This window comes from Tachysurus fulvidraco, chromosome 22 (genome assembly GCF_022655615.1).
Source record: "Tachysurus fulvidraco isolate hzauxx_2018 chromosome 22, HZAU_PFXX_2.0, whole genome shotgun sequence".
NCBI classification, from domain to species: domain Eukaryota; kingdom Metazoa; phylum Chordata; class Actinopteri; order Siluriformes; family Bagridae; genus Tachysurus; species Tachysurus fulvidraco.
Genome location: NC_062539.1, coordinates 11,841,021 through 11,912,945, shown reverse-complemented (window position 1 = coordinate 11,912,945; position 71,925 = coordinate 11,841,021). Strand labels below are relative to the sequence as shown.

Below are 71,925 nucleotides of genomic sequence, written 5' to 3'. Positions count from 1 at the left end.
GTGCGGAGGTTGGAAAGGAACCCTCCAGATACATGCATGACAAAAAAGACACTAACAAGCTAGACATGGATGTGTGCTGACGATTAGAAAACGAACTTCAGAAGCAGAAAACAATGCACTGGATCAATATTTAGAATATATTGGAACTACACTTGGAAGCTGAAGTTTGTTTAAGTCATTTTGCTTTTGTTTGTTTTTTTAACAGGAGGGTTTACGACTGCTTTGTCTGCCTCAGTTCTTAGTGCTTCAAATGTTTCTGAACTCTTTACTTGTGGTCATAACTGACCTGGCTGCTGCATTGTTGGGCAATGCATTATTTCGCCGCCATTTCCATTTGTTTCTGTCAGCCGTGGTCATGTTCGGACCCTTGCTGAATTTATGGGTATCCCACTATAGTATTTTTGCGAAGAGGACCCATTATCTTTACAGGTGAGCTGCATAGATTTAAAAAAACATACACTTATTGTAGGAGGATTATCTCTATCCAAGTTGCAAGAATTAGATTTTTTACACGAGTTAGCCAGTTCACCAAATCTCATAATAGCTGTAGTTAGAAATGTTAGTCTTTGAATCTTTAGTCTTGCAGTGTTTAATAAAATGTCAATGTTTCAAAATTTCCCTTGCAGCTATAGAACATACAAATAAACAAATCTAGCTTTAACAGTTTGTTTAGTGGTGATGATGTTCTACACACACTTACTAATACAGTGTGTCAGAGCTTTCAAAAAGCAAAAACAGTAAAAGTCAGTTCAAGGACATGGAAGTGTGTTTGAACGTAATCCAATATAGGTAACATTACTAACTATACTAATAACTAACTATATTCAAAACTCATTATCTTTAACAATCATCAGTGTTAAGGAACAACTGAACAGCTAACCGTTGTTAACATTGACACTAAAATGTATTTTTGCAAGAGTAGATTATGCTGCAGTATAAACACATACAGACTGTACTGTTTACTGTTTCCTATAATATACAAGCTAGAAATGGTTGTATAAATGGAATATAACACCAAGGATTTTAAGCTCTTAAAGGATATGGTTTTAACTCTCAATAGATTTAACCAAGATAGTGTTTAATTTAATTTTATATTGAATAAAATATTATAACTAAAGGTTTTGATTTAACATTTCTCACAGTGGGATGAAAATAATAAATTCACATTTCTCACTCTGTCATTAAATTTTTTTTACTGTTTGACTGCAGTTACTGAAAAAGTGGTTCATTCAAAGTCATTCAACTTGGTGTACTGGTAAAAAAAAAATGTAAATAATGATTCTATATTTTATTCGCAACCTGAAATAACGGTTATACTATCTAAGAATTTTTATTTGTTAGTTTTATATATTATATATAACTTATATTGTGTTCAATTCCCCAGTTTCAGTAATGCAGAAGACCAAAGACTTGTCTTCCTGTACATTTCCTTGAATGCTTTAGCCTAACAAATTAGCCTGTTCTTAACATTGGTGTACAGCAAAGTTGCATTATCCTTATTCGTTTTGGCAATGAAGAATAAAAAACTTTAAATATGAAAAGTGAAAAATTAAGTGTTTTGGTATATCTGTGGCCTATGATATTTGAGAGGAAACATTACCCTTTTTAAATATTATTTGTAACATAAAACACGTATAAATATTTTTAAAACAAAAGGTTTTAACTGTAATTTCCTGCATTCTTTTAGTCCTTCTTAGAAACGTTGTAATATAATATGAATATACATTTTTGACAGAGCACATGCCCACATACAGTATTGCTCATTCTAGAAATATACATGCAGTGCCTTGAAAAAGTATGCAACAAGTATTGACTTCCATAATATATCTATATGAAAGTACAAAAATATATTATTTTCTAATTGTGATACAAAGGGTAATTATAAGACAATTTGTTGCTTCTGGGATGTTCCTCTGTAAGCTCTACAAATGTGGATCAAGATGTACCATCTTTGCCAAAGGTGTTGAAGCCAATTCTATTTTTTTTTTTTATTGTACTCTGCAACACTGATTTAAATCAGTTTAATACTATTTGTTCCTTTTAAAATAAATACATTCTAAAATATTTTATGTTTCTGTACTGGTTATGTTTTTTATTACCCAGATGTGAACATATTTATATTACTGCAGCTAGCAGCGGACAGATGTTGCAGTACTGCTGTAAGATGGACAGTTTTATAGTTGACATTAGTGATCCTGTTGAGGAGAAACTAAAAATAATGTTGCTGGAATGATGTATAATAATTTGTCTGTATTAAAAATTGTTTTTGTGAGTTTTTGATGTTAAAAACAATGAAATTATCTTTCTGTCTTCAACAGAGTTTTTCTGCGTTCAGGCTGGGGTTGGACCTGCATCTTTGTAGGCTCTTTTGTCTTCCTTCTGTCTTTATCTGTTCGGCGCTCCTTAACACACACACTACGGCATCTCTCACGGCTGGCTGTAGCAGGTGGGCTGTTGCTGGGTTTCCGTAAACTGCTTAGCTTGCTGGAGAATGCCACAGGGAGCTGCTATGAGCCAATCAGTGGAGCCCATGAGCTTGCTGTAGCAGCTAATGAAGAAGGGCAGCCTTTATTGTTGTTACGAGAGGGTGAGACAAAGGCTGTTTGCATCAGTTCTGGCATGTTATGGCGGGGGTACGAGGTCTCTGAAGACATCTTTCTGCTTTCTTTTTGTTGCCTGCTGCTGGCTGAGGAGATGGCTGTGTTTGGGCCCTACTTGAACCTGGGTGGGATCTCTGGAGCACCCCTACGCATTCTGTTCTTATTCTGTGTCCTGTTGCTGAGTCTCTGGTTGTTTCTACTTTTCTGTCTACTTGCATATTTTCCACAATTCCCAAATCAGCTCTTGGGAGGAGCTCTGGGGTGTCTGAGCTGGAGGGCAACATACCAGGGCTGGTACCATATGGGACCAAGCTGGTACTGCCCTGGAAGGCCTGGGTTGGGTCTTTTGACAACATAGGGACAAATAAAAATGGTAAAAACAATAACAGATATAAATTATTCAATTACTTTGAGATAAATATATTTGATGAATCATGTAATAAAGGTTCATTTGCACAGTTTTGATCTACCTCTGTTTCAGCGACATAATTGTAAAATATTTTGATCTGGTTAGTACACCCATTAATTTACCAAGTCACTGATGAGTTTTCTTCATTAACTTGGTCAGTCTGCTGAAGTATTACCAGAAATAAATTTTAAATCAATTTAGAAAATCCTAAAGGAGACATTAATCTTTTTTAAAAAATCAATACCTTAATCACTTCTGCAAAACTCCATGTGCATCATCTCCCCCATGTCTACAGACGTGCCAGCGTTACTGAGCAGAAATCCTAGGATCCAGAAAGGCCTGACTATACCACAAAATGTACCAGCTACATATTTTCTATTAATTTACATAGCCAAGGTCAGTTTGGTCTGATTGCTAAAAAAGCAGAAGTGGGTGCCTTCCTAAATCTTACTTCATTGTAGTTGGCACCTCTGCAGCCATAGTAGCTGAAGACTAGCACTAGTACTAACACAAACTGCAGGCAGCAATATAATTTCCAGCTGAGATTATGAATGATATCAGATACCTTGATGCTGTGCACTTATGCCTGTACCTATACAAGTAAGAGTATATACAGTTTGCTAAGCTACCACTTCCTACACTTTTACATAGTATTTGAACAGAAGTAGTACACTGAATTTAGCTTCCAGTCAAGAAAAAAAAGAGCAGATGCTTTTATGTCACTCCATCTAGATTTGCTGATGAAGAACTAATAAATTCAAGCATCACAAGTCAAATAAAGCATTTTCTTATATGGCTCTTTATTACAGACAACAAACGTTAATTTTCTACAACACTCCATTTTAGTCAGCTTGAGTCTCAATGTGCTTCAGTGTGTCAGTGATTTTCTTCCTTTAAGCATTCTACGTAGAATCACCTCGATGCCCCCCTGTGTGCTAATCCTTTTAATCCAACCATGAGTCCTCTTTCGCTTGATGTTGTTTGGCTGATACTCAGTGCCTCTTTTCCCAGTGCGGACCTGCTGGAAACGCCAGGGTGGTGAATGAAAGACGTCATTTCCCTTTGTCTTAGAGATTAGTGTTCTTTGCTCACCACCCATCCATGATGAGATCAGAGAGCTGATATTCCGCAGTTTACAGCAACTGGATTCTACACCATTGCTCCTGAAAATGATAAACAATTATTAATCTTAATGTAACCCGCAAATGCCGGAAACCAGTGTAGGAAAATGTGTGTCCCAGAATAGATTCAATCACGTGACCTTTTTAATAATCTTAAAATACTTGTGAAATCACAGCGTAAAATGGTGTTTAGTCTGAACAACTACCAGTTGCAAAAACACATGCTGTTCTGGTCAGACTGGAAAGTCATCTTTAACAGTTGGGATGTTATTTATCAATTTATTTTAGTAAAAAGATTAATAAATGTTTGAGATTGTCCAATAGCCTTACTGTTGTGTTGCTAAACAAACAAACAAAAAAAAATAAACAAAGAGTCAGTGGTAAATAGAATTTTTTTTACACTGTGTGATTTCACTGTACGAGTTTACTGTGTGAATATGATCCACATAACATATCGGTTGAATTCAGGTTGAATGCTAACATTTAATGTTAAGCTTTTCCAGTCTTTAAAGGGGTCAAAAACACTGTGAGCTAATAAAAAATAATTCATTCTTTTCAGTTGTACGTTTTGTCATTGTTCCACTAAAGTGAGAATATCACTTCACGCATTCTACAACCAACGCATTGGACTTTTTGCCTCCAGTGTAAAGTTAGCATATGCTGGATTTTCTCAGCAGTATTACTCAGCGTGTTGCTGCCATCTAGCGGCATTAAATAATATTGTTTGAAAGTCAAGACGCTCAGCACCGTTAGGTGGCAGCAAAAACACCTTCAATCATCCCGCTTTTAAACCCTCGAAGAAGAAAATAAAGTCGCCTTTTTCATGTTTTTACATAAATATATAAACTATAAAACAAAATGTAACACGTTAACATGATTTTCAGTAACAAACACAATACCGTACTAACACCAACTGTGTTGAGCTGAACATATTCTATATAAAAATGATATTAATGGCAGAACATTTCGACCCCAGTGACTTTTAAAGAACACGATATTTGTGTGTTATCTGGGTTGTGTATAAAAAGGACACACACTCGTGCTACACGTGTTCTCATGCATGAACCGCGAATCTGATTAAAAAAACTCCACATACCGACATAAAATACTCGTTCCCGAGAAGCGCAAACATGGTCGTATGATGTTCATTTCGTCCACTAATATTATACAGACGCTATCAGTCTGTGCTGTCGCGTGTGAGAGAAACTACTCCAGTGCCAGAGCTGAACTGCGTTGCGAACTGTCAAAACAAAAGCACGATGAAACACGCCGTTCAGAATAAACATTATTACATTTTTAAAATGACATTATATCCGTGATATATATATATATATATATATATATATATATATATATATATATATATATATATATATATATATATATATATATATATATAGTGTGGAAACAGAAGAGAGAAAGAAAGAAAAATAAAGAAGAAGAAGAAGAAGAAGAAGAAGAAGAAGAAGAAGAAGAAGAAGAAGAAGAAGAAGAAGAAGAAGAAGAAGAAGAAGAAGAAGAAGAAATAAGGATAAAAATAAATACATGTGTATATGTAAACTAATGGATCATCGTAAACTCTGAGATCAGCACAGACCTGATTGCTGATAAAGACCAGACCATACAGCTGACTGACACAACATTGGTTCAAAAGAAGGCATTCAAGAAGAAGCATTCAAAAAAATCATCCCTCAGCACCTGATTGAGAAACTGAGCCTGCTGGGACTGATGAGCACCTCCCTCTGAAACTGGATCCTGGACTTCCTGATTGGGAGTCCTCAGTCAGTCCAGATCAGGAACAGCATCTCAAGCACCATCACACTGAGCATTGGAGCCCCCCAGGGCTGCGTTCTAAGCTCACGGCTGTTCACTTTGCTGACTCACCTTGCTGTGGAGTGTGAGTGAGGGGTATGTGGGGTCATCCACAATGCTTTTGGCTTTGCGGATGCAGCGTGTGGTGTAAATGTCCATGATAGTGGGAAGAGGGACTTCAATGATCTTCTCAGCTGTCCTCACTGTCCATTGCAGAGTCTTGAGATCCAGAATGGTGCAGTTCCCAAACCAGACAGTCATGCAGCTGCTCACGATGCTCTCAATGGTCCCTCTGTAAAAATGTAAAATATGGGAGGGATATGGGATTTCCTCAAACTTTGTAAGAAGTAGAGATGCTGCTGGGCTTTCTTGGTGATGGAGCTGGTGTTGAGTGACCAGGTGAGGTTATCCGTTAGATAAACACCAAGAAAATTGGTGATCTTGACAATCTCTACAGAGGATCTGTCAATCTTCATTGGGGAGTTTTCGCTCTGTGCTCTCCTGAAGTCAACAACCATTTCTTTGGTTTTATCAACATTCAGAGACGGGTTGTTTGCTCTACACCAGGCAGTTAGCTTTTGCACCACCTCACTGTATGCTAACTTGTTCTTGCTGATGAGACCACGGTTGTGTCATATCACGTAACATGGAGGAGAGGGACATCTGCTCCACACAGACTCTCCATTGGTGTCCCACAAGGCTCAGTACATGGTCCTCTCATTTTTTCCCCCTCTATACACACTCTCCTAGTGAAGTTATATCCTTACATGGGTTCTCTTACCACTGCTAGGCTGATGACACTCAACTTATCTTTCTCTCCCTCAGATTTCATGGTTTCTGCTCAGATCCCAGCATGTTTGGAGGACATATCATCATGGATGACGACTCATCATCTGAAACTCAATCTCTGCAAAAGTGAAATGCTAGCCATCCCATGTGATTAATTCCAAGGTCAGAATCTTGCAATATCCCTATGCAATGATCTGGTCTCCCCTTCAGCCACTGCAAGCAACTTTGGGGTCACCATCAACTGTCCTTTTCCTTGGATGATGCTAATGTGACAACTTCCTGTCGGTGTCTTCTCTACAACAACAGAAGGTTTCAGCCATTTTTATCCAGTCAGGTGCTTGTTCAGTCTCTTGTCATTTTAAAGACTTGACTGCTGCACCTCACTGCTGGCAGGTCTACCTAGCACAATTTGTCCTCTGCAAATGCTCCAACATGCAGCGGCACGACTTGATTTCAACCTGCCTAAGTTCTCCCATACCACCCAACTGCTGTGCTCCCTCCACTGCCTCTGAATAAAGGTGTCTGCCAAATACCATAAGTGAAAATGTATAAATAATCATTTATTAATATTAAGTTATTAATATCCATGATTATTTCAGTTTAGCTCTCTTCTCTTTTGATAAATTGTTACCTTTAAATTTTATTTACACTTCCTATCTTTAATGACTTTCCAAATTGATTAAAGATATGTAATTAATTTGTGGTCTGGTGGAGTTAAGGGGCATGGTGGCTTGGTTGCTAGAATGTTTGTCTTGCACTGCTAGGGTTGAAGGTTCTATATTTGCCTCCACTCCCTGTGTACAGAGTTTGCTTGTTCTCTTCGTGCTCTGTGGGTTTCCTTCAGGTACTCCGGTTTCTTTCCCCAGTTTAAATATATAGGTGGTAGTCTGACTGGCCTTAAATTGTCAGTAGTGTGTGCAATAATGGCCTGTGATGGGTTGGCATACCATCCAGTGTGTCTCTTTCCCTGAGTCCACTAGGTCCAGGTTCCCTATGACCTTATGTAGGATAAGTGTTACCGAAAATGGATGGAAGTTTGGAAGTTAGAGATTACAAACATTTTTTAATCTATAATTCTAGTTCAGATATAGATTCACATATATTTGACTGTAGTTCACACTAATAACACTAAAACCCCTTATTCATTTATTCCATCCATTCATCATCCAAAATGAATTGACTGATAGATCTTGAATTTTGACTTTATAGCACAAAATACCATCTTATTTTATAGTGTGTACAACAAACACTTGTATCATTTCTTTAATTCTTTTATCATGTTTGGTCTTCACTTATTACCCTGACCACTGAATTTGATTTTAAAAGTTCATCCAACACAATTTACAATAGTTCACTAATTGTCCCAAGATTACAAACTTGCAGCTCTTGACCTAGGTCTAGGTTTTTTTTCTTATACTGAATGAAAAGACATTGGATTTTCAAGCTAGATATTTTCTGGGCAAATGAATGGTTGTTCATGTTTGTTCCTGTTTCCTTTTATCGCTTTCACCATTTACAGTATGATTATAAACACATGTTGAGTTTAGGTCCTTCAGGGACACTTAATAATGGTCAATAATAGTCAGACTGCAGTGAGTGACTTTATTTTTTTATACTGGACAATGCAGAAGAGGGTGCATATAGTCTCAGAGGAAGTCCAGAGATTTACTCTTCATCAAATCCTTTCTGTATTAATAAAAGAACGTAGAGAAAAAAAAATCAAGTCAGTTTCTCATTTAGAAAAATACATTCATTTTAACAAAATCTAGATGATATTGTATATTACATATTTGCTAATCAAATCAACATTAAGATGGTAAAAATTGTACTGAAAATGACCATAAGCACACCTTTGACCCAGGTTCACGGCTCTTTGCACGTAATTTGTTGACCTGCGTCTCAGCAATGTCAGCCCGCTCTGCAGCTTCATCCAGTTCATGCTGCAGTTTGCGGAATTTTCCAAGATGATTGTTGGCTTGTTCTTCCTATGATACAAAGTGTATACAACAAATGAATTGTGTGTTAACCATCATTCTTATCATCATTTTCATCAATCAGGTTACTTACTGCATCTTCAGCAGCTCGCTTGTAAGCCTTAACCTTAAGTTGCAACTTGTCAACCAGATCCTGAAGACGGGCTATGTTCTTGTGGTCCTCTTCAGACTAGCGGTCATTGGTTGAAAAGAAACAACTTTAATATGTTTTTTGTGTGCAATTATATTAGATATTATTAGATATTAGCAAACAGTGGATAAAGTAACATTTGTAATCAAACCTGATATGAAAGTTCTTTAATGCGACGTTCATATTTGCGAATTCCCTTCACAGTTTCACTGTTTCTTTTCTGCTCTGCTTCAAGTTCATTCTCCAAGTCTCTTACCTGAAAGAAATTTGATGATATTAAACATAGCCTATTATATCAATTTACTGGATAAAATACGGCACAATCTATAGAGAAAAGCAGTGCTGTTACATTATAACATTATAGGGCATAGGCAAAATAACCCAAAACAGGGGTCTTGATTTGAAGATGACTAATTTACAATTGCCAACATCACTGCAAAAGAACCAAGTTCCATTTACTAAACATTTAATGAGGACCACTATACTAATATTGGGTAATATTGTTTATGTTAATGATTGCGTGATTGTTTCACGATTTATTTTGATTATTCTGGTCATCACTTTGAAAAATAAACCATAAAAATGTAAAAGGATCTTATTTATAACCATAGTTTAAATACGAATTAACCATTCAGGCAACTCTTGTTGCCATTCAGACATGTTATTCATGTTAGAACCAGTATGTCATCAGCTCAGCCTCTATTCCATCAGCTAAACCTGGATATGGATACAGGAACATCACATTTGAGGTGTTTACTATCATTATAATATGTTTAGGGCTGCATAATGCTTCACTCACCCTGGCCTCCAACTTCTGCATTTGTTTCTTGCCCCCTTTCATGGCAATTTGCTCTGCTTCATTCAAGCGGTGCTGGAGGTCCTTAATTGTTTGTTCCATGTTCTTTTTCATCCTCTCCAGATGGGAACTGGTGTCCTGTTCTTTCTTCAGCTCCTCTGCCATCATGGCAGCATCAGTGATGGCCTTTTTCGCCTTTTCCTCAGCATTCCTGCATTCTTGAAATGAATCCTCCACTTCACTTTGAAGATGGGCAATGTCAGCTTCTTGTTTTTTCTTTTGGTTCAGGAGGCTAGTGTTCTATAAATTGTAAAGTCATTGACAATGACTGATGCTTATTTTTCAAAGATAGCAAGAAAAGGCAATATGACATGCCAGAAACACAGAAACTAGGATTTACCTGTGAATGCAGAAGCTGAACTCTCTCACTGACATCAAGTAGTTCCTGTTCTGCAAGCTTGCGTCCTCTCTCCGTTTGCTCTAGTACGTTCCGGAGCTCCTCAATTTCCGCCTGGAGCAGAGTGTTACGTCTCTCAACAATGGCATTATTTTCCTTCAGATCGTCATTGGCATGGACAACATCATCCAACTGGATCTGGCAGTCCTAAATAAGAAAATATATTTTTTTCTATTTTAGGTATTTGTAGTACTATATATTATATTTGTCTGTATTTAAATACTTTTACTTCTTGCCTTAAGGTTAGCCTGAATTATTTTAAGCTGCTTTTGAGCCTCTGCAGCCTGTCTATTGGCCTGACTTAGCTGGATCTCCATTTCATTAAGGTCCCCCTCCATTTTCTTCTTTACTCTAAGAGCTTCATTCCTGCTTCGAGTTTCTGCCTCCAAAGAGCTTTGCAAGGTGTCAATTGTCCTCTGCAAGTTTCTCTTGGTCTGTTCCATTTCCTCATCTTTTTCAGCCAATTTACGTTCATTTTCAGACTTTATCTGGTTGAGTTCCAGTTGGCTTCTTAGTATTTTACCCTCTTCATGCTCCAAGGAGCCCTGTTAAATATAAAAAATAGTTTTCAGTTGTGAAAATGATGCTGCTTTATTATCCATGACAGATTATTGTTTCATTGCTTTACCTCTGCCTCCTCAAGTGCAGACTGGATTTCTGTTTTTTCTTGCTCCAGCTGTTTACGGGCCTTCTCTAATTCATGGACTGTCTTTCCACCTTCACCAAGTTGTTCGGTTAAATCAGTTATCTCCTCTAAAAAAAAGAAAGATTACCATTAAAAAAATAATTATGTAAACACTAGTCCAAAATATGCATATTTAATGATTTATGCACCTTGGAGAATCTTATTCTCTCTTTTCAAAGTCTCCAAATGGTCTAAAGATTCTTCGTATGAATTCTTTAACTTGAAGAGCTCAGTACTCAGAGATCGAGCTTCCTTCTGGGAGCTTTCAAGCTCACACTGAGATTCCTCATACTTTTGCTTCCACTCAGCCAGGACCTTAAAATAGATTTTATTATAAAATACAATATCATTGCAATATCAAGGTCTGTCAATACTTTAAGATACTTCTTTATAATGCACCAATTTGGGGGGGAAATTGTAATTAGTAAATAAACAATTGTTTTGAAATACCTTATCAAAATTCCTTTGTTTCTTGTCCAAGGCTGCAGCAGCTGCATTCGATCGCTCCATATCCATCATGAGGTCTTCAATTTCATTCTGAAGCCGATGTTTGGTCTTCTCAAGAGAGGAACATTTAGCATTAACTGCTTCCACAGCCTCTTCTGCATCCTGCAAACGCTGAGCAAGTTTCTTTCTGTATACACAAAATAGTGCAAGTTCTATGTAGATTTTTTGCGTGTCAGTTTAAATCACAAAAAAAAGTTGAGCTATAGTTTCTAGATGTAAACACTGGACCTATGGGAGAGGTATGTCTAAAGAGTAATATACTCTACTGGGCTCAGAATGGTCAACACCCAAAAGACGGATAGTTGAATGTGATTGAGATACTTTTCCATAAGTTTGTTTATTTTCCATAAGATTTTTCTTTATTGTTGTTTTGATAGCGGAGGTGGAGAGTGCTGTATAATAAGGTTCAAAATCTCTAACGTGTATAAAAATGAATTGAGATACGACAACAATATGGCACGCCATCATCCAAAATCATTGTAGTGCACCTCTCTGGAATAATCTTTGCTTTTAATTCTCTCTACTCATCTAATAATAATAATCTTTTTTTATCATCTGTATATACAATATCAGAGACTGATATGATCTTTCAGACAGATTTAGCATAAAACAGATGATTATAATAAACAAGTTTTTGTGAACATTTGTTATTGGTATTATTAAAGCTTAAGATTGATCAAATTATGAACTATTTTATGATTTTTTTATGCCTTACTTGGCTTCTTCCAGTTCTTCTGTTCTTTGGATGGCATCAGTTTCATACTTGGTTCTCCATTGAGCAACCTCAGCATTAGCCTTAGTGAGACTACGTTGCAGTTCTGCTTTTGACTCCTGCTCTTCTTCATACTGTTCTCTGAGGAGATCTGAATCATGACGAGCAGACTGTACTGCATGAGCAAGAGCATTCTTGGCCTGAAAAAAGAAGTGAAAGTTCAATGTACTGTTGGTTAGTTGTATTCATTCCATTATACAGTAATAGATAATATATATTTATTTTTTTTATATAATCAGTGTTAAAAAAAGATTGAGACACAACTATGACACCACTACAGCAAGTGGTGCTGAACTGAGACCAAGAAGTTCAGTCATCTGAACAATGGACTCTGCCCTGTTGCTCAGCTTCCTCAAGGCCAACACAGAGAGATTGAGGAGGAGCTTCTTCCCACGGGCTATTTGGACCCTCCAGCTGGATGACACCTAAGACTACACCTTGGATTTGTTGGTATACAGTAATACTCAAATCCACTATATTCCTGTTAAAATACCTGCATTACACCAATATTCATATAGTTTACAACTCATTGTTGGACAGCATTGTTTTTTTGTAGACTGCACTTTAAACTGATGTTACCAGCTAAATCCACAGTTACATAAAATGACTATGACATATGGAATGCTTTACCTTAATTTCTTCTTCAAGCTGCCTTTTTAGATCCTCAAGCTGTTGAGAGTAGGACTGTTTTCCTCTTGTAAGCTGAAAGATTAGTGACTCCTTTTCTTCTACCTGCCTTGAAAGCTCATCTATGGTATTTGTAACATAGTATAATTTTATATAATATATTTTCTGTGTGTTAATTATGTGATAGTTGGGATAATACGTGAGGCATTTTCAACATACCATTCTCAGTCTGAATCTTTCCTTTCTGAGTTACAAAATCATTGAGAGATCTTTGGTTTTCCTCACACTTGCTTCGATATTCATTCAGCTGGTCCTCCAAAGTCCTGTTCATTTTCTCCAAGTTAGTCTGTAAAAAGATAGATATGAAGGCATATTTATTAGGCCACATATCAGCTGGCAATATTATGCAGTTTATGCAATTTTCTGTACATTAATAAATTTTACTCAAAAACAATCCCTTCTCTATTCAAAACCAAACATTTTTGTTTCTAGATGGCTTGCCTTCATGAAATAATACATTTATTAAAAATGTTTATTCTAATCCCTATTTTAAATTTAAAATTACACAGTATGACTTTTAGAGAAAGAGCATTATCCAAATGTTCATGTTTGGATTTGTGTTAGAATTTTATTCTGTAAAAATTACAATAGATCATGTTGTTTTCTTGGTTAAACAATGTAAAATATTTTTATAATACAAACTGTAAATCTTTCGAAACATTATAAAAATGTTTCAAAAAATAGAAACATTTAAAAAAAAAATATTGTATATTTAATTAAACCTGGGTTCATTTGGCTTCATAAATAAATGTACAGGAGAACCCAAGAATTGAATAGGGTGTTAGTCAGAACACATTATTTGGAATTGTATGTGTTTAATTATTGTTTTAAAATAAAAAGTCCTCACTAAGAACTTACTTTCGACTTGACAATCTGTTCCATGCCGGAAACCACATCATCCAGCTCCAGTTTAAGCTCACTCTTATCTTTCTCTAATTTTTGTTTGATTCTCTGCAGGTTATCTATCTGCTCTCCCAGCTCAGCCACACTATCTGCTTGTTTCTTTCTAAGTGTGGCAGCTGTGGCTTCATGGTTCAGAGTCGCCTCTTCAAGGTCTCTGCGCAGTTTCTGAAATTCAGTCTCCCTTTTTTTGTTCATCTCAATCTGAGCTGCCGTAGCTCCTCCAGCCTCTTCCAGTCTCTCACTTATTTCCTCCAGTTCTCTTGCCAGTTCTGCCCTCTGTTTCTCCACCTTGGCTCTGGCAGCTCTTTCAGCCTCAAGCTCTTCCTCCAGTTCTTCTACTCTAGCCTAAATTAAACAGAAATTAATTTGTACATTGCTCTACACTTTATCCATTAGTCACGTCAACTGTAGATCATAATTAAATACCTGCAACTCCTTAATTTTCTTTTGGAGTTGCACAATGATGACTTGCTCATCCTCAATTTTGCTGTTTTGCTGGCTGATTTCAAAATCTTTCCTACAGAAAACAGTGTCAGTTAAGTTAAAATGCAATATGTATTACAATATGTATATGTACATGCAGTATGTATCAGTTGAAATGTTTCTCTTTTCTTACTTCTTAAGGCGTTCCTCTAGTTGTTGTTTGTCATTTTCCAAGTCCATTATGCTTTCTTGGGTCAACTTTAAGTCACCCTCCAGCTTTCTCTTTGCCCTTTCGAGATCCATACGAACCTTTTTTTCTTGCTCCAGAGATCCCTCTAACTGATGAATAACAAGAATTAAAATTCATTTTCGGACCCATATCTATTTGCTACTCAGATTTTTTCACTTACATCATCAACTTGCTGCTCTAGTTTGACTTTGATTTTGGTGAGGGTGTTCACTTTGTCCTCCTCACTCTGCAGGTCATCCAGGGTTTGCTGGTGGGCCTCCTGCAGGGCTTTCTTCTCTTTTGTTAACTTGGCTATGATTTCATCCAGGGCTGCCATTTCCTCAGTCAGATTCTTTACCTATTATATAGCAGAATATGAGAAATTTGCTTTACTTTTTTAAGTTGTTGTGATTTAAAACCTTATGTGTGAGGCAAAAAAACCTTATTCTCTGTGGCATGCTTCTCCTTTTCCACTTTAGCTAGAGTTAACTCAAGATCATCAATGTCTTTCTTGAGCTCAGAGCACTCATCCTCCAGCTTTCTCTTTTTAGCTGTTAGCTCTGCATTCATCTCTTCCTCATCCTCCAGTCTTTCATTCAGCTCTTTGACTTTGCCTTCCATCTGGATCTTGTTTTTAATTAATCCTTCACACCTTTCCTCGGCATCACACAGATTGTCTTGTTCCTGTGTACAGTAAAGTGATTAAATATATTCATATTTAAATATTTTTAAGCTGTTAAGATTTCACCTGTTTCAAAGGGCATTTTAAACCTACTGCCTGCACTTGAAGCTGCAAATCATTCTTCTCTTGGAGAAGTGAGACCATTTTTTCTTCTAGCTCTTTTCTGCGCGCTTCAGATTTGGCATAAGCCTCCTTGAGTTTTAGGAATTCCTCTTTCATGTTGGCCATTTCCTTCTCTGCTTCTGCAGATCTCAGTAATGGTTTGATCTTGAAATACAGCTTCATCCATGGCCAGTTTTTGACACTCATGAATGCACGCACATTCCACTGTATGACAAGCAAGGCATCCCTTATGGGTAGAAGTAAAAAAAAAAAAAATTACAGAAAAAAATGTTTACTAAATGTAAATAAAATCAAATGGATCTTGACAGACATACCTGCGTTCCACCATCTTCTGGTACTCAGTTCTTGAGAGAAGTCCACGAGACCTGGATTGGATTCCTGTTATTATTTTAGACAGTCGTTCGTCTCGCATTTCCTCCAACTGACCTAACAGACCAGCTTTAAAAAACACCTGAAAAAAAAAAATATATATATATATCATATATATATATATATATATATATATATATATATATATATATATATATATATATATATGAGATCGTCTTTAAATTACTCAAACTTTTACCTTAGTGTGCCCAAATCTGTACTGTTGGATATCTATATCAAGTGAAGCCAACAGTTTCTCAGCCCCTTTCCTACTATCAATAAACTGCCCCTCCGGGATTGCAGCTGGGTTAAGGATACGGTATCTACAATATGACATCAAAAAGTTCTCATAAATATATAAGAGCAAGTTGGTTATATAGTAATGATAACATGAGTATTCTACTAAGATTACAATGAAGTACCTCTGTTTGAAATCACCATAAAGGATTCTGTTGGGGAAACCCTTCCTGCAGATCCTAATACCTTCTAACACACCATTGCAGCGAAGCTGATGCATTACAAGGGGGTTGTCCATTGCACCAGGAGTCTTGGTCTCATTGGGAATGATGCAACGTACAAAGTGTGGATGAGTTGAGCGCAAGTTTGTCATCAGCTTATTGAGATTTTCCTGAAAGTCAGCAAAAGTAATGCAGCTTATAGGGATAGAACAACTAACACAAAGAGTTCATGGCACTTTGGACTTATTTTCTGAGCACATACCCTGTGAAGTGCAGACACTGTCTGGAAAGATGATCCTTTCTTCTTCTTTTCTTTTTTGCCAGTATCAACAACTGTTGAACAATATTAGCATTGTAAGTGCCATTCAACACTCATGTTTTAAAGTTATATGCACATTTAGCAGGGCTGATATGTTTTTCTGGCAGTACAGATTGTGGTACCGGTACTTGATAGCACGAAGAAATGAAGAGTAGCTTCATGTCCTGGCTTAGATATCCCAAGTCTAAGAGTGAGCTGCCAACCCTCTAACAGATGGTGGTACTTTAACTTCTGTGAGTGGTAGTTTCAATGTTAGTAGAAGCTAACAATTGTTAGAACATGACACAGAGTTGGAATCCACTAAGTGGACGATGATAGAACCTTATGAGAGAACCTGACATGGCAGGAAGAATGAGTACTGAATGAAGGAAAGCCTGACTGCAGCCCCAGCATTGGCAGTTAGTGGAATTCTGGAAGTGGATGGTAATGCAAGGGAAAACCACTCAACCATGCCAAAAGGGCTTCTGTTGAGCTTCTAACATGGCTTCTGATTGGCTAGACCTTAGAGGAAGTGAAGTACAAGGAGAGATTGGGGATAGTGCCAAAAGATATCCTGTGTCAGTAGCAAGTTGCAATAGCAAATTGGTTGAGATAACTAGTAATGTTAATAAGGCTGGAAATGCTGATGTGAGCTAGCTGGCACAATATAGTATACCATAGCTACGAGTATACAAGTACTCAAAAGTTACAGTCACTCCAACAGAAATGATAATGATTCTATTGCCATATATTGATGACATATTTTGAAGATATTTATATAAAGCAAGAATAAGAAAATTAAAGATGACAAATGAAGACATTTTTGGAGGGTTTCTACATGCTTATGATATCCAAGTGATTGCCACCACCCTGGTATGGTGAAGTAGAGCCACTTTTGCTTACCCATGTCTGACCCAGCATAGTTTGCAAATAGGTTAGACAGCAGTTTCATTGAAGATTTTTGGTAGAGTCCTACTACAGTTTCATTTAGTGGATCCTTGTTCTTTATAAGCCAGTTGTTGATGTTGTAGTCCACAGTGCCAGCATAGTGAACAAGGGCAAAGTGAGCCTCAGGCTTCCCCTTTACAATCCTTGGCTTCTGAAAGTTACTTGATTTCCCCAAATGGTTGTCATAAAGCTTTGTTTTAAATGTGGTATCTGTGGCTTTGGGAAACATGCATTCCTCTTCAAGGATAGACATGATACCCATGGGCTATAACAAAACAAAAATTGTTTACTTTAGAGGTGAATAACTATTAACCATTATATCTCTAATCATAATCATAGCAGTAATGGTAAGACTGCTTCTCTTAGAAGCATTTATTATTTATTAAAATAATGTTTGAAACCTTTGTTAAATCCCACCTTCTCAATTAAATCAATGCAGGCTTGCAAGTCCATGCCAAAGTCGATGAATTCCCATTCTATGCCTTCTTTCTTGTATTCTTCTTGTTCCAGCACAAACATGTGATGGTTGAAAAACTGTTGCAGTTTCTCATTTGTAAAATTAATGCAGAGCTGCTCAAAAGTATTAAACTGTAAAAATACAAATGTTTCAGTTTATCAGTGGAGTATATTCATGTTTTGACATTAATATTTTTTGTCACTGTCACAAGAATTCCTACTGTATCTTACTAATCACAAGTACCAAGAAGCATGTTCTTTGTTTAAATCATACAAAATATTACATCTAATATCACAAATCATAAATGTATATATTTGTGTTTTCATTCACTCACTTCAAAAATCTCAAAACCAGCAATGTCCAATACACCAATGAAATACTGGCGTGGCTGCCTTGTTTCCAGAGACTGGTTGATTCTTACCACCATCCAGAGGAACATTTTCTCATAAACTGCTTTGGAGAGAGCACCAATGGCATAGTTCACCTATAAGAACCAGCAGAAAAAATGTAAGCAACATTCAAAATATTGTTTTGTTGCATATTTTTGAATGCTATAAAGATTTGCTTACCTGTTGGACATTCTGTCCTTTGGTCACCCACTCATTGCCTACTTTAACTCTTGGGTGACACAAACCTTTTATAAGGTCAGCAGAGTTCAGACCCATCAGATAAGAAACTTTGTCTGCATCTAAATATAAATGAAGCTTTTAGTATTAAACTCTAATAGATATTTAATTATTTGTTTGTGGCAGTATGCATTATTGATACCCTCAGTTCCATCAGCTTCTGCCTGTTCTTCACGCTGTTTTTGCTTGAATTTCATGTTGCCAATGTGCATAATGGCTCCAGTAAGCTTGTAGACTGAGTTTTTTTCCTCTTGTGTAAAACCAAGCACATCAAAAGCATTCTGTAAATGAAGCAATGAAAAAAGGCAAAGAACATAACCACATTAATATAAGAAAGATATTCATTCTTAATGCAAATGTCCCTGATAGAACAAATATATTATGCTAATAAAAAGGTGATTGTCAATAAAAAAAGAGCAAATTGTCCAAAGATGTTCTATTGTTTTGAAGTGTACAGATTAAATTGAGGATTTTTTGTTAATCAGTAGCTACAGTAAATACAGACTTGAGTTCTTTAATAGCATGTAATGCCTCATGATCATTGCAGTGTAACACAATTTTAAAAATTAACATTTACGTTTCCACCATTTAGCAGATGCCACTTTTCATGGCGACTTAAATTTTCATTGCATTTTATACAACTGAGCACTTGAGGGTTAAGGGCCTTGGTCAGGGGCCCAGCAGTGGCAGCCTGGTGGACTTGGGAATCAAACTTACAACCTTTCAATTGTTAATCCAGCACCTTAACCACTAGGCTACTACATCCCCCACATCAGAAAAATAAAGTGAGGTGGATTACAATTTAAAATAGAAATTAAGATATAATTATTCCTTAATACCAGATGATTTTGTTAGATATCTGAAAACAAACTGCTTGAACATAAATACTTACATCAGTTGCCATTAACTCTTCAGCATCATCAATGGAAGGAACTGTGGTTTCTCCCTGTGAGATGAATGCGTAGTCATAGGGATTTTGTGTCACCAGTAGCATCTCTGTAGGAATGAAAAATATGATTATATTCATTTTAATGATATTTAATCTTTATGGTTTTCACTGATTCCATTTACTAACCAAGTAGCTCTGGTTTCTTGTTTGACAAGATTTGATAGAATATGTGATAATCTCTCTCTGCCTTGAGCTGAAAGACCACACGAGATTTCTCCAGTAGATCTTAATAAAGATGAGAGCAGTGTAAGTGCATGGTAAATATGTAACTGAAAAAATGTATATCCAAAATTTGAAATCTGCTTTTCATGCAATATATGTTTTACAAATACACTGATGCACCTAAAAAGGCAAGAAATTCATTAAAAACTGGAAATAAAACCAAACATTACAGTCTTTATCCAACTGCAGCAGCAAATTATTAGACATTAGTGTCATGACTATTTAAAAAGAGGTGAAAAATAACACACATGTTTCAATGTCAGCTGATGCCAGTTTTCCTCTTGTGTCGAAATGAATTCTAATGAATTTGCCCTGAAGAAAATAATCAAAATGTAAAATATCAAAGAATTTTATGCATATGAGACATGTTGGTATACTATTAAAAGTATAATGATAAACATTTCCCCTACAAATCGTGAAGAATTATCATTTCTAATTGTCTTGGCATTGCCAAAAGCCTCCAGTGCTGGGTTAGCTTGGATGATTTGATCTTCCAAAGTTCCCTGAAAAAAAGTATATTTTCTAGATGTTAATAAATGTAGATAATAATTCGTAATTACATATATAAAAGTATGTAAATGGGAACCTTGTTTTGAGCAGTTTCCTTCTTACATCCACTTGCTGCAATACTGGCAAAGTACTGAATGACTCTTTTGGTGTTTACAGTTTTCCCAGCACCGGATTCTCCACTAAATAATGTATTCAAAGACAGAAATAATGTACATTAACACTGACAGGTTTTTCTTGCTGGCCAGTTAAGATTATTGTTTTAACAAATAATATCTCCAACTACTTCAGCAATAGTGCAAGGGTGCGAGTACCCTGAATGTGAGTCCTGTAGGTAGTCACAGTCATGTTAATATCCAGTATAATTGACCACTTGCTCATGCAATATGGCCTACAATGATATTCAGAGCTATTCACTGATTAAATCATCAGTCAAAAATATTTTGATCTAATCAAAAAAATATCTTGTATTATTTTTATTATTTTTATTATTATTATTATTATTATTATTATTATTATTATTATTATTATTATTATTATTAATAAACCATTTACTATCTTCTGAAAGTGAGTGCTTTATTTTCCTGACATTAAACTTGTAAATATCAAAACACTGTCAAAATATTGTCAATTTTTATAATTAACCTTTATTAATATATTAATATAAAGTACATTATAAAGTACAAGTATAAATTATAGTGTTCTTATGAAACCTATAGAATAAATAGAGCTTCAGATCTTGATATGTAATATTATTATGGCTCATTAGAAACTTACGTGATCAGGAGGGACTGGTTATCACGATCTATGTGAACAGAAATAATAAATAATCAGAATTATCTATTACACACTACAAAAAGCACAATAAAATATTATTTTTAAGGAATGACATTTAATTTACAGACATATAACGGTAGAATTTTTTGGAGGAGGTCATCAGTGCACCAGTTTATTTAGAAAAAAATTAAATTTGTGTTATTGCCTTAAATTAAAAGCTTAATTGGTGTTAATATAAACTTGGTGGTATTGTTTGTTAATGCAATAGAAATGACTATTGTTTGGTGCTTATTATTTACCTGACAGCATATATTGGTATGCATTATCAGAAATGGAGAAAATGTGAGGAGGTGCTTCACTCCTCTTCTTGCCCCTGTAAGCTATAACTACTTCCTGATTATATACTGGCAGCCACTTGTAGGGGTTGACAGTGACACAGAACAGGCCTGAATAGGTCTTTGGGAAGCAAAAAAAATAGTTGTTAGCTATTTTGGACAATAGAAAGGATGAATTGGTTTGGATTAAATTCATGTACTCACATAGATCATCCAAGCTGCATAACGCTCTTTGAGATTATACAGCACAGCTGGCTCATGCAGGAAAGTCAACATGGCCATGTCTTCAATTTTATCAAACTTTGGAGGATTCTGTTGCAGAACCTGACTGTTCTTAAAGGTCAGTGTCTAAAAAAAATGATGGTGTTAAGAATATTAATTTCTGGACATAAAACATTCTGAAATTTTTTTTTAAAAATCTATTCCGAAAAATTATGTATATGTGAAATATGACATATGGAGAAACAGCCATATCGGACATCCTGTATCCTTCATAGAAGTAATTATTTATTTATTTTTGGACATTTCAGAACAGCTTTTATTATTTTAAAATTGATTGTCATTGCTTTAGTTTGACATTATGTATCATTTATAATGTTTAAGATTTTAGTGTAAAAAAACTAATAAAAAAATTTACTATACCTATACAGTTTACAGAACGCGTATTACAAAGACTAAATGTCAAAGAATGGAAGCAATCTGTATGTATTGTAATGTTTTTAAAGTCAAATAGCTAAATAATTGGTATCTGGCTTTGATCCTATCTGGGAAACAGAATTGCTGTTTAGTTAATTTTTTTTTATTTAATTATATTATATATAATTAATTCTTAAAATCATATCCATGTAGAGAACACTAATACTTATAAAATGCCAATAAAGGACTTTTCAACTTAATAAGAAATAAAAAAAAGTAGTGTTATCATATCTGTATTTCTAATCACTCAACAAATATGCAGATGCTCCTAAAAGCCAGATAAATTATTCTTGTATTAAAATGGAAAGATTAGAATAAAAGATTAGAAAAAAAAAAGAAAAATTTATGCTAGAAAACTCACCAATTTATTTTAATTATAAGAGATTGGAGCATAACTTAAATAAAAGATGAAAAATAATAAATAAATAAATAAATAAATAAATAAGATGCATTTTTTTTACTGACCTTCCCTAATTCAGTCTCTACAGTCACTTTGTCACCTTCACGACTGGTAATTGTGGCCTTAACAAACTCCTCCACAGGATCAGGCACAAAACATTCTTTTTTCATGTCAAAAATACGAGTCTGTGCCTCTAAACGTTCCTTGTCAGACTTTCGCAGGTAAGGAGCTGCCACCCCGAACACTGACATCTCGGCATCCCCCATACTTATTCTAAGAAAATGTCAAATTGGTAACAATGATTAATATAATTAAAAAAATTGTTATATTTAAACAGTATTTTAGTGATCACCGTAGTTTAGCAAATGCATCTACACATCAGGTCTCTGCACTGCAAGCAGAAAAGTACTTACTGATTTATGCCTTACTGGATACAGAGAACGGTGAAAAATCCAGTGCGTTGTTAGTAAACCTAAAATTTACAGAAATAAAAAGAGACAAACCGTCAAGCCAATCTACACTTTTGTAATGCATCAGCATATAATAAATAAGTTAAGCTAGATAAGCTAAATTACAAGAACATAGAGTGGAACATGAAAAATAAGAGGTCTGTGTTCAAAGTAGGAAAACTCACACAATAGCAGGTGCAATGGCTGAACTTTATTGCACTAAGATCTAGGCAAGACCTGAAATCTAATTTATAGCCTTCTTCACTCCAATGCAATGGTCACATGTCCTATGAGTAATCCCAGAGTGCCTGTGCACACCTACACCCACAACACACACACGCGCACACACACATTTAAACACTTGGTACATCAGCTTTAAGTGTTTGGACTGACAGGAAGGAATGCTGCATGTCTGCTTTATGCCATATTAGCACATGCTGGCAGTCTCTAATTCTCTGGCCCTAACCATGTTACTACCTTATTTACTTATCAGGTCTATTTCTACCAGTTACAAAATTAGTCACAATTCTTTTCCATTAGCTATTTTAGGAAATAAACTATGTAAAACATGTGCAGTGTCCAAGAAACTGTCTGCAATATTTGCACTGAATTATTGGACAAAAACTGCTAATAAACTGTGAAGATACATCATATGATCCATATATGCTCTCACTCTCATACATTGCATATAACCTTGAGCTAGTCCAGGACGTCCATCTTACCTCATATCTCTAAACTAATACACTCATTTATCCTTTACAACATCAGGATGTCCTGCCACCTCTCAGTGTCCTCTGCTTCCCTTCAAAGACTAAAGATCTTCTTCTTCTTCCCCAAGCACATAAATTAGCACTAACACCTCATGGTTTGTGTAGTACTTTTAGAAGTGATGCTACTTTTAATCCCTCATCCTGTTAAATAATATCAGGACGCATATTTGATAGGGACTACAAAGCTTATCTGGGAATGCTTTGGATGAGTCGATATGAGGCGAATGCATGTGTCCACATGCCCAAGAGGGTATTTAGGTGATTCTTTTGCTGGTGTTGGTTAGAAGTGCTAAAATAAACTTGTCACTAAAAATTGTATCAGTTTTGTAAACTGATTTTTTGACCAAATATTTGGAAATAAATCAACCACATCAAGAAAAATATCCCAGTGTTCTTATTATTTGTCTATCACAAGACCTGAAACTACAAAAGGTCTTAGCTAGCAGTCTAGCATTCACTACAACTGAGGACTTATTGAGTATATGACAACTGTATATGGGATTTGTTTTTTCAGTCATAAATTGCTCACTTGATGTTAGAATGCTTTACTAGTTAATGCATTTATCTTCAGTAATCTCTTCATCATGAGGAGGATCCAGAGCTTATCCCAGGTACACTTGGAGGAGGGAATAATACCCTGGAGGGAACACCATTTTATCTCAGAGCACTTTACAATTTTTAGGTTTTCCGTGACTTGTTCAGTTGGTATGAGTCAAAATGATGTGTACAGTGATCTTCATTCCTGCTAATAGCCTAATTACTTTATTAGGATATTATATTAGTTACAGCTTTCTGCTTGCTTTTCAGTTGTTGGTTAATAGTCTAAAATTGTAAACTTAAGATATGACCTTATCTTCATCATGGACAATTTTTATTTAAATATTTAGAATAGTACAAAAATGATTATTAGCAAACTCAAGTACTAGGTATTAAAATATATATTAGAAGTTGAAACCTGTTTTGTGTTGAAGCCCCTTAAAAATGTCATAAAAGAAATCATATATAATTCACTGATATGTACATCACTAAATCTCATGAATACTATACCGAACAAAGAAATTAAAATGGTCTTGCTGTTTTACAGATAGCTGTGTATTACCTTAAAAGTCCACAGTGTGAGGCATGCAGGGACATGATTGCACTTACGAGTGTTGATGGCTTTCATCAACTTATCACACTGAGGTCTCCATTGCATTGGACTCCAATATTAGCTCCTCTTAAAGTGTCTTTTCAACACATTCGTGACTCTGCATTGCCTAGTCGTGATGGAAACAAACTGTTCCAGACAAATCATACAAGCATTATAATAAAATACTAGTTAAACATTTACTAGCCCTACTTTGACTCGCAGCAGTCTCCCAGTGTCATATCTCATTCTGACACCATGTCCGGCAAACTTTTCAACTCTGTCAGTAATGTGACAAACCCAAAAATGTGTTTATTGACAGAATCTATATACCTTTCTACCATTTTTAATTTTCACACAGATTTAATACAGTAAGGGAAAACTATTCTCACAAACATGAATACTATAGAACTATACTAATGTTATTAAATGCTTGGTTAGTTAAATGTTACTGAAATTGGGGTTTTCAGTAAATGGGTTGATAACATTAAAGGACACGTACAAAACACCAGCTAATATTACAATAGCTAATACCCAATCTGAAAAAACTGGACTTTGTAACTGTAAGAAGCTTGCCAGTGATATAGACAGTAAGACTGACTGTAAAACCCTCCTTAATCCCTTACATAAAATACCACAGATGTATTAAAGCATCTTGAGAAGCCGAAGAGAATTGTAATATATGAAAGAAATACATCAATAAGGATATATTTCTTTTAACTCAGTGAAAGATATCTAAATAGAAACTGGTATTCTCCACTGGAATTCTATACCTAGACTAAATTTAAGCAGTAAATATTGAGCATTTGTCCGAAATACATAAATATAACTTCTGTGTATTGGTGCAATTGCAATTAGAGGAGTGAAGTGGCTTCTTTAAACGGGCATGCCATGGGTCAGTTTATCTATATCAGTAGTCAAGTGGGAGCTTTAGAAACTGTTCCAGCTACAATCTGGCTTATAACAGTCTGTAAGACAAAACAAGTGACCTATCAGTGCTAAAATAAATAAATGTAATCAATTACTTTGAGTTGGGGGGGGGGGGACTCGGCAATCACAAAAGTAAAATGGTGAAGAAAAACGAATGCCAAAACTTTAATAGCATTCCTTAATAGCGTTCCTATGACATATCATTAAGAACAAGTCAGAGAATCAGAGAGAAACAGTTTCAGTGTGTGAGAAAATTGAAGGCTAGCATAATACCATACAGCAGCAGTAGGGCACACACATTAACCAAAGTTTGCACATAATAGGATTGATCATATTGCACCAATATCTGCTAAGGCAGTTTGTGTATATTAACTCACTGTGCAAGTGCAATTTAATGCATTAATATCTGGCAGTCAGTCAGTCATCTGGCAGCTGTATGCATACATAGAAAAGCGTACAATCACACAGATGGACATCGATAGCTCCAGATTATTTCCATATCAAACATCAGTATAAGGAAAAAGTGTGATCTCTGTAACTTTGGTCATGTAATAAACTTTTGTGTGAAAAACAATAAACATTAAGTGACAATTCTGTGGTGGAAACACCTGGTCAATAAAAGAGGTCAGAGGAAACTGGCCAAGTTGGTTTGGGATGACAAGAAGGATATGTTAACTACTTGTCACTTGTAGTAATCACTCATTACAAACATGATTGGCTAATAGATTACTGCATGAATTCATTACTTATAATGCATAATGAATAATGTGGACAGTATGTGCGTGTGTGTGTGTATGTATATATATAAGATGCCACAGGTTTTCTCTGTATTTTAAACTATGTTTCTTTAAGGATAATTTGAGCAGCATTGGAGATACACAGCAGGTTATCATCAATATAACAGAACCACTGGTATGGTATAGATATCTGTCGTTAAGGCTGTTTTCACATAAAAATATCTTTGCTACAGTAAAAACAAAATGCTTTGTTTTAGTTAAGTTTCGTACTGTTTGGATGAAAGTGTACTGGACACATACATAATCATCCTCTAAAACAACTGCCCTTCAGTGTAAATATCATTTTGCATTAGAATAGGAAAAATGCTCAATGAATTGGTGTTTAAGCTTTATAGGAATTTTTCATATAACCATGATTGTAGTCAACTGCGAATAATTCACATAAAACATATCCGACATCACCGACGGTTTGTGTTAGTGCATTGTTACGTTTCTGATATAGTACAGTTAAACAGTTAATGTGAATCGAAAGAGCTTCGCTACATGAAATAGAGGGAAGTGATTATTTCTCGGCTCTGACGTAGCATTACAAAGTCTTTGCTTGCTGAATGCTTCTGTGAGTAAACTCAGCAGTTACAGTCTATTAGAAGTAGTCAAAACTTTTCATAAGAAGAAAATAAATATAAACATGTAACAATCCTTAAATAATTATGGTCAAATAAATTCCAGTGTTTAGAAACCTCTTGCTTTAAGTAGTCTCATACTGACAGTAGAATTTTTCCATTATATAAGGCACAGCATTCGGTGAGTCTGTGTTCCAATGTCACTCTCTTTTAAAGGCAGCAGAGCCCTACCAAAAGGTACAATCCCTGAAATATCTCTCTGCACTAAAATACTATTATTTGTTTCTTGCTCCAGCATTCTGATCTCATTAATATATTGGGTATTTGTGAGTTTAAAAATAGTAAGTAGCAACACCTGCTTTAAAATCAGCCTATTGGCAGTATGATCAACATGAGTAAAACTATTGAAGACTTTTTTCAGTTAAGTAATGGCTGTCGCAATATTGTTAATAGCGCCTGTTTTTTTTTCAGAGAAACAATGAGTATACAAATAAACATAAAGAAATCGAGGTCCAAAGAAGCTATAAACAACAATTGGTGTCCGATAAAGACGTATTCTTATAGCCAATTCGATTCCAAACTCTATGTACTTCTCTATTTTACCTAGTAGGCAGTAAGAGGTGCTGCTTTTAACAGTCATTTCTGACTTGAAGTTGGAATGACAAAAGAAAAATGTATAATTATTCACTCATGGTCACTCTACAAGCATTCAGTGCCATTTCTGTTTCCAGTTCCAACAAGTTCAGTTCCTCCATGCCTGTGGTCCCAGGAAATTGTCACTGCTTTTGCAGATTAAAGAGTTATTTTGGCCACAAGATGGTAGTAAGACAATTAAAAAAAATATCCATAGTAAATGAAAAGTAAAACTGATGTTGATTCTTCACATTGCTCCTGTCAGTGTGCTTCACACTGTGGAACAATATTTTGAAATGTGGATTTTTTTTCCATGTTGGGGCGAGCTGACAGTTGTCTTCTCCGTTGTTCCCTTTGTTAGTCATCCACCATCTTTTTGAATCTTCATCAGATTAATGTTTCTTGTTCAAAGTCATTAAACTCTTTAACATCAGCAGCGTTTTGTGCCAACTGCATTGAGTAAGTTGTATATAACCATTTAATGGTCTTCACAACTTTTTTTTTATAAGACATAGTGCATTTTGGTTCAACTATGTGTTCAAGCATTCTCCTTATTTTCGATCCTTGTAGGTTTATGGAGGTGTTAGGAGGGATGAGCCACATTGTGAGCCATCCAGTTTACTTTGGTGGTCCAGCTTTCTCGAAGAGCTTCATCAAACTTCTGCCTGAACTGTTTCAGCGCCTCCTCATCAGTCTTACCCAGTGCAAGAGAGTCCTGTTAAACACACACAAAAACAAACAACAAAACAGATCTAGTGAGCCTTGTTCCATTGTTCATGAATAAGGTCAAAAGATAACGACTAGATTGGCAGACTCTGTTATTGAGTCTATATGATTGAGTGTATGACAGTGTACCTTTAAGTACTGAATGTCCTTGACAGACGTGAGTTCTGGTAACCCAGAAGTCAGCATCAGGGCGAAGAGTGTGATGAAGAGATTTCCATTCTTCCTCAGAATCAGATAAGCATCTTCACAGTACTGTCTAAAACTACACACACACACACACACACACACACACACACACACACACACACACACACACACACACACACACACACACACACACACACACACACACACACACACACACACACACACACACACACACACACACACACACACACACACACAGAGAGAGAGAGAGATATGACTGTGACCATGCAAGAAAATTTTCAAAACACTGGATATAGATGCTAATGAGATGCTGTCAATAACTTGCCTGCCAAATTTCTCAGTGTTACCGGTTTTGCCCTGCTGAATGACATGAATGAAGTCATGTGTGAGAATGAATGGAACGCGCTCTCTCTTGATTCCAAACTTTGATTTGAAGTTCCCCAAGATATGACCAAAGTCTATATGGAAGAGCTGACACAAACACACACAAAATGTTGGTGATTGATTATCATATAAAATTGTTTACATTTTGAGCGTCTTCTGAAGCTCACCTGCCCTGTGCTTCGGACCATAATGTTGTCACTATGACGATCTCCGATTCCTAGAACATAGGTGGCGACACAGTAACCAGCACAAGACAGTGTGAACTCCTCGATGGCTTTCTCCAGAGCATCACTACAAACACAAAGACACACAGCCTTTTCATCCAATATACACTTTGTAGTCAAATACAGATCAATGAGACTCATAGAAACATATAACAAGACAAAAAGTGTGCAAAACCTGCACCCAAGTTCAATGTGTCACACATTTACCAATTAAAAAAACTATTAGCTAGCATATTGTAAGAAAATAAAACGATGAGGGTGAAGGTCGTAAAGATAAAGAAGCTTATTCCATCGTAGCAGTGACTAAATAAATGAAGTACTTTGGGCTCATCTGAGTCAAGGAGAACCAAGGACGAATCCTGCTCAAGCATTTATATTGTTTTCCTCTTTGTGGTTTAAAATGAGGTTTTGCTTTAAATGTGTATTGAGTGCAAGAACGAAGTTTCTCCCAAATGACAGGGTCACACATTGTCGTCTAGCCGGAAGTCTTTAAATGGTAATCACAGTCACATACACCCTTTGTTTAATGACTGTCCTTGATGTCCTGCTGCTGCTCCCATACAGTTAATCAAGGTTATTCATTTAGAGCTCTAAACGTATTATGATTCTTAAGCCTTTTTGAAAATGAGATCTTTCTGACATGTATCTTAAGAGAGGAATCTGGGTTGATAATCTGTAATTTCTTACAATACTGACCATAAAAACATTGTGCTTAGGAGAAACTTGTGTTTTTAATCCCCATAGCCTTTCTTGATCCAAGATAAAAAGGGAGCAACTTTTTCAGAAAAGGGAGTGAGGGCTTAATTAGGTTTAAATATTTATCGCAACTTATGTGATGCATACATACATACATACATACATACATACATACATACGAAGATCTCATTGGTTCAGCTATATAGGTGAAAAAACACACAATGTTAAAGAGGATTGGACGAAAACCTAATAATTATTTTGTAGGGATTGTACGATTTAAACTTGATTGCTGTGTACTGGGGTCAAAAAATATTTAGTCCAAGCTTACATAAGGGAGGCTACTATTTAATTTAAAAAAAGAAACAAAACAATTACTCTATCCAGGTTTTCCCAGTTTACTGAGGCCTTACCCAGGGTTTTTGTCCTTGAGCCAACTGAGCAGAGCATCTTTGTTGAAGGCTGCAGCAGCTGCCATGTTACTGCTATTTTTTTGGATGTTGGCGATGGTGTCAGCAGAAGACACAACCTCGATCAGCCCTGTCCGGTCTCCTGTTGCCAGGCAACCATAAGGAACGATTCTGTAAGTGAATGTAAGATTGAAAGTTATTTGTTAAAAAAAAGAAGAAAAAAAAGGAGTGTATCATGAAAAGCATCGAGAGATTAAACACACCAAGTTAAGATTATTTATGTGGATCAATACACAGAACAGAAAAGGAACCTTCCACCAATGTGGCAAACTCTTTCAAATCAACAGATGTATTTTTTTCTATAGATAACAAGGTCTGTGGGTCCAATATCAGAGGACACTTAAAAGAATGTGTGTGTGTATATATATTTAGTATTTTCAATAGTATTTTCTTTACTATTGATTTAAAGTGTCTGTTGGTACATTGCTCACTAATTCTCTCAGGTGCGTCATCGAGAGTGGCTTCAGTGTTCATTAAGGTGTATAATTTCGGTAAGGCTTATGGAGATACAAAAGGTTTTTCCACCTGAACCACTTCATTCTGTGCCATGCTCTATTTAAGTCTCTAGAACAGCTTAACTGGGCTCACAATCTTTCAATGTACAGTATAAGTTAAGCATGCTTTAAGACTCTTCTCAGTCCTTTAACTCCCCTGGCTGACCATCAGCTGACTCGATCTTTCAAAAAGTTTCTTGCATTCATTGCAGTTCATAATTTAAACCAACATTTAAATTAGCACTTCTGTTTAAAAAATGTTTTTTGGTTTGTGTGTTTTCTGTCAGGTTGTACTACATTCCATCAACAGCATTTTAGCTTGTTGGCATTGTTTTTTTCCTGAACTAGTTAACTAGGATGTACATACAGTAATAATCACTACAAAAGGACTTCTGTAATTCACCCTGGATAAGAACATCTGTATTGTAAATGTAAAACTATTCTCAAAAGACTGAAACAGTTAACACAGTTCTAATCAAAACTTCAACTTTATCAAGTGACTCAGTTCTCTCAGACAATAACTTTAGACATTGTCTAAATGGAATGATATATACACTACCTGAGGTCCAGTTTTTCTTCCTTCCATAGCATATCCATTAGCCTTAGGATCTGCAGAGTCAACATGTCCTGTCTGAGATCTGAGAATAAAAAGCAATTGATTTTTTTTTTTTAGTCGCCATTACCTGACTTTCCTATGCACTTGACCACAATTATTTATTCCTCCGCCCCTCCCTTCAACATTCATGTCCACCTCTCTTCCTCTTTATCCATATCCTTCCCTCTTCACGGTCTCTCACCATCTCCATTCTTGAAGATGATTCCCAGCGTGTCTCCTACCAGCAGCTTGTTATTGTAAACAACCCACAGAGGCTTCATTTTAGAGTCCATGTACCTGCACTTCTCCACACTAAATGAAGAGAGGAGATAGGAGGATTGTGGATACAGTTTGTATCATTCTATAAACAGTATACCCACTGGCCACTTTATTAGGAACACCTGTACCGTTGCTAATTCGTGTAATTATCCGGTCAATCAGTCATGTGGCAGCAGTGCAATGCATGAAAGACTTGAAAAAATATTACTGAGAACCCCAGTGACATTGAACTCTGTTGCCCCTTTTCCACCAAGGCAGTTTGAGTGCTGGTTCGGAGCCAGAGCCTAATTTAGAACCAGTTCTTTGTTTCGACACCCAAAGCACCGGCTCCGAACCAGGAAAAGTGGTTCTTAAGTAGCACCAAAACGTTGCTGGTCTAGACTTAAGAACCGCTTGGGTAATGATAATGTACCTTAAGTATACTAATGTTTAATACACTTTTACTTTACCGCGATATGATACATTATCAGCACACATGATAGTAGGTAGCTACATGCTAAGGCTAACATTTTTTCTGTGTTAACCGTTATGTACTTTATCGATTACAACCTCCGTTTATACAGATTACACGGAGCTGCACGTACACGTTTTATTCGCCGCATTTGGATGCCAACGTAGGTTCGCAAAGGCATGAGCATTAACAGTAAAGCAACATCTGCCATTGTTGTTGTGTATGCGTTTGCCGATGCTGCGCTAACGTTGCTGGGACACGTGACACGTATACAGTGACGTCACACTCGGCGGTGGGATGGCTCTCTAGCCGGTGGAAAGGCAAACCGGTTCTTAGAAGGTTCGCCAGTGGAACCAACTTTGAACCAGAACTAGCGCTAGCTCTGAACCAGCACCCGGTTCTTTCCGGTGGAAAAGAGGCATTAGTTCATGAAATGAGTCTGAGATGACTTCTGCTTTATGACTTTGTGCATCATCATCCTGAAACTAGCCATTAGAAGTTAGGACAAAGTGTCCTATGTAAGCATTCTCCACAACATTACACCACCTATACCAGCCTGCCTGTGTACTCAAGGCAGGTTGGGTCCATGGAGTGTTTAAGACTTTGGATTACTGATCGGAAGGTCATGAGTTCGAATCCCAGGTCAATTTCGAATCCCAAATCCCATTTCACAAAGCTACTGGCCTGTATCTGCATATTTTTATGCACTGCACTGTTGTCATACTTAGCTGATTAGCTAATTGTATGAATGAGAATGTGTACAGGTATCCCTAATAAAGTGCTAAATGAGCGTACATACATATATATATATATAAATAAAAGAATGCCTTCTTACTTGACATCAGCAAGCAATATTTGGGGGTTCAGTGGTGAATGGAGGTCCGACAGAATCTCAATAAAGCCTGTTTGTCTAAGGCACTTCATCATGGCCTCCTTCAGTTGAGCCTCCTTAGTTTTATTCTTTGCTTTTAGTGTACCCAGTTTGATCAACTCATTCACAGCTTTTAGCTTACCAAGAGCCTCGACCTGTAATTAAAAAGTAATAATTGTAATCGTTGCAATTTGTGTGTATTCAATCAATCAATTTCAACACATATGAGCAATTAAGGAGAAAAAAGAAAAAGAGGCAACATTTTGTGTTACAGGAGACCTCTACTCTATTGTCATTTAATGCAATGATGGCAGGATTATTTTATCTTAAATGAGTAGACTACAAACTAACAAATCTCTTACAAGTCTATCCAGTGACTCAATCGGTTCTAGATATAACAGAATTTTTACTGAAATTCTACAAGCCATTATAATCAGTTTTCCAAGAAATTAGATTATAAAATGAAAGTTTCCTATTTCACAAACATGTGTAATACAAGTTCTGATACTGTAAAGTACAAGATTGTATTTCTGAACTTTATTCCATTTATTGCAATAGATGGGCAAGCTGGCATTTAACCCAGTTCTTCAAAATAATATTCTGCAAGACTCGAGTAGTCTGCAATACACAGTTAACACAGACTCATAGTGTGTTGTAGTTTCAAAGATTTGAAACAATCCTGTAGGTTCTTAGATTTTAAATATAAGTCTGTTAAGTGCATGAAGTAGGTTTATAGTCTCTCAAAAATAGTCTCTCAATTGCATTTTTTATTATTTCTTTAAAATGCTATTACTTTTATTATTAAATAGGGCCTTATGGTCTTCTATCACTGCTGCTGTCACCAACAACCAGCAGAGATCGTATAATCCTCAAGCTTTCTTTCAAATCAGTAATATTAGATAAATGTTCAGAAAACAGAACAGTCAGATTATAGATCTTTTCCAGACAATAGGTTTAATACTGTTCTATTCATATTCTATTTCCATATCAAGTCTTTTAAAGGTCATGTACTGTTTAAATGGTCATTAGGTCAGTAAATTCTATTTCAAAAATGATACCTGTTTTTTAAGCACTTCAATGTGGGGGATACTGCCTCTACAGTATGCCTCCAATATAAGGGCAAACTGCACACACACTGCTGGCATGTGTATCTCTGACCTGAAAACACACAGACACAAACCAAACAATACATCGATGAGACTCTTGATGAGAAGCTTGGAAAACGGATTCTCAGATTCATAGATGCACACAGGTTAAAATGTCATTAAACTATATATAGAACCAATATATAACCTGTTTACAAAAACACAATGAAAACACTTGCCTAAGATACCAGAAAAGGAAATGTCCAATTTTACGATTGCTCTGAGCACGCTGCAGCAAAAACTGTGTGAGGGCACAGTCGTAATATGGTTCATAGCGCAACACCTGCACTAACTGCAGCAAATACTGCAACAGCTCCTCATCACTAATGCAGAAGGAGAGAAAAGGAAACAAAAAGCACCATGAAACAGGCAAAAAAGGCAGTAAAAAGAGGGGGAAAGAATTCTATAAAAAAGTTCTATATTTAACAGAAACTAAAGTATATAAATTTCTTAATTGTTCTTTTTTGTGAAATATTGAAATTCACATTAAATCGTATCAAATCTGAAATCTGTTATGACAGTATAAAAAAGCCTGAGTGTTGAGCACTTACCACATATCTTGCAGACAACTGACTGCATACTCTCTAACATACTGATCTGGATAGTTGAAATCCAGCAGCTCTAAAGCATCCCGAGGACTTATTTTAGGCCAAATCTGCAATAATGCCTGCAACTAGACAAAAGACCAGAAGAAGAGGGACAGACAGAAATGTTAATACCAAGAAGCTATGGAGAAAGTCATCTGTGTGTGCGCATGTTTCTTTACATACCTGTGCCATGTCTTCATGTTTACTCCATTTGACAGACAGTAGTAGTTTAGGGAGGGACTGTGGGAAGTTCTCTCGGCAGTCATAGCGCAGGGTCCATATCAGATCCTTCTCGTTTTCACAGAGTTGTGACAGTGGATCTCTTTCCATGATCTCTTTCAACTCGATGTAGAACTTCTTCCCTCCACGTCCCTGCACACAGACAAATATTTACACATTTGGCACTGCTCCCAAGTATGTTTTGCCACAGTGTGTGTGTGTGTGTGTGTGTGTGTGTGTGGGAGGGGGGGGGGGACATGACATAAAAAGAAAACATGTGACTTGTTCCAAATTTGTCTGTGACATTAATAGTAGTTTGGGGTCAGAGAGCAGTGAGTGGGAGGGCAGTAGAAGAACAGAAATGAGCCTGTGAGTTGTGTTTGCTAGCAAGTGATCAATGCTATGTGGCAACATTGGAGTGCTGTTTTTAGCCACATCAGTCAGTTTAGAACTTGATTACCAGACTTGTTGCACTCAGTAAAACGAGTTACTAGCAGAAAGAATGAGCTACACAAAAGAAGGACACGATGAGGGTGGAGACAAAACAATACACGAACTAAAACAAAAGCCTGCAGCGCCTTTGCCATGAAAGCCACAATGTAGGCAGAAAGTGTGTGATTTTAACACCAGCACAAGCTACAAATCATTTCTGTGGTGAACAAAATGGCATTATTATATATAACCTCCAGTGTAAAATAAAACAAAAAAAATACATTCATGACACATGCATTCTCAATATTAGGAGAGAGAGAAAACAATAATAGAAAAAAAATTAATATATACAGCCACTGTGCATCATAACCCGAGCTGAAAACAGGAAGTATGAGGTCAGTCAAATAGATAGATAAATTATTGCTTGTACATTGTGTGAGTGAGCAAATGAGTGGGAGAGAGAGAAAATAGTTTGCAAAAAAAATGTTGTTTTCCTTCAATTTCCTTTTTGATTTGAATCAAAAGATGCAGACATGACACAATAGAGCACAATTTTGTGTGTGTGTGTGTGTGTGTGTGTGTGTGTGTGTGTGTGTGTGTGTGTGTGTGTGTGTGTGTACACCAACCATTGACACAGAGTCCGTGGATCCAGCAATCTCAGCAGCTTTCTCCAGGATCTACAAGACAAAGCATAAATGTTATCAATAATAGTATAATAATGTATGATATAATGTCATTACACCATACATCACAATCCTATATCATGTTCTGTGTATATACCTTGTCAAATGGGGGAAATGTGAGTGGGTGTGTTGAGTATTCTGGTAAGCGGATATGCAGTGCTGTGGCATTCTCGGTGTATGGATTTGTCTGAATCGTTCCAATAGGGTTCAACATCTCCTCCAGCTCGTCTGTGATGCACACAAACATCATACTGATACATTTTCCATTTTTGTACAGTCACTACCATAAAAGAGTGCTATTCTATTCTCTCTCTGTGTGTGTGTGCGTGTGTGTGTGCGTGTGTGTGTGTGAGTGTGAGAGAGAGAGAGAGAGAGAGAGAGAGAGAGAGAGAGAGAGAGAGAGAGAGAGAGAGGGAGGGAGATGCTTTTCTTACCAGGAAAGGAAGACCAGGTATGTAAGATGATATCACCAGTCTTTAGCTGTCCTCTGTAGTCAAACACCATCATATTCACCCATGCTATTGGGTAATGCTATGGACATTAAATAAAATAATCATTCTGTGTCATTTTGTGTGTGTTTTATGCTTTGCAACTTGGTAAGTGCATTTATGTTCCACTTACCACTTTTCCTGCTTTTCGAATCGTCTGATATTTGTTCATTTGCATGTTTTTGGTTGATTTCTGCTTTTTTACTTTGTCCATGACAGCATAGATGGCAAAACAGAGGCGAGCCATGCGTGGCAGGTCACAAACAGAAATATCAAACTCAAGAGTCCTGTTCCAGGTGTGCTCAGAGCGCCCACTGCTCTCATTACTAACAGCTGGCTTACACAGGAGCTCTGTGCCATGGAATATTCCTGCACGAACTTGCACCTAAGTGGAAGGGACAAGCCATTGCGTGACTAAGACTTGTCTAGGCCAGAATGTGGCAGATGATGGCTTCTTTTACATGCAAAGTTGTAAGCCTTACCTTTGCAGTCTCTTCTGCATTGACCTTAATGCCCTTCACTAAAGTTATTCTAAAGAGAGACTGAACTTCCCAAATGCAAGTTTGTAACTGCTGCCAGGAGGAAAAAAAGATTATGTTTAGGGAGAAAACGTAACATTTAATAATTAAAATAGAAGTAAATATATTCAGACACACAAATACTTAACATAACTATTTAGAATTAACTGAATGATACCAACCCTGTAAAGCTTATTTTTACTTACAGATGGGCCTCTCCTCTTAGGAGGAAGGGGTAAAGGAGGATTTGATGACTTCCGTGAGAATACAGCTCCAATACTGCTGATCTCATGTTCATACATGGCCTTCACTATATCACACTGCACTAATGTCAAATGTGGAATCTCTTGTGACAGCAAGCATGACCTGATATACTGCAAACACACACACACACACAACACACATACACGATTTTATTTTAAGGCAGACAGAGGAACTCTTTTGTTTCAAACCCTTACATGAATCTCAATTTAATTTTAGTCTCTTAAAATAACTAGGTACTAAATTATTTTACTATAATATTTGTAAATTAAATTGTTTATATTTTTCAAGACAAATGTAGCCTGATATAATCGTATGTAATTCATGGGAACATTTTATAACAGCCATTTTGTAATTCACTGCTTAAGACACTTCCACAACACACACTGAAACTATTAATATTGATTTGTGATTTAACAAGTTGTGTCTAGAAATATCCATGCAAATGTTCACAGTGTTTAAAAATCCTAGCTATGATGCAGCACCTTGTACATTTGTAGTGCCATATACATATTTCTTGAATTATTTTAATATACTACAAAAGGTCACACACAACCCTTAGTTAATAACCATTTATAATGTATTCATAACTGTTATATAGGTCAATAGCAGATATTTAAAGAACTGGGTATAAGACAGGAACACACTCCGGGTGGAGTACCAGTCTCACCACACACATGTAGACCCAGACAATTTAGTGCTACACCTACTAAAGCAAATAAAGCTCCTTTTGCTGTGTGTATGTATGCATGTGTGTATACCTACACACACCTAATAGAAAAAATACTCTATAATCTATGCAGCAAGTGTGGTCAATAAAAAATCTACAAGTTTATTTATTTACTTACTCTGTAATATGCAAGTGGATGTTCTCCGAACAAAAACTCCAGCCTGTCACTGACTCGTAGAACATAGTTACCAACACTGTCCTCATCTTCTCCCAAGCCATGCGTGGTTAGCCATTTTTTGAGAGCTTGATTCATAAGCTCAGGTACAGTACAGTTTAACGGCACTTTTAGGCTTGTTGTGTCCTGGGTGAAGCAACAGGATTTTGGACAAAAAATATGAACAAGATATCTAAGCAATATTTAGTTTCCATACTGAGCATCTCTATGCATTTCATTTAGTGTGTATATTGCACATCTGTGAGTGTACCTGTGACTGGTTGTAGTGCATGGTGATCTTAATCCAGCCCTCATTCTTATCATAGAACCCATCAACTGGGCCCACTTCTATCTGGGGTGAGAAGAAGCTCTGAAGCCATTCTGCCCACGACATCATCTGCACTGACTGCATTTTCTCTTCACTAATTCGTTGCATTTTGCTACGAAAATCTTTCACTTCCTGGTTCAGCAAAGCATCCAGTTCATGGAGCCCTGCACAGGAAAATGCATTATATGATTTCACGGACATTATTAATATTCCAGTATTTTTTAATAAGTATGCTGTTATTAGGATATTGTATCTATTTGGACTATACTAATATGTGTAGATGGAAAGATGGCAAACATAACGAATAACAACCAGCCCATAGGGACCTGTGACCGTAAGGCCTGCACCCCCACTTATCAGCAGCATCCCTGGGGAAATGTCAGATTGTTGATTGATGCCCAGTTTTATGGATTGCTTTGCCAAAAACCAAGAAACCAATTAGAATAAACTTTTCACCCTCAGAGAGAAGAGCAGAAAGCGGCATGTGGTGCAGGGCCATTGAGAAGGTAAAGGCGAGTGCTGCACAATGACTAATGTGATTTTCCTCCTCTTATCCACAAAATAGCCAGAGGATCCAGAAGGTAACAATGCTTCTTGAGCTCGCCGAGCATACTCGCCCCAAGCTCTCAGGAGAAGTCTGCTGGGGCGTTCGCCCATTAACGGCACTGCGGCTATCATAAATTTACGGACAAAGAGCCCCAAGTGTGAGCCCCAGAACATATGGATGCCACGCAGCATCAACTGCTGCAGGACGTCAAGAAGCCAACCAGCCCCTGGTCCAGCCCCATTGTTGTCGTTCTGATAAGCTGGACTGGATAATATTTTCTACACCCAGATTTAAATGTGCAATTTCCTATTATATGACTGTCTACCTGCAGGATACTTATCATTCAAATTTAACAAAACTTTTTGATGTCAGAAGAAGAACATACAATGACAACCTGCTTGCCCAATTACCGTTCAATCAATACTGAACCACTAATAGTGTTATTTTAGTCAAATATTACATTTGTTTAATGTTTGTGAGAACGTGTGTTTTAACATGTTTTACCTTTTCCAATAAGCACCCCGATCTTGGAGTCAAGCAAGCGCTCAGCACGGCCACAGTTACGAATAATTAGCCTAAGGACAGGCACAAATGGACGAACATCACACAAACGTCTGCTCTCATCCTCCAGCTCCTCATGAACTGCAGCTTGGTTCACACACTCGAATATGTGACCGTCCATCTCTCCAAGCAAGGAGAAAAGAGGATACGCCTGTGCCTGCTTCCATAGCATCTACAAAGACACATTCATAAAACAATCAAAATGGGATCTGAACCAAAATGACAGACTGTGTAGTTGTCTGTTTATGGGAATGATTAAAACTGCAGACCAATGAACCAAAGACATGCAACATTATAATTTTAAGCTTTTACATTTTAACAGAAATAAAAACATGTGTGTGTGTGTCGGTAGAATAAAAAACCATTATATAAAATTTGCACAGTATTTTGCCCATCTAGTTTCATTAGCTTTATATAAATGAGTGTGTGTGTGATGTTCCTTCATAATTTTAGGAAAGGTTTGTCTCTAAGGATTTTTACAATTTTGCAATTTATACAACATCACTGCATTACAAAGTGACACCTACATGCTCACTTTACACAATATAACATCAGTTTTCTGTTTAGTAAATAAAAACATCTGATGTCTGCTGCATGTCGTCCAACCGTCAAAACACCGACTTGGAGAAAGAGGCGCTACCCTGCATTTTTCTGTATAGAATAGATGCTTGTAGAGAGATTATGGAGTAAGGATATGATCATTGGCATAAATTTATCTAGGTATAACAGAAAAACATTTGTTATTCAGAATTAAAAATGAATGAATGGGCAATAGCAGGGGAAGCAAATGATTTATAATAATATCACACACCTGTTTGATTTGTTGGATGGTGCTCTCTCTGGGAACATCCATCTGTATGTAGATTCCAGTTGGCAACAGGAAATCCACAGTCACCTGATCGTTTCCATCCAGCACTGGGTCCGCCCATACATCCAGCTGATCTGTCATGGCGGGAGGCATGGCAGAGAGCACACCACAACCAAACCATGGGACCCTGAATACAAAACAGGAATCAATTTAACACCAAAACAACAACAGTGATACGTAAAATCAGTGTTGTAAATTACAGCGTTAACAGCATAGTACATTCCATTAGCAATACATTTCATGGCAATCCTTCTAAAAATGTTCAATATATTATATTCAGTGTTTTATAAGGATTTATAAGGTTGTTAGGTTATGATCATCTTATACTGATCTGTTAAAATCTTATATATAGACGACATATTTTTAATGTTTTAACTATTATTAATTATTAAATGGCAATATCATTGATATTGAATGTTTCTGTAAGAAAACACCATGAAAGTTTATTTACATTGTACATACAATGTACATTTGCATGACTATATTACTGCCATAGATGCAGAAATTCTTTAAAATAAAAAACAGTATACACCAAGAGACTGTTACGAATTACACATTCTGATGAATATAAGACATGAATATAAACTGAAATGAACAATAAACAGTGGCAGTCCTAAAATGCACAGTTGGGAAAACCAGGTATAAAATAAAATAGAATAAATTGGAAAAAACTATTCAAGTAATTTATTAAACTATCAATATTGGCTAAATAGCTAACAAGCCTAGCTTTACCAAAGGTTTAAAAACACTTACCCTGCTTCACTACAACACTACTAGAGGATACATCTGTGCCACCAAATGTCTAGTCCTTCTTGTTACTAATTTATAAGGCTCTATGACACAATATAATTTCCCAAAATATCAGGCAGTATAAAAGTGGAAAACACCTTTAAAGTATCACTGTTTGAACATAGGATTTTGGAAATATCTGCAATAAAACAATATTTGTTTGGTGTTACTTTTGAACTTGCAGTGTATTAGTACACAGATATTACACCAAAGATATTTTGCATGAATGCAATTATTTGTAATAATCAATAAACATTTAAATAATCAATAAAATTGTTAATTCATTAATATCACAGTGCAACTGTGTTCAACAATACACTAAACACAATCACTTTATCTTTTTGTGTGCTACAAGCGGTTCTGATATTTCAGGTTAGTTCTGTTGAAAAAATAAAAAATCAAACTGAATTTAGTCCTTTTTTTCTTCAGATATCCAATTTTGCTTATATATGTCCAATACAGATACTGGATATCAAACTGGTGCCATTTCATTCTTCTAGATTGTGTAGAATGAAGTAGACTCCCATGCTTTTAATGAGGTGGGAAAGAGTAAATCTAATGGCACAAATTAGAAGCCTACCTATATGCCTCCATGTTCGTTACCACCAAATGCAGATTTTCTTTACAGGCTTCTGCCTTGTACACCCCCTCTCTGTCCCTGCTCATGCTGCATTCTTTTACAGGTCTGGACTTGTACAAATGGAATTCTAAATTGTCCTAAGCCATGCTTTCTCTCAATCTCTCACCTAAAATCTGAGCAGATAGTATTAATTCAGCATGTTAAATGGGGCAGGAGTCACAAAAAGACACAAAATGTCACAAACAAAAGCAAAGAGAAAGTTAAGGGCAAGAGTGATATGCAGCAGACGATGAATGCAGTAACAGGATTCTGGACGCATTAACGTTATTTCTTGAATCCAGAAGAAGAAGAAAAAAAAACATACACATACATTATTTCACTTTTTATCTAATTAACCGTATAAATTATTGCACACGCCAATTAATCTGCTTTGAATTGATTAATGATTAAATCTGTGTATGTGTCACTCATCCCGGAAGGAAAAACCTACTGTTTATATTTTGCAGTAATTCTCTTTGTGTGTGTGTGTGTGTGTATGTGTGTGTGTTTTGTGTGTATGCAAGACAAATTATATCCATATCCCAATTTAAGGGTCTACGACTTTAAGGTATGGTTTAAACCATGCGATTACAGTTCATCTTCAATATCAACTGACAGATGATCCATACATTTTAATCATTTATATTTAGTAGTAATTAACCACATTATCCTAGTCAGAGCCATGACGCATCTAGATTTTAACTTTTAAACACAGGGAAAAAGACAGAAGCCCCTGAATGAAGTGTCAGTCCATCACAGGACACTATGCAGAAACATACACTTAGTAACTTGTTTTTGGAGGAAATGAAGCAAAAAGAGAAAGGAGCATCAGTAAAACTGAATATGGAGTATACAAAGTCCAGGATCGAACTGGGGACCCTGAGATGGCAACACTACTCTGATCTCATATACAGGTATACAAACAAGTCATCCAAAGGACAGTAAGGGGCTTTAATTTCTACCTTCATATATTGAGAAGTTAGGTCTCATTCAACCATCAAGAAAATGTCCATGTACATAGCACTTAGAACATAAAGTTTACAAATTTAACATTGGTCCATAACCAGTATGTTGTAACTATGTTTTAGCAAAGATAACCTGTTTTTCCTTAATTTTATATATATTTGCAAAAGGTTTACACCACAGAGAAAATAAAATATGACAAATAGAGAAAAGGAGTTATCATAAAATGCCACCTGCCAAATTGTCTGTTTTGATTCCGAGTACTTGTTTTGGCAAATTCAGCAATGTATGTGGTTCAGAAAAAATGTTTTAGTAGGTTTTTGTTTTTTGACATACAGCATAAACACAGTGCTCTCACATGACTATGAGAACTGCTCTATTCATGGGCCTGGTCAAGGCTCTAACCTCTACCCTAGCTCCGACTGTGTGCGTGCATGTTTGTGTGGGTGAGTGTATAAAAAGACGTTCAGCTTTCTTTGTATCCCCTGACTGATGACATCACAGCCACCACAGTCAGAACTACTGTCAGATGCAGCTGCCTAAGTACAAGAGGCTACTGATCCCACTCCCTCTATCTATAGACAACAATGGCATAATAACGTGAACCCTTGATGCGACTTGGTTATCGTCAGTTACATACAGTATGTAGTGTTATTCTGTAAACACAACTAATGTGTGGTGAATTTCACCTGGATACTTTCATGTGCACTTGTGATATTACAGCCTGATGTTCTATGTATAAAATAAATGGGGAAGGTCTTTTAGGAACCAGTTTAGCACTCTCAAATCTAGAATCAGACAGAAACCAACATCCTGTTTCTGAATGAAGAAGTATGAATGTTGCTGCTTATAACCCACAGGCTGAATGTGGTGCACATTTTAGGGGCCAAAGAGTGTGTGTTTGCCTGGTTAAATCTTATAATAATAATAATAATAATAATAATAATAATAATAATAATAGGCAGTAAATCCAATAAGCAAGCCTGATTTCACAGTCTTGCTTTCCACATGACCAGCAATGTGGCAATGTAAAAATCTTGAGGGACAATCTACCTGTTGTCAGACTGTGAAATCATGAAAAGCACAGAAACCTATAAAAAGTATGTACATTACGTTACATTACATTACTTAATGATCACAGGCATAGAATTTAAAGAACTGACCTATGCGTTCATCTTGACACATATTACTTGTAGCCCACATATGCTGCAAAGGAAGAGGCATACAAAAGAATGATCCTCATCTGGCCCTTGCGTGCTACAGAGTTACCTTAAACAGCAGTACAGACACAAATCCAGCTGAACTTTTACTGAGTCATAAGACCTGCATAACTCCATCTACTCCTAACAATTGCTTGTTATCAGAGTGACCCAAAAGGAAATTTTTTAGAGCCAAGAATGCTTTGGAAAAGTTAAAACAAGCCCATTACTAAAATAAAAGCCATGAAGTGGACGCTATCTCCACTCAGGTGACAAATTACCTACCAATTTAGATGGTGAAAACTCATGTCTCAACCTGCAGTATTGACCAATGGCAGCATTATGCATAGGTTCCAAATTAGCATACGATGGAAAAAATGCTGGAAAACCCATTAAATTCAGGGAAAAGTCCTCCATTTAAGAATAAAAGTAACCCAAAGGACACTGGAAGAATCACTTGGAATGGAAAGGCTTCAAGCTACAACAAATTGTGAGATATAAAGCCCTACATCACTTCAATCTGACAAAAAAAAAATGGTCTTTTTTTTTATATAGATCTTACCTGTCCTATAAAATGCTTCATTGTGAACATTAGCCTCTCATTCCACTTTGGCCAAAAGTCAGTTAATCAATTATTAGCATATCTGAGAGGAGCAGCTCTAGCTGAGATATTCAAATTGAATAGTTTGTTAAAATATTTGACATTCTAACAATGAAACTTCGATGCAATATCTCATGAGAAACGCCTGTTTATTAGTTAGCTGAATTCATAAAATAAAAACAGTGACCAGAAACTAAAAACTGTGACCAGGGACATGGGGTATTAGTCAAGATAGAGGAAAGGGTGAGTTCTACTAAGATGCACAACTTCTAACAGATTCCCAGAAAACACACAGAATAGCAGCAAACGGCAACTTAAAACAATGAAAGCATCATCATTTTGCAATTGATAGAACTGTGGTTTTAGCCACTAGTTAACCTGAAGTGCTTCCATTCAAGAGCTGCTCATACTGCTGAGTACAGACAAGTTAAAACACTACAGAAATGCTTTTAGTTGGAATGTTAACATATGCCCATTTTTATCAAAATGAGTGAATTAAATCCAACTGCGAATACCAAAGGTACTGTGTATCTCAAAAACTGAGATCATATGACCAGTACTTTCAAGCGTAAGCTACATTAATAAATAAAAGTTAAGACAAAAACAATCATGTAACAGCACCTCCAACAGGAATCTCTCACATTACATAAGACTTCAAATACCTGGTTTAAGGTGACAGTTTTTGAATACCTAACTTATTGTTTTCATGAAGTACACACCATCATGCAATTTCGGACTTGCTCTTTACCCCGTGTTCATTTTCCATTTTATTAAATGCAACATGCAAATATCTGTAATAGCGGTCATAATATTAAAAACCCATGATCCAATCAAGTTCATTAATCAAATTAAATGATCAGTCCTAATCTTTGCTGCAGGTACAAAGTGTGATTTCTGTCTTATACCAAAGCACAATGCTACAGCAGGGCTGAAAGTTAAAATGGTAAATATTACCTTGGCATTCAGTAAAGGTGAGGGACAGTAAAGATGTGGCTGTGCCTTCAAAATTTCTGTTCATTACTTTTCTGTACTGTATTTGTCAAACAATAACATATCAGCTGCCACTGACAGGAGGAAAATGATTTTTCCCTTCTGCTAAGAGCCTTTATTACTATTACCCTGTGATGTCCCCTGAGTAGCAGGGTAATGCACAGTAAAGTGGACATAGACATATCTCTCTGCATTAGCACTTAGTGCTTAGGAGGAAGAGTTGTTAATGTAGACAGTACATTTGTGCACTGCTCTAATGTTAAGACTTGGTCTTAAATTTCTCTTTTGAATCATATCTCCCTCTATAATACAACTGGGAAGAGGCAAGAGAGCTAAAGACCATGTTAAACTACAGTAACTACAAACACAATCAGATCACAAAGGATTAACGCATGAGCACAAACACCAGACTGGTTAAAAAAAAAAAAGTGACACACCATGGAGTCACAAGCCTAGTCAGGCCTGTGCACATAACCTGGATCACTGCCATGATAGTGATGTAAGCATACAGTGTTTGACTGGTTGTAGAGATGAAAGAATGATTTATTTTATCCCTCTCTTTGTTAAGAGATCTGAAAGTGACTTAAATCCGATCAAAAGAATAAGCAGATCTAAACAGAATCATTCACATTTCAAAAATCAAATTGACCAAAATTCTCCTCAGTTTGCGGGCTGCGTTAATAATAACTTTAGTGTAACAGACAGTATGACCTCATGTGCTACTTGAATAGTACTGTTATTAAGTGACCTTGGCTTGGCTAGTGATACTTTTTCCTGGTGAGTGTAAGGTATTATGTGCAATTTGTTTTCCACAGGTAACTCAAAGACAAAAAAGAAAAACTCCCTGCACTTTTATTCAGTCTAACAAATGATGAACCTAGAAGAAAGAACTTTTATTTATTTGGCCTTTAGCTTGTTGTGAATGCCGCAATATAAGCAATGTATTTAAAAAATATTTTAAATCACAGTTTTGATACAGAGTTGAACAACTCCATGCAAATGAAAGAAACGGAAAACTAATAAAATTGGCAGACAGCACATCTCAGTCTTGAATGGATGCCTTTTGACCCAGTAAGCTGCTTTTTTTTGTTTGTTTGGTTTGTTTGTTTTTTCTTTATATGAAAGAGGATATGTTTAACTTATGTAAAACATATTAGCTCATTTCATACACATACACTCAATTGCAGCAACACAATGCATAAAGATATTGCAGATACAGGTGGCCTGGTTGTTATTTCCAGAATGGCAGGTTTGAGTATTTTAGAAACTGCATATCTGAGGTTTTACTATACACAGTAACACAAAAACTAAGACAGACCAGCACACCTGGAAGCAACAATTTGTCACATTAGTCTCCATTTTCATGTTTGATGTGAACGCTAACCGAAGCTTGCAGAAAATGACCCTGATAGCTATACTGTTTGCCACATTTTATAGTAAAGAGTTATGAAAGAAAAATGACTCATAGTTGCACTATCTGGTATAACCAAGAAGAGGATAGGTTCTGTTTTGAGTCTTGATCCTCTCAAGGGCTCCACATGATGTTGTTTAAGGGCGATTTTCCTTTCTGCCATCTCTATCTGGATTTCTGTAAAACTGCTTTGTGGACATGTCCATTGTCATAAGAGTTTATATTAACAACATTGAATTGAACGGTGTGTACATGATTTTATGCATTGTACTGCTGTCACAAGATTGGATAATTGCATGAATGAACCAGGGAACATTTGCTCATGAAAGTTTAGAGAGTGTATACCTCATGGATTAAATTAAACAGATTTTTCAACTATGCCACTATTTTTTTTTTGTATAAAATCATGCAATTTTATTGTCTTGCAAAAAATATGTGCCAATAATAGTTCATATAAGGGTACCAACAGGATTGACAACAGTGGCCCAGATGTTTGGCAACTTGTGCTTACATTGTCCACTATGCTAAAAAAAATGAGATTTTCATTAACTGATGATCTTTCAAAGAATTATTACATATCAATTATTGTTGACAGTTGATAGTAAAGCTTCTGCTGTCATGTATTTATTTTATATATCTATAATGTTCGGCAAACAAAGCTTATATTTACCTAATGAAAATCTTTTTAGGAATAGGGCAAGTTTGACTCAAGTTTGATTAAATTGCCAAAATATTCGACAGATTAGAAATGCTTTTGACAACATTTTCAGAAATAAACAGCACATTCTCTTGTCACTTGGATGGTAGCATGTTTCAAAGCTACATATTTTGTATTTGTATATCTCTTGACTGGAAACTTGTACCTTTAATTAGCATTTAGACGCAGTCAAGTCCATAAATCTTTGGACACTTTTTTTTTTATTCCAGCTGACTGTCCTAGTATACGGCTGATTAAGGTATATAACCTGCTTAAAAAGCAGGCTTTCTGTTTTAATTCGAGAGTATTTACATACAAATCAGTGAAACAGCATAAGAATGACCGAAATTACATTAAATTTTTTATGTGACTTTTTTTATATATAACATTTAAATTCGGATGCAATTAAAAATCTGCACTTTCATAATTTTATTTCGACATCAATATACCGTGAAAGACAGCTATGAAAGTATGTATTATGATTTCTTTTTAAAGACATGACATAAATACATACATAGCAACAAGGCAAAGTGCAGTGGATGCAATAACAAGTAGATGCAATAAATTATTCAACAAAAACAATGGCATCAAAAGGAAGACATTAAAGCACAGTGAATCACAGTCCATCTGAAATGGGACAGTAGAGGGTACAATCTGTGGGCCTACATGAAGAACTCTCAGCTCAGTGTTTACAATCTGTTCCACTCTCTGATCGTGTGTTTAGTTCAAGAAAAGCTTGACATATTGCAGTAATGTTTGTTATCGTCTGGATCCGACATAAAAACAAAGCATCCTGATAGGCATTAGGCTTCAGTCCACTGTATGTATTAGGCAAAATATGACAAGCACTGAGTCGAGAGTTTTGGATTCTACGACCACAAATGAACATTTTTAGTCTGAAATATAGAATGAAACCCGCTTCATGTTCTCTGTACACTGTAACGAACATCTTGAGGAACTGAGTTATTTCACAAGACTGTTGTCTATTCTATTAGTTTATTAGGTTACGGACAAAACACAGAAACAAACACGAAGATATTGTGTAAAATGAGGAGAACATTCGGCCTGGCGCACTCCTAACACTACAGTCAACAAAATATCAACACAAAACTAATCACCGTCTCCTGAAGCAGGGAGAAACATCCAGGCGTTTACCTTGTGGTGTCGATACACAATGTCGGAAGCGTGAGTCCACTTCTAAACTACACGGAAATAGTTTGTCCGTCGAGTAAAACTCCAAAGGTCTGAGCAGAGGAAAGATTTAGGCCTGTCAGCCTCACAGTTGACACTGAAATCTGTTTGTCTGGAAAAGTTCTACCATGGTTATAAGGTCCAAAGACTTCCTGGTTTATCAGTAGGAAAAGAACTCGCTCTCCAGTTTCCTTTCGTTTCGACAACACTAACCGAAGGCCCTCCCTCCCTTCGCACTTTCATAACAGAGCTAAACCGGTTGTTTCCTCTGTGGAGCTCATGTATCGTCGCTGTGCAGTGATTTTCAACCGGAAACGCAAAGTTCTGAAACGCCCCTTAAGCTAGAGCCACGTCCCTGTCCGGCCTCCCAGGGTCTGAGGCGAGTCCCAGGAAGTTCATGAATGACTCCACTAGCGATATGAGTTATACACTGTAGTTCATGTGACCCTCCTACAGAATGTACAGCTAATATAACACACACGCGTAAATGCCAATTTGAGACACTATATATATATATATATATATATATATATATATATATATATATATATATATATATATATATATATATATATATACACACACACACTATGAAAGCGAGAGACTGGTAAGAGCAAGAGAGTGGGTATTATTCAGCTCTGTCTAATTGTGTGGATTTACTTACCCCATTCAGTTCCTGTTTTTAATCACTTGTCTGTTATGCAAACTATAGACAAACTTGCTTTGCACTTGATTGCAATCTGCCTAGTGCACAAACCTTATTTACCTGCGACTGCAGCTGTGTTTTAACTGTGTAATGATCATCCTTATGTAAGTTAATGGTGCTGTGATTGTTTGGGGTTCATTGTTTATCCTTAAGGTTTCTGTTAAAACTGTTAAAGGGAGAGGGGGGAGGGAGTGAGAGAGAGTGGGGGGGAGTGAGAGAGAGTGGAGGGGAGGGAGGAGAGAGAGAGAGAGAGAGAGAGAGAGAGAGAGAGAGAGAGAGAGAGAGAGAGAGAGAGAGAGGAAGGAAGGGTGGGAGGGAAAGAGAGAGGGGGAGGGAGAGAGAGGAAGAGAAAGGAAAAGGAGAGAGAGAGAGAGAGAGAGAGAGAGAGAGAGAGAGAGAGAGAAATGTTAGAATTACACCTCTGTTTCTACACACTCAGTGTAGTCCAGTGTGAAAAGTACCTGGATGTTTTGACACGTGCTATTGTGTTTTACATTCATTATTCCTAATGCACACTCATTAAGCAAATTATAGAGTTGATTACAACATGACTTACTCCGTTTAAGACATAGACCATCACAGGTCTACAACCAAAGGAATAATGATACAATAAAACATAGGATAACAGAATTTCTGTCATGTAAAGTGCTAGGGTATGTTAAAGTGCAAAGTTGCTGTAACAGATACACCAATGAAATATAAAGTATGTGGTATTGAGTATTAGATTTATACATCTAAACTATGTTTAACTAAAATGTTCCTCATGGCATGTTTGGTGTCATTCTAATCCATATTTCATGGTGAACAATGTAGTGACACAATAGTTTAGGATGTTTAGGAATATAGAGTTTATTATTTTACATTCCACACATTAACATTCTGAGATAACCTGGTGTGAATGAGAGACAGCTTGGTCCTTTGTTCCCAACAACTCAATCTCAAGAACCTAATTAACATGCAGTACCCAGTGAGTTACCCAGCTGGGGGTTTACCTGATCGTTATCTACATTGTGTCTAGTCCATTTGGTTCTCTGGTCATGAGATGCTTCAAAGAGGCTTAAGTGGAATACAAAGACATTATATAGAATACAAATACAAAGACATAATACTCTAAGGAAGACTTTGCCATCACACTCTGAGGCTCTTATCATTGGAGTAGCTTTACCATCACCCTTGTCATTGCTTTTAGATGCTTTAACCATTGATGCATTCTATGGATGTGATTATGTCGAAGTGATGTTCATTCTTTATTCTTTGCATCTGCATTATTATCAAATAAGCCATTTGATTGTTTAACTCTATATTAGTTATTATTTGTTCTTAATGATAAAGTATTGGTACATTAAGCATGTTTTGACTACAATCTCTGCCTAGCTATGAGAGGTTAATACTTGCATAAAAACCTCTGAAAAGCATTGTGAAAAAGACCTATCTCTGGAGACATCCAAATGATGTAAATGCAAATGATATAACTATTTCTTAAACAGCTTATAGAAACCTTAAATATGCCATGGTTTTAGTAAGTCTAGTTGGAAAGCTGGTAGAATTATGTTTCTAGTATTAAGTAGAAGATAATAAACTGTTTAATATTATAGCATTATGGATTCAGATAATTAAATAGAATATTCATAACCCTTTAGCTGCTTCTGTTTCCGTCTTTGGTTGTAGATAGGTAGCGTTAATAAAGTCAATATACCCTGCCTGGTCAACAAAAAATAATTGCCTGGATTTAACTAGGCAAACAGTTAAGAGCCTTACAGTGGATAATTACTGCAGTGATTAATATGCTTCTGCTTGCAACAAGTTATTTACACTAACTGATGCAGTGAGTAGCTGCTCATTTCTTGAACAACCATGTTGAAAGACATATTTTGTGGTCCTGGAAAAGATGTTACTCTCTTTCATAAGGGTCAAATTATTGGCCAGCATCAAGCAAAGGAAACAACTAAGGAGACTGTTGAAATTACTAAAACTGTTTTAAGAACTGTCACATTATTAAAACCTGAAAGGATAGTAGTGAACCATCATCTCTGAGGTCAAATGAAATTGTAAAAAAAAAAAAAAAAAAAAAATCATGGCTATTTTCATTTGTGAAAGTAAGAGCATTTCCACATGACAGATGTGAAGATGTGATTGGGACTAAAAATCTGTGTAACCTTAAGAAAACCACTTATAAGTGAGGCTAGTCAAAAAAAGGCTTCCTTTTGCTAGGTAGCATAAAAAGTGGATTCTGGAGCAATGGACGAAGGTCAACCCAACCCTAACCCAAGTCAGATTCCCCTCTTCCAGAATGATAGGTGCAAGAAGAAAGTCGGATGAATTGATGAGCCATTGTGCCTAGCGCTTAACAGACAAGCCTTTGGTGGAAGTGTTATGCAATTAGGCAATATCATGTGCCAACAAAATAAGGTCAGCTGAGTACATGAATATGCAGAATTTTTCAATCAATGGATTTTTTGTATGCTGTCTCTGTTTTGTAGTAATTTAATGAAAGTTCAATTGATTTTTGTGGTTAAAAAAATGCAGCAGCCACTTTTGAAGGTGGGGGTGAAAAAGCTTAAAGCACCTGGTATTCCCAGGCGGTCTCCCATCACATGTTTTGGATGTTGGCTCCAAAAACACCTGTGGAATCTGAGCTTCATGTCTTGAAAGAAGAAAATAAGATGTTGAAATCAAGCATACAGGTTTGCAGAAATTATGGTTGGAAGTGGCACCTAAAATTACAATGAAAGGGTCGGAGGATGTACGGAATGGTGGTCACCGACATTTTAGGGAATGTTGCTCCAATTTTTAATTTTGTCTCAAACTTATAAACAACAAAAAAGCAAAAAACTGGGGCTTTAAGGGGACTTGTTTAAAGAATTAACCTTGATATTGTGCTTTTTTTATGTCTGTATGCACAAATCCATGATTGTTTTTCTCACTGATTGTGTAAAATTTCTCTTCACTTCATGCCACTTAAGTGCATATGTCTAAAATTCAGAATTTACAAAACCTAATTAAGCTTCAAAAACTCAAAGAATGTACTACAATAATTGTTTTTACCCTTTTACATTTTGTCATATATGACTTCTCATTAAATGACTATTAAGATATTATAAAAATCTAAAAATAAACATTTTAAAATGGATCAATTTAAGAGTCCTTGCACTACGGTCCCTTTATAGTGCATGTTGTTAGAAGGCGTCTCTTAAAAGGCAGGGTCTCCGATTTTTGAGAAATGCAGAAAACTGAGTCGGGCCGATAATAAACGAAAATCAAAACAAACGTGTAGCCAATGAGCAGAAAGGGGCGGGGCTTGTCAATATGCGGCGGAGAGAGTGTTCAGTGCGCATGTGTGACGTTAGCAGAAAGTGGTTTTAACATTGACATGGAGGATAAAAACAAAGAAAGAAAGGCTTACGATAAGGCCAGAAGTAGGACGTGTTAATATAGGATCAGCTTTCCAGCGCTGGAGAGAACTGAAGGAGCAGGAAGTTGGCGCATATTCACAGATTGGAGTTTCCCGAGTAAATAACTCCTGAGCTAAACGCTGTTACTACACAAGTAACACTCTGTTCTATCGTAGTATAGTAGAGAGGCAGCTACAACCGTGTTTTGTAGTAACAGCGTTTAGCTCAGGAGTTATTGACTCGGGAAACTCAACTTTACTTAAGACACCGAGGTGCTTTTTTCCTTCGCCTGCACACACGTACAACACGTCACTCTTAACTTAATGCTTATCCGCTTTATTTAGATACATTTTTAAACAGGCACCTTCTCTCTCTCTCTTCTTGCTTCATCATAATGCCACATACACGCCTTACAAAACTCATACAACACATCAACTTGCTGCCACTCAAACAACCGTGACTGTGCACAGTCTATTTACAACTCATTACACACATACTTTTCTTACATCACTTATTAGCACCGTTAAAACAATTCACATCAACAATTCAAAAATCCATACTACTACAGGGACTACATCCCTGCTCTATAAAGGGACTGTAGTGCAGGGACTCTCGCTTACGGCCATACCACCCTGAGAACGCCCGATCTCGGAAGCTAAGCAGGGTCGGGCCTGGTTAGTACTTGGATGGGAGACCGCCTGGGAATACCAGGTGCTGTAAGCTTTTTCACCTCCGCTTTCAAAAGCGGCCGCTGCGACTTTTACGACGCAAAACCCACTTCATCTTTCATTCAATTACTATATAACTATATAGTACTATAGACAACAGAATCCATAATTGTGATAATAATTCAGGTCTACCTTATTTTCTCTTCATTATGCCTTTACTTGATCCATTTTAAAATGTTTATTTTATTTGTTTTTATAAATATCCCAGTAGTCATATTATAAGTCATAACTCAATAAAACACATTTCATGTTTAACTTACTTATTTGAGTACTTTTGTGGTAATAAGCTGAAATGATTTCATTAGGAAACATTGAAATCTAGGAATAATTGTGGGAGGTAAAAGCAAATAAACACTAATGTTTAAACCCTGTTTGAAAACTATTTTTTGAAAATGTAAAGTATTATTCATAATTTCCTTAATTAATTCACAAAATTAAAACTCAAACTTTTATATGTGTATTCTTATGTGATTCCCTGACTATCTGGGTACCAGATTTTTTTTTACTTTTCTTTTAGATAAAAAAAGGAATATGAGAAAAAAAATAAACTATGTAAAACACGTTGATAGATCTGTGGCATATTTTAAATTTAAATTTAAAAAATGCAAACAAAATTTTTATTTAAAAAAAAACCATCTGTTTACAATCAATCACCTTAGTCTCCGTAGTCACCATTAACAGTTCTACAGTGCTTGCAGTCCTACAGTGTGCTTATTTAGTCTTGCAGTCTTTGTATTTACTTGTCATTTCTTTATTGTTCATCAGTGTTTATAAGAAGATCAATCTGCCATGGGATACTCAATGACTTGCTTTAGTCTCTTGAGACAGTTAAGATTGAATCTCATGTTTTGATATTAAATGATTTACTTTACAAAAAATGGGAAAAACACAAGGTCATAAAAAAACTTTTCTCCAAAGTGTTTTTGAAAACTTTTATATCAATAACACTTGTGCCTAATGATGTTGTGACTATGTGAACACATTAAACCTTGTTGTATTTGTGTTGTTCTGAACAGAGTGGAGTGGCTGATGGAGAAAAGGTCATCACTTAAAAAAAGGTAAAAAAAAAAAAAAAAAAAGGACTAATACAATCACATTTGAGGGAAGATTGTGCCACAAGGTGGTTCCAAGTGCAGTTCATGTGATTAAGTGTATCATTAAAAAATAACTAACTTTATTTCTGAAACAATGTGATCTCATATTGTCATCACACATAGTTTATTTGTGTTCCCATGTGAGTACCTCTGTCCTAGAGTAGAGAACTGTTCACCACCAGTGTGGAATCAGACAGAAGAATAACACTGAATAATATTTAATGTATAGAAGTGATCATTCTGTTCTGTTTGCTCATCTGTTGCAGTGTACAGATATTTGAAAAGGCCAGCACAGATGCAGCATCTCAGCCTCTGGATCAAACAGAAAACAGTTCATCCCTGAATGACTGCAGTTCAGAGGAGAGCAGAGAGCACAAAGAGCTACAGCCTGAGGGAAAGAGTCTGGAGGACTTCAAGTTCCTCAGTGTACTTGGAAGGGGTACATTTGGGAATGTGATTTTGTCTGAGCTCAAAGGCACCGATGAGGTGTATGCGCTGAAGATTATGAAGAAGGACCACATTTGGGCACACAATGTCATCAGCTACACCCTTAGAGAGAAACGCGTCCTGACTCTGGCCAGTGATCACCCCTACCTCACCCACCTGTTCTGCAGCTTCCAGACCAGTGATTCATTGTGCTTTGCAATGGAATATGTGAATGGAGGAAATCAGTCACATGGGTTTGATGAACCTCGCACCAGATTTTTCACTGCTGATGTTCCTCCACAGAAACGGGATTATTCACAGAGATCTCAAACCTGAAAACATCCTTTTAGATGCCGATTGCCACTGCAAGCTAGTAGACTTTGGTCTATGCATGGAGGGCCATAGTGGATGGCAAGACGACCAACTCGTTTTGTGGCACACCCGACTACACCTCACCAGAGATGATCCAGAGTTTGGAATACGGCACGTGGGTGGACTGGTGGGCCCTGGGTGTGATCATGTTCCAGAGGATGACGTGCTACAAGCCATTTCATGACGATAACCAGGAGGATATGTACGATTCCATCGTCACAGCTGAACCGGATTACCCATCAAACCTCAGCAAGAAGGCGTTTAGTATCCTGAAAGAATTCCTGGGGAAGAACCCCAAGAACCGTCTCGGCTGTGTGGAGTCCAAGGGCAAGGAGAACGCCATCAAAGTTCACCCTTTCTTCAAAAAGATCAAGTGGGAAGTTCACACCCCCATTTCAGCCACAGATTATGTTTTCACCTGTGAGGGGACTAAGCATTCTAAAGAGGATCTTTTCTTCTTCATCCAGTCCATCAAAGAGGAGTTTAATGGCTTCTTCTTCATTAACACTAAATATTAACTGTTATTTTAATAATCATTTTTATCATTTTAAAGTGATACATTTTTTTCTTCATGAAAGTTTTTTTTTCAAAATCAATTCTGAGAATACTAGCAGTATAAATGAAGAAAGAAATAAGAAATAAAGAAATAAGACACACCTTCAGTTCAGGGCTTGTTTACCAAGTCGAGCGGCCATGTTACTGCGATGCTGTAAACTACTAGTATATCTGTATATTGTGGATACTGAGAATGAGTGTAAATATATTTGTACAGTGATTTGCGTATTTACTTCCGTGTCTTTTGTTTGTTATTTTTGCCATCATTGTTTTGGTGTTTGTTTTTTTTTCTCTCACTATATATATCTCACTGCTGGATTACTTTGGTGCACGTGTAAATAAACATTATAAACATCACCTTACTCTGAAGAGTACTTACGGGTTGAGCCATCATTTACCATCATTTTTTTCATCCTTACACTTCTGATTGATCACAGAATTTTGTAAGGCGTGTATGTGGAGTTAGGACTTAAGGTGCCTGTTTAAAAATGTATCTAAATAAAGTGGATAAGCATGAATTCAATTCAAGTTTATTTGTATAGTACTTTTAACAATGGACATTGTCTCAATGCAGCTTTACAGAACATAAACATAGAACAGAAGGTAAACATGAGTAATATAAAGAATTAATATAATATATATATATATATATATATATATATATATACAAACATATATATATGTGTGTATATATATATATATATATATATATATATATATATATATATATATATATATATATATATATATATATATATATATGTATGTATGTATGTATGTATATATGTATGTATATGTATTTATCCCCAATGAGCAAGTCTGAGGTGGCTCAGGAAGCAGTGGCAAGGAAAAACTCCCTTAAATTGGTAAAGGAAGAAACCTTGAGCTGGTAGATCTGTAGATGTCTCAGGATTCTCACAGAGTCGGCCTCATCTCAGTGGAGGTCCAAAATCTTCAACGCACGGAAGACGATCGGAGCTGGTACAATGTCTGGATGCCTCAGGATGGGTAGAAAGAGAGAAGCAGTGTAGAGGGATTAACATATCTGCTGTTCATAAAAAATGTGCAAGTCTAATGGAATGTATTATGTGTACACCTGACTAAAGAGATGAGTTTTTAATCTGCTTTTGAACTGGGAAAGTGAGTCCGAGCCCGGAACACTATCAGGAAGACTATTCCAGAGTTTGGGAGCTAAATAAGAAAATGCTCTACCACTTTTAGTAGACTTAGATATTCTGGAAACTACCAGAAGTCCTGAGTTTTGTGATCTTCGAGAGCGTGAAGGATTGTAACTTGTTAGAAGACTAGTTAGATACATGGGAGCTAAACCATTAAGAGCCTTATACGTGAGTAGCAGCAGTTTGTAATCAATTCTAAACTTAACAGGTAGCCAGTGTAAAGATGATAAAATTGGGGTTATATGGTCATACTTTCTTGTCCTAGAGAACTCTAGCAGCTGCATTTTGGACTAACTTAACTTATTAAAGATGCAGGACAACCACCTAGTAATGCATTACAATAGTCCAGTCTAGAGGTCATGAACGCATATACTAGCTTCTCAGCATCAGATACAGACAGGATGTTTCTCAGCTTGGCAATATTTCTAAGGTGAAAGAAGGCTGTTTTTGTGGTATGGGCGATAGGATTTTCAAAAGACAGGTTGCTGTCTAATATAACACCCAGGTCTTTCACTGTCGAGCTACTAATAACATTACATCCCTCTAAATGGAAGTTAAATTGTGAGAGTTTCTGTGTACTGGTTTTTGGATCTATAAGTAGTATGTCTGTCTTATCAGAGTTTAACAACAATAAAATGCAGCTCATACAGTCTTTTATCTCTCTAGAAAGAGGCCCAGTTACTAAAATTTCCTCCCAGCAAAGGTCCGAATCTTATATTGTCACTTAAAATAGTGTACCCTCGTGTTAATAAAATCAATAATGCACATACATTTCTATATAATTTATTGTTAAATTTCAAGTGTTTTCAAGGTCTGAACTTGTATGGCACTTGAATGGAAAACAATCCTGTAGTTGTCTTTACTACATGTCAAGTAACAGACAACAGACCCTGAATTTCTTCTGAATAAAATAAATAAAAAGTGCAAACACAGCTTTGAGCAGCCTGAACTTAGGGCCTATATTTCAAGTAATGTAAAACATTCAGAATCTTTTGAATAAAATAAAAGTGCTTTTAATCGTTAAGTAAAAAATTAAACAGAAGACTTTTGAGCTGCCCCTTTTTTAAACATTAACTACATTAATAACACATGAACTTTAGGAAAAAAGAACATTTCAAGTAAAATAGAACAGGGCAGAATTTACTGAATAAAAGAAAAGTGCAGAGCTTTGAGCAGCTCCATTTTTCCTCTCTCCTTTCCACCTCTCCTTACTCCCTTTCCATCTTCCGTTCCTAGTGAGAGAAATGGGCATGTAATTGTCCTGTCAGCTTAATTAGGTGCATTACTGCCACATTCTGCTCTGGAGAATGGAACAGAAACAATCTGTTTTTGGCTTGGCTTTTGATGATGCCCCTGTCGTAATAACTAGATTAACTGCGCATGCACGAAAGATTTAAGGAGGGACATAACCTAAAGATAGCGAGGAGTTAATAATATAAAGAAGAGGCTCACCAGCTTTATGTAACACTTCTTTCAGTAATTTAGTTGGAATTGGGTCTAGTGAACAAGTTGTTGATTTAGCTGTTGTAATAAGTTTATCTAACTCTTCCTGTGCTGTGCTTTTAAAGCACTTTATCTGTGTGTCTAGAGCAGGAGTGTCAAACTCAAATTCACAGTGGGCCAAAATATAAAACTGAGATAAAGTCACGGGCCAAACTGAATATTTATTGAAAAATTAACTGCAACTGTAATGTTCAACCTTTTTCATATGGAAACAAACTTTAGTTTTGCTTAAATACCGGATTTAGAACAACCAGAGCTTGATATTACAAACACATAAGATATTAAATTCGAAATAAAAGACACATCAGTGGTGTTCATTTCACAAACATTGACCATACACTTCTTGATAAACTCTCTCTCATTAAAGGGCAGATTTTGCGATCTCTGCTGCCACAATAAAGCTTTACAGCCTTTACAGCAGCTTCACTTTTTGATTTTGCTTCCATGAACATAGTCTGCCGGGAAACCAGACTTCTTTTCATCTCCTCCGCCTTCTGGAGCTTCTGCTTTACATCCAGGTCCTTATACTTCTCATAATGTTTCATGTCATAGTGTCTTCTTATGTTATATACTTTTGTTACAGACACATTAGCTCCATTAGCACACAAGACAAACAGGTCTGTCCTTTATATACGTGAACGGATAATCTGTCTCACTCTTGTCTTGAAAGCTCCTATTGTCCATCTTTCGTTTGGCCATTTTTGTGGAGGGTGGAATTAACTTGCCCAATGTGACTGTAACATGGTTGTTAACGAATGTCAACAGAGAATGAGGGGCTCTTGCTGTTCGTGACTACATGTCAATACAGTGGCAAGGCATTCTGGGATTTGTAGTATTAGTGGAGCATGCGGCTAGCCAGCTGTAATGCACATTTTATATGATCTCACGGGCCAAATATAATTACACCGCGGGCCAAATTTGGCCTGCGGGCCAGAGTTTGATACCCCTGGTCTAGAGCCTTAGGCGAGGCTGGGTTATTGCTTTCATATGTTGAGCGTCACCTATTTTATTCCTGATACTTTCGATTTTATTAGTGAACAATCTCATAAAGTCCTCACTACTGAACTGTGATGGAATAGTTTGTTCAGATTTCTGTTTTTTTGTTAATCTAACCACTGTGTTAAATAAAAACCTAGGATTGTTTTGGTTATTTCCTATGAGTTTTCTCAGGTGCTCAGCCTTTAGAGCCTGTCTATAGTTGGACATACTTTCCTTATACGCGATTCTAAAAACCTCTAAATTAGAGTTTCTCCACTTTTGCTCGAGGCTACAAGTTTCTCTCTTCAGGGTGTGAGTATGACTATTATACCACGGAGCAAGCGTTTTATCTCTAACCTTCTGTAATCGGATTGGGGCAACAGTGTCTAATGTGCTAGTGAATATAGCACCTATGCTGTTAGTCATTACATCTAGATCGTTTGTGTTTAAGGGTACAGTAAGAAGTCCAGACAGACCAGGCAGGTCATCTGTCTTTAGTGGTCGGAATAATAGTTCTCCCGAGTCGATAACGTGGTGAGACACAGTTAGTCTGTTCTACAGGTAGTGTGTACGTTATAAGGTAATGGTCTGTGATGTCATCACTTTGAGGAATGATATCTATATCAGTGACGTCTATTTTGTGTGATATTATTAAATCTAGTGTATGATTACGATGATGAGTTGCTGTAGTGATGTTTTGTTTAACCCCAAATGAGTTTAATAAGTCCATAAATGTGAGTCCTAAAGCATTGTTTGTGTCATCAACGTGAATGTTAAAATCTTCTACAATTAACACTTTATCAAAGTTAACCAATAGTTCTGAGAGAATCTGCGAATTCTCTAAGAAAATCGGGGTAGGGCCCTGGGGGTCTCTATATGGTCGCTAGAGCAAGAGACATCAGGGATTTTTTCGTGTGCATGTGAGATAGTGTAACATCAAGGACAAGCACTTCAAAAGAATTAAATCTATACTGTGTACTCTGGGTAACAGTAAGGACATCACTGAAGATAGTGGCAACACCACCTCCAAGACCAGTCTGACGAGGCTCGTGCTTATAGCTATATCCTGATGGTGTAGACTCATTTAGACCGATGTAGTCATTTGGTTTAATCCAAGTTTCGGTAAGGCAGAGTGCGGTAAGGCTATTTTCTGAGATGATTTCATTTACAATAAGTGCTTTGGGTGCAAGTGATCTAATGTTCAGGAGCCCAAACTTTAGGAACTGTTTTTTCTATATTTCTTTGGCATTTTTCTAGTCTGATTACAGTAAGATTATTTTGAGAACTTCTCACATATTTACTTTTTGATCTCACTACTCGGGGAACAGACACAATTTCTATCAGATGAGCTATGTGTGCATTTGTGTCAATGTGTTGAGCTGACCTCCACTCCACTTGTCATAACTTGAGGTTTCAATCACCAGGATTATTCCAAATTATGCACTTTGCAAGTAAAATTAATTATATAAATTTTTGTTGAATTATGTGTTCATAAAATAATTTAGCAACACATGTAGTGTTGCTAAGTGTAGCAGCCACATTTAGTGGGGCAATGGGTTACACTCTTGCCCTTTTCAGCTCAATGAACACACACACACAGCCAATCAGAAAATAGCACTATCTGGGTAAGATTTAACGCAACAACCAATGAAAAAAATGTCTTTATTGCCAAGTATGTTTTCACATACAAGGAATTTGTTCTAGTACAGGAGTTCCACAGTGTAAACAGAATGGCAAAGATAAGAAATGAACACATATATAATAGATAGTTGTATGTACAGTGGAAAAAAATGTGCAAATTCAAATATAGATGTGCAAATTGAAATATAAATGAGTACGTGTAAACAATGTAAGAATAGGGTTTGTTCTGTGTATGTTAGGTGTTCATCAGATGTATGTTAAGTGTTCATCAGACGGATTGCCTGAGGGAAGAAACTGTTCCTTTGTCTGGTCGTTTCAGGGCTCTGTAGTGTCGACCAGATGACAACAGTTCAAAGAGTGAATGTGCTGGATGTGAGAGGTCCAGAGTGAGTTTCTTTGCCCTTTTGCTCACTCTGGAGAAGTACATGTCTTGGAGAGTGAGGAGAGTTGTGCCAATGATTTGCTCAGCAGTCCGGACCCTCTGTAGTCTTCTGAGGTCGGATTGGGTGGCTGAGCTGAACCAAACAGTCACTGAGGTGCAGAGGATGGATTCAATGATGGCAGTGTAGAACTGTTTCAGCAGATCCTGTGGCAGGTTGAACTACCTCAGCTGGCGAAGTAAGTACAACCTCTGCTGAGCCGTTTTCACAATGGAGTCAATGTGAATGTCCCACTTCAGGTCCTGGGAGATTGTGGTTCACAGGAATCTGAATGACTCCACTGCTGTAACAATGCTGTCCATGATGGTGAGTGGGGGGAGAGCAGGGGGTTTCTTCTGAAGTTCACTATCATCTCCACTGCCTTGAGCGTGGAATAAATGGAAATTAAGCAAATACTTTATATTTGGTTAAATTGCGGTCAGTGATCCTTACCAAGCACAACAACTCCCCCATTAATGTATTTAAAAAAAAATTTTTTTTTGTTTGGGTGGTGGGGGGTTGCCGATGTCACCATTGCCTGTCTTCAAAACTGAGAGCCCTGCAACTAGTTATTCAGCTCCCCTACTAATTATAGTATCAGTGCTCTCAAGTTTTATAAACAGACAAGCGTGACATCTCCAAACACCCCCCCCACACACACACACACACACACAACATTAATGGGGGACTTGTTGTGTTTGGTAAGGATCACTGACCGCAATTTAACCAAATACAAAGTATTTGTTTAATTTCCATTTATTTGTGTGTGTGTGTGTGTGTGTGTGTGTGTGTGTGTGTGTGTGTGTGTGTGTGTGTGTGTGTGTGTGAGAGAGAGAGAGAGAGAGAGAGAGAGAGAGAGAGAGAGAGAGAGAGAGAGAGAGAGAGAGAGAGAGAGAGAGAGAGAGATTATGACTGGTGTTGTTTATTGTAAGTGTTTGTTGCCTTTTTGGAATCCTTTATCATTTGTAATGTTGTTCCCATTTAAAACAGTTCGGCTCAAGCCCAGACATTTTTAGGGTCATGACTGAGGACAATGTCCTGTCCAGAGACAAGCTGTTTCGTGTTGAGGTTTTGTTCAACACGACCATCGAAAATACCCTCTCTAATGAATTTAGTTGCGTTAAATCTTACCCAAATAGTGCTATTTTCTGATTGGCTATTGTGTAGCCTCGTTTTTTGATTGGCTGATAAGTGTCAGGCTCGACTAAGAACTCCAGGGGAGACAAAGTGATTTCTGCCCGGTTCTATAGAGACAGCGGTGCGGTGCGGATACCTTTTGGGCGCTGCGGCATATGAAATATATGATAAATAGTCAAAAAGTTTTTCTGCGTGAGAAATACGATGTGTGGCGGGAGAGAGTGACAAAAGACAGAAATGCGTGACTGCCACTCTCAATACTTAACAGCCCTATAGTATGCTTTAAAACTATGCAGATGTATTTTAATGAATGACGTGACGTGTAAATACACTTTGGTTTAGTGCATTTGACTTAATTAACATGAACAAGAAGCGTCATTAAGTTAGCATGGCTGCTAATGTTAATGCTAATCGATGCTAAAGTGCATCTCTGTGCTTTAAATGACGTCTTTAGCACAATGTGAGTCTATAGTTTATAGATCAGGTGGTTTTAGCATGCCTGTTAGCTGAACACCCGGTGCATATATCCCAAAGCTTGGAGATTATTAAACCAATTTTTATTTTTAATAATTACATTAATAACAATGCACTCGAACGTCACTTCCGGTTAGCGCGCGCACGTCAACACAGGTGATTTACACCGGAGCATCTGTGAGTGTTGAGTGACTCTGTGATGGAGACGAAGGTGCAGTCTGCACTCTGTGATGGAGACGAAGGTGCAGTCTGCACTCTGTGATGGAGATGACGGTACAGTCTTCACTCTGTGATGGAGATGACGGTACAGTCTTCACTCTGTGATGGAGATGACGGTACAGTCTTCACTCTGTGATGGAGATGACGGTACAGTCTTCACTCTGTGATGGAGATGACGGTACAGTCTTCACTCTGTGATGGAGATGACGGTACAGTCTTCACTCTGTGATGGAGATGACGGTACAGTCTTCACTCTGTGATGGAGATGATGGTACAGTCTTTACTTTGTGATGGAAATGCAGGTGCAGTCTTCACTCTGTGATGGAGATGAAATGCAGATGCTCCGATAACATTTATGTCGTCAAATCATACCTCCATTAAAAAGTGTGAAAGTAAATCAGTCAGTGAAACATGTTTAAATCTTTCAGTTTAAAACCCAACCTCAGAACTGATGGATCAGTCAGTGCATTAAAGTAAAGGATCTTTTACTGAACCATGGTTCACATACAGGCTGAAATGTTAACGCTTCAAAATAAATATAAAAGGAAATGAAGTTTAACAAGGATGATTTCTGCCTGGTAAAACAGCATCCTTTAAGCAGGATGACTGAAATGAAGATGAGAAAAGCAAGTCCCAAAATGGATGCTGCGTATTTTACAGCTGCTGACAAAAATGGATTTTATGTGAAATATATAAATTCAGATAAAAGGAAGTTTTCACTTAAATGCTTTATTTAAAAAACTTAAAAAACTTTATTTTTACTTAAAAAACTTTATTTATTTATTTATTTATTTATTTATTTATTTATTTATTTATTTATTTATTTTCTAGCAGTTAGGGGCATCAAGATTATTGAGAATTAAAACACCAAACTAGTGCTAGGCTAGGATTGAAAAACACTGTCTTTATAGATTTTTTCTTTGTCATTCAGGGCATGGAGTATTCAGCTGTGTCCATTTTGAAAAAAAAAAAATTTGTAATACCAAAGTATTTGTAATACTTGCTTTGGCTGAAAAGTTACTTGGTTTCATATTTTTCTAATGTAGATATTCTTCTTAATTATTCCCAAAATGTTATCCTGGTTAGGAAGGCATTATAGCTTAGTTTACGCTATCAGATCTTTGGGAATAACTTGGGTAAAGTTTTGTTGTCCTCATGATTTTGCATCCTAGCTAAACTGTTTGAATATCAGAAAGTAAGTCAAGTGTTACGGTAAACTATCCCTGATCTAAACATTCCAAAGAGCTGTAGGTTGTCACATCAAGACATTAAATTGCATCTAGTGTAATTATGAGTACTGCCAAGGGTCTGATGCATAGAAACTACTGTTGCAGCCATTTTGTTTAAACTACTGATGTTTATTTTGTGTGGAAATCATTGGTTCAAACATGCATCTGGTGCTGACTAAAGTTGCTGTTGCACAAAGTTGTACATCTTACTGCACTTTTGTGCCTACCATCTACAACCACAGTGAAGCACATTCATTGCTGATACAAGGGTATTTAAAATCAAATCAAATCAAATTGTATTTGTCACATACACATACTGTACATACAGAGTACGATATGCAGTGAAATGCTTTATGCAACTGTCCAGTATAAGAATAAAAAGATATATAAAAAATACATAAATATACATATACATAAATGTGTATGGTATTTGAAGATTGTCCTTAAAGTGTCCAGGTGCAGTATGGTGTGTAAATAGTGTATAAAGTGGCACTGTGCTGTGCAAGTCCAGAGTTAAAGTGTCCATAGAATGTCCAGGTGAAGTATGATGTGTAAATAGTATGTGGAGTGTATAAAGTGGCACTGTGCTGTGCAAGTCCAGAGTGACAGTGACAGTCCAGAATTACAGTGTCATCACAAAAGAAGGGGGGGTGCATAGAACAGTGGGGATGGAGAGAGAGGTCCAGTGTTAGATCCTGGGTGTCTCCTGGTTTAATCTCCGAATGGCCTGCGGGAAGAAGCTTCTCCTCATCCTCTCTGTGTTTGCTTTCAGGGACCGGAAGCGTTTCCCTGAACGCAACAAAGAAAAGAGTCAATGTACCATTTTTTAAATTAATGTGCTTCACTGTGGTTGTAGGTGGTAGGCACAAAAAGACAGGACAGGATACAATAGGACCAAGTAAAAAGACAATAAAAATAAGTTATGAAATTCTATGGAATAGGTATCACTACTATTGTTTATTGAAACAGGTTCTGTTTGGTCTAATAACGGTATTTCAGTCAACATCAGGCTGTAATTATCATCTTCTTGCAGGGTTCAGATAAAGACTCTAAGAGCAGTATTTCTGTTCTCTTACAGCATCATTGAGTATTTTAAGTATCATGATGAGCGCAAACCTGAGGCTCGCCCGCAACACCAGGCCAATAACCTGTTCATCAAAAACCATCGATGACGAGTGTTTGCGCACGGGGTTCAGAGAGTTTGGGACCATCATGAATGCAGAGGTAACTTGCATCTAATACTCTCTCCACTTTATTCCTAATAATCTGTATCCACTTCAACAGTTTTTGAGACAGCTCCCCCTGAGGACATCGTCCCAGTTTATGAGACAGCTCCCCTTGAGGACACCGGAAACGCTTGACCATCTATATGTTGGAGTCTGCGCTGCTAGATGATCAGATACAGATGGCCTGTGAGTTTCACACACATACAAACACACTCATACATCTGTCTCGTTTACTCATACATCTGTCTGATCAGGTGCTCAGGATTTTAATCCATGTTTTTCTGCCTTTAACTCATTTTGCGTTGGTTACTCAATATTAACACACAGAAAAAGTCTGAGCCCCACCCATTTCACAGGATTAGATGGCCATTTACCGTATATTCTCTCTCACACACCTCACACACTTTCTCTCTCTCTTTCTCTCTGCAGATGACTACATGCTTCGTCTGGTCAAGAAAATTCACCCCTCTCTTGCCAGTAAGATCACATGGATGCTAATAGAGGGAGAGAACAACTTCGAAATCATGAATATGATTAGTGATCCTGAGCTCCTGTGTGCCAGGGTGAGCAAACACACACCCACACACACCCACACACACAAACACACATCTGATGTGTAAATATCTTTGACATGATAAATTAGCTTTTACCGTTTAAAGACCAATCCCCACCCATTTATCCCTTGTTGTTCACTTCTGTGCATGTGTGTTTTTGTAGGTACATGAAATGGACTCCCTACTGAAGGCACGAGAAGCTGGTCACAAACCGGTGAGAATCTTAAATCAAAATTGGACATGTGCTGATATTGATTCACATGGTTACACAGGGATTTAAATAAAACTCACAAGTCATTTCTGACTTCTGCATTTCTCTTTCAGGAAACCCTGAAGATGCTGTACAGACACAAGACCAGCAGAAACAGGAAGAAGAAAAATAATAAGAATAAGAGAAATATCTAATAAATAATGATTGTAATAATCAGTTGTGTAGTAATAGTCAGTACAAAGTTTTCTGATGTTTTGGTTCAGATGTGTTCTGTGTGTTTGTGGTGGCAGAAACAAGAGCATGTTACTGTAGATCTGTTGTTGTATTTTGTTAGATGTTAGTTCAGATGTGTTCTTTATGTTCGGGATGGGAAACAAGACTGTCTTAGGTCTGATGTTTAATTTTGAGTGTTGTATCCAGGTTGACGGGTGACTGATTAAAACAAATCCCTATAGCCAAAAATAAAAAAGGATAATCTGTGGTTTGTCAGGACATAACGGATGTCACAGCTCTGTCTTCTGTAGTGTTTCCATCATCTTTAAAGAAACTACAGTACTTGGAAACGTTACAAATGATTTGGTTTACTGTTACCATAAAATAAATGTTTTGACCTAATTTAGTAGCTTTTAGTTAATTTAGCTTATTTAATATATGTTTAATCTACGAATATTTAATTTTGCCATCTTAAAATAAATACACTACTTTACTTATATATTTAAGGCCAAGTGATTCGTAACTTTTTTAAATAAAGTTAACTTATTACACTTGCAGTGCAGTTCTCATTGAACTGAGCATTTTGATATGAAAATGTGTGTGTGTGTGTGTGTGTGTGTGTGTGTGTGTGTGTGTGTGTGTGTGTGTGTGTGTGTGTGAGAGAGAGAGAGAGAGAGAGAGAGAGAGAGAGAGAGAGAGAGAGAGAGAGAGAGAGAGAGAGAGAGAGAGAGAACAAGAGACAGAGAAATAGATAGGGTGTAACACTACCAATAATTGTAGCACTAATAAGGTAGATTATTAGGGTGCTAATACTTCTAGGGATAGATAGATAGATAGATAGATAGATAGATAGATAGATAGATAGATAGATAGATAGATAGATAGATAGATAGATAGATAGATAGATAGATAGATAGAGAGTACTTGTAGGACATAAACAGAAGCTGAATCAGCAGAACAGAATGTTGGCTTTTTACAAGGCATCATAATATAAGTTCATTGTAAGAATTGTAAAGATCTGACGTGGAAACTGACACCAGACTCATTAATGGCTGCAAATGGAAACTAATTTATATGGAGATGAAATAAAACTACTCATAAATTACTATTTAAAACATTTTCTAATATGATTTTTTTTTCTTGTCAACTTGAACCGTTTCTTGATGTTTCTTGTTGTTCTCTTATCACGTTGGATACTATTTTAAAACACACAAAGAAATGTCACATTTTCTAATATCACTGTAATAATTCAAAAACAATTCTACATTCAAGTCATTTGTTATTCATTTTGTCAATAAACTAAGAAACAGACTGCTGAAAACGTTTCTTTTAGGTTATACGAAGTTTTCATGATTTTTTCTTAATTAAATAGATGCCTAATACTTACAGAGGTTATGAAGTACTATCTATTTCATAATGTTAGGAACATAAACTCTCACAATAATAATCTCTCTCTCTTCTTTCAGCTGCTCCCTGTTCGGGTCGCCACAGCGGATCATGTGGTCCGCATATTAGATTTTCACACTTTTTACACCTGATGTCCTTCCTGACGCAACCCTCCCGTTTTTATCCAGGACCGACACTGAGTTCACTTATCAGTGTGTGGGTTATAGCGCCGAGACCGGGAATCGAACAAGGGACACGGCAATGAGAGACAGGGATCCTACTGCTGGACCACCGGGGGGTTAAATAAACATACAAACAAACAAACACAAACAAACAAACAAATAAATTATATATATATATATATATATATATATATATATATATATATATATATATATATATATATATATAAATTTAAAAAATAACAACAACATCAACAACAACAACAATAATGATAATAATAATAATAATAATAATAATAATAATAATAATAATAATAATAATAATAATAATGAAAGAGAAAAAGAAAGAAAGACATAGATGTTTAATAGTGTTTAATTAGAGAGTTTTAGATCTGTAAAATATCTGGACATTAAAACTTTCCGCTGTTTGTTTTTGAAATTTGAATAGAGTTCCAAAAGATGACGTAATGTGCAGACCATCAGACCATCGACAGTTAGAGACAGAGCAACACAGTGAACAGCGATTAGAAGCCGTTTTACAAAAATTAGGAGTGATTATCAGCGTGTTTGATCAATTAACAGCATTTTAGCAGCGCTTTAATAACTTTTAAACAATTTACAGTATTCTACAGTAGCAGATTTCACCACTCCGGGATTGGTAGATTTCCGCGATGATGTTGGACGACCAATACGTGTAAGCCAAAAAATTACTGTTTTTACCATCCAAAGTTCAATTATCAGGGATTTTTACATTGTGCTTTAACTAATTACATTTTATATTTATTGAACTCCTTGTTTATTGAAACAGAGGTTCTGTTTGGACTAATGAGGGTATTTCAGTCATCATCAGGCTGTAATTTTGCTGATGAAGGCATAACATCTAATAGGGTTCAGATAAAGACTCTAAGAGCGGTATTTCTGTTCTCTTACAGCACCATTGAGTATATTAAGTATGAGAGCAAACCTGAGCCTCGCCCGCAACACCAGGCCAATAACCTGTACATCAAAAACCTCGACTGCACCATCAATGACGAATGTTTGCGCACGGTGTTCGGACAGTTTGGGACCATCATGAATGCAAAGGTAACTTACATCTAATACTCTTTCGATTTTATTCCCAATAATCTGTATCCACTTCCCCTTACTGATGTTAAAGAATGGAAAACTGCTTCTCAGCTCATTGTTCCTCATGATCCTACAGGTGATAACTGAGAAAGGACTGTCCAAGGGATTCGGCTTTGTGAGCTTCACTTCTTCGCAGGAAGCCATGACTGCCAAGAAAGCACTGCACGGCAGAATGTGGGGCACTAAGCAGGTTTATGTGGGAGTGGCATTGTGAAAAGAGGAACGCCAGGCTCAGCTTAAACATGAAGAGGCTCAGAAAATGTTGAGCCTTCAGAACAATGCACCAAAGAAACTGCAACAACCTGTGCTGCCTCCCTGCAACAAGAGCACCGTAGCTGTTGAGACGGCTCACTCTGTGGACCCTGTCCAAGCCATCCCAGCCATCACGACAGCTTCTTATGAGGACACCGTCGAAGTCGACACAGCCATCACAACAGATACTTCTGAGGACCCTGTTCAAGCAGTCACTGACTTTGACTCAGCTTCTTCTGAGGACTCAGTCCCAGTCTTTGAGACAGCTCCACCTGAGGACAACGTCCCAGACTTTAAACCAGCTCCAGCTATAGAAAGAGCTCCAGCTAAAGCTCCAGCTGCATTGTCAGACACTGCTAAGGACACAGCTGCAGATGAGGATTCGTCTACATCTGTGGCTAATGTGGATGATGTGCAGCTGGACAACAGCACAAAAGTAAGGACAAAACACACACACACACACACACACACAATAATACTTAATATTATAATAAAATGTATGATAGATTATAACATTTATAATATCTAACTGTGTGATTTTTAATAATAATAATAATAATAATAATAATAATAATAATAATAATAATAATAATAATAATAATAATAATTTATGTTCCCAGGATACACCCACATCTACACCAAGTGGGAAATGCTTGACCATCTATATGCTGGAGTCTGCGCTGCTAGACGATCAGATACAGATGGCCTGTGAGTTTCACACACATTCAAACACACACACATACATCTGTCTCGTTTACACTCCTGATCAGGTGCTCAGCATTTTAATCCATTTGCTTTTAACTCCTTGTGCTTTGGTTACTCAATATTAACACATTTTACATGATTGGATGGCTGTCTATTTTCTATTCTATTTCTATTCTCTCTCACACACCTCACACACTTTCTCTATCTTTCTCTCTGCAGATGACTACATGCTTCCTCTGGTCAAGAAAATCCACCCCTCTCTTGCCAGTAAGATCACATGGATGCTAATAGAGGGAGAGAACAACTTCGAAATCATGAATATGATTAGTGATCCTGAGCTCCTGTGTGCCAGGGTGAGCGCGCACACACACACACACACACACACACACACACACACACACACACACACACACACATCTGAATATCTTTGACATGATAAATTAGCTTTTACCGTTTAAAGACCAGTCCCCACCCATTTATCCCTCGTTGTTCACTTCTGTGCATGTGTGTTTTTGTAGGTACATGAAATGGACTCCCTACTGAAGGCACGAGAAGCTGGTCACAAACCGGTGAGAATCTTAAATCAAAATTGGACATGTGCTGATATTGATTCACATGGTTACACAGGGATTTAAATAAAACTCACAAGTCATTTCTGACTTCTGCATTTCTCTTTCAGGAAACCCTGAAGATGCTGTACAGACACAAGACCAGCAGAAACAGGAAGAAGAAAAATAATAAGAATAAGAGAAATATCTAGTAAATAATTATTGTAAATCTTCTACCATTTGAATAAAAATAAATAAATTAATTAAATTCTGTGTTTATTAATTTGCGAGCCAAAAGGGTCCAAATCTCATGATTTAATTATCTAATAAGTTAGAATCTTAGAAGGAAAAACTAAACAAAAGCAAAGCTAAGGAATCGTAATATTTTAGTAATGTTCATATTTTCCTGAAGACAACAACACACAAATGACCTGCAGTGATAAAAAGATAAGAAGTTATATAAAGAACGAAGGTTCAGCTGTTGCAGGGATTTTAGTTTTAATTTTTCTTCATCCAATACAGTCTCACAGTCAGCTTTTCACTGATTTGCTTGACTGCCATGCACACTGTATGGTCTTGGCCACCGTGCTGCAACTCAGTTTCAAGATCTTCTTATAGGCTATACCATCTTTATGTAGACAAACATTTCATTTTTTCAGATCCTCAGAGAGTTCTTTGCCATGAGGTGCCATGTTGAACTTCCAGTG

At 36.7% G+C, this 71,925-nt stretch overlaps 4 protein-coding genes, 1 long non-coding RNA gene and 1 pseudogene across 7 annotated transcripts in view; 3 read left to right on the top strand and 3 right to left on the bottom strand.

Moving 5' to 3' along the window:
- fitm1l (fat storage inducing transmembrane protein 1, like) overlaps positions 1-3,058 on the top strand; it is a 3,084-nt gene extending 26 nt beyond the window's left edge. The window contains exons 1-2 of the mRNA XM_027137913.2: positions 1-429; positions 2,319-3,058. The exon at positions 1-429 is cut by the window's left edge and continues 26 nt beyond it. Coding sequence (XP_026993714.1) covers positions 251-429; positions 2,319-2,958 — 819 coding nt within the window. The 5' untranslated portion in view covers positions 1-250 and the 3' untranslated portion in view covers positions 2,959-3,058. The remainder of the gene's footprint in view (positions 430-2,318) is intronic.
- Positions 3,059-3,785: 727 nt separating this feature from the next.
- Positions 3,786-5,742, bottom strand: LOC113637312. The gene is made up of 3 exons (XR_003439337.2): positions 5,728-5,742; positions 5,227-5,370; positions 3,786-4,172 (listed from the first exon to the last, which is right to left on the bottom strand). It is a non-coding gene; the product is annotated as an uncharacterized LOC113637312 (long non-coding RNA).
- Positions 5,743-8,319: 2,577 nt separating this feature from the next.
- Positions 8,320-22,891, bottom strand: LOC113637311 (myosin-7-like). The gene is made up of 39 exons (XM_047806167.1): positions 22,796-22,891; positions 22,575-22,633; positions 22,227-22,434; positions 21,270-21,413; positions 21,030-21,186; positions 20,731-20,758; positions 20,033-20,135; positions 19,857-19,949; positions 19,695-19,758; positions 19,351-19,449; positions 19,168-19,271; positions 18,418-18,556; positions 18,219-18,337; positions 17,984-18,133; positions 17,610-17,780; positions 17,148-17,457; positions 16,209-16,279; positions 15,911-16,116; positions 15,688-15,811; positions 15,434-15,570; positions 15,090-15,345; positions 14,756-14,998; positions 14,496-14,672; positions 14,279-14,424; positions 14,089-14,179; positions 13,618-14,007; positions 12,919-13,045; positions 12,703-12,821; positions 12,016-12,212; positions 11,244-11,427; positions 10,943-11,108; positions 10,737-10,861; positions 10,345-10,653; positions 10,052-10,255; positions 9,655-9,951; positions 9,007-9,111; positions 8,799-8,894; positions 8,582-8,716; positions 8,320-8,417 (listed from the first exon to the last, which is right to left on the bottom strand). Exons 3-39 carry the CDS (start codon positions 22,425-22,427, stop codon positions 8,397-8,399), a joined length of 5,808 nt encoding a protein of 1,935 aa, XP_047662123.1. The 5' UTR covers positions 22,428-22,434; positions 22,575-22,633; positions 22,796-22,891; the 3' UTR covers positions 8,320-8,396.
- Positions 22,892-25,577: 2,686 nt separating this feature from the next.
- On the bottom strand, positions 25,578-49,088 carry pik3cb (phosphatidylinositol-4,5-bisphosphate 3-kinase, catalytic subunit beta). Of its 3 annotated transcripts, none has more exons than XM_027137900.2 (23): positions 48,693-49,088; positions 40,249-40,432; positions 39,381-39,609; positions 38,273-38,493; positions 37,966-38,148; positions 37,063-37,230; positions 36,821-36,910; positions 36,472-36,723; positions 36,285-36,381; positions 35,948-36,078; positions 35,794-35,844; positions 34,700-34,888; positions 34,481-34,602; positions 34,109-34,252; positions 33,843-33,942; positions 32,749-32,939; positions 31,386-31,495; positions 31,148-31,226; positions 30,038-30,205; positions 28,875-28,998; positions 28,649-28,794; positions 28,285-28,417; positions 25,578-28,144 (listed from the first exon to the last, which is right to left on the bottom strand). In XM_027137900.2, exons 2-23 carry the CDS (start codon positions 40,396-40,398, stop codon positions 28,013-28,015), a joined length of 3,210 nt encoding a protein of 1,069 aa, XP_026993701.1. In that variant the 5' UTR covers positions 40,399-40,432; positions 48,693-49,088; the 3' UTR covers positions 25,578-28,012. The 3 variants fall into 3 exon arrangements, with proteins under 3 accessions (XP_026993701.1, XP_026993700.1, XP_047662124.1); XM_027137899.2 differs by having other exon boundaries at positions 48,730-49,088; XM_047806168.1 differs by having other exon boundaries at positions 36,821-36,907; positions 48,730-49,088.
- Positions 49,089-53,477: 4,389 nt separating this feature from the next.
- On the top strand, positions 53,478-53,586 carry LOC113637329 (annotated as a pseudogene).
- A 15,461-nt stretch (positions 53,587-69,047) lies between these two features.
- LOC113637278 lies at positions 69,048-71,486 on the top strand. The gene is made up of 7 exons (XM_027137868.2): positions 69,048-69,282; positions 69,521-69,671; positions 69,790-70,401; positions 70,586-70,673; positions 70,890-71,023; positions 71,189-71,239; positions 71,350-71,486. Exons 3-7 carry the CDS (start codon positions 69,973-69,975, stop codon positions 71,428-71,430), a joined length of 783 nt encoding a protein of 260 aa, XP_026993669.2. The 5' UTR covers positions 69,048-69,282; positions 69,521-69,671; positions 69,790-69,972; the 3' UTR covers positions 71,431-71,486.
- The last annotated feature ends 439 nt before the right edge of the window (positions 71,487-71,925 follow it).

Excerpts from the sequence above, each read along its gene's own strand:
- LOC113637311 (XM_047806167.1), bottom strand. The coding sequence starts at position 22,427 with ATGGGGGATGCCGAGATGTCAGTGTTCGGGGTGGCAGCTCCTTACCTG. Across the intron at positions 19,759-19,856 it reads ATGATAATTCTTCACGATTT|GGCAAATTCATTAGAATTCA; the intron begins GTAGGGGAAATG and ends TATTTTCTTCAG. Across the intron at positions 15,346-15,433 it reads CAGAAGATGGTGGAACGCAG|GGATGCCTTGCTTGTCATAC; the intron begins GTATGTCTGTCA and ends TCTACCCATAAG.
- LOC113637278 (XM_027137868.2), top strand. The coding sequence starts at position 69,973 with ATGTTGAGCCTTCAGAACAATGCACCAAAGAAACTGCAACAACCTGTG. Across the intron at positions 70,402-70,585 it reads AGCTGGACAACAGCACAAAA|GATACACCCACATCTACACC; the intron begins GTAAGGACAAAA and ends TTATGTTCCCAG. Across the intron at positions 70,674-70,889 it reads CGATCAGATACAGATGGCCT|ATGACTACATGCTTCCTCTG; the intron begins GTGAGTTTCACA and ends TTCTCTCTGCAG.
- pik3cb (XM_027137900.2), bottom strand. The coding sequence starts at position 40,398 with ATGCCTCCCGCCATGACAGATCAGCTGGATGTATGGGCGGACCCAGTG. Across the intron at positions 38,494-39,380 it reads CGGGGTGCTTATTGGAAAAG|GGCTCCATGAACTGGATGCT; the intron begins GTAAAACATGTT and ends TTTCCTGTGCAG. Across the intron at positions 28,795-28,874 it reads TGGTCCGAAGCACAGGGCAG|CTCTTCCATATAGACTTTGG; the intron begins GTGAGCTTCAGA and ends TGTTTGTGTCAG.